General features: G+C 42.0%; 1 long non-coding RNA gene across 1 annotated transcript; it reads left to right on the forward strand.

The window, feature by feature from the left end:
- Positions 1–45269: 45269 nt before the first annotated feature.
- On the forward strand, positions 45270–54692 carry LOC140196319 (uncharacterized). The gene is made up of 3 exons (XR_011885675.1): positions 45270–45353; positions 45439–45529; positions 54621–54692. It is a non-coding gene; the product is annotated as an uncharacterized lncRNA (long non-coding RNA).
- Positions 54693–72089: the final 17397 nt, after the last annotated feature.

The raw sequence follows: 72089 nt of genomic DNA on the forward strand, positions 1-72089 counted from the left end.
GCAGCCGAGAGGTAATTTTGCAGCTATATAGGACCCTGGTCATATCCCACTTGGAGTACTGTACTCAGTTTTGGTTGCCTCACTACAGGAAGGATGTGGAAACCATAGAAAGGGTGCAGAGGAGATTTACAAGGATGTTGCCTGGATTGGGGAACATGCCTTATGAAAACAGGTTGAGTGAATTTGGCCTTTTCTCCTTGGAACAACAGAGGATGAAAGTTGACCTGATAGAGGTATATAAGATGATGAGAGGCATTGATTGTGTGGATAGTCAGAGGCTTTTTCCCAGGGCTGAAATAGTTGCCACAAGAGGACACAGGTTTAAGGTGCTGGGGAGTGGGAGACAGAGGAGATGTCAGGGGTTAAGGTTTTGACTCAGAGAGTGGTGAGTGATGGAATGGGCTGCCGGCAACAGTGGTGGAAGTGGATACAATAGGGTCTTTTAAGAGACTTTTGGATAGGTACATGGAGCTTAGAAAAATAGAGGGCTATGCGTAAGCCTAGTAATTTCTAAGGTAGGGACATGTTCCGCACAACTTTGCGGGCCAAAGGGCCTGTATTGTGCTGCAGGTTTTCTATGTTTTCTATGCTTCTATGAAAGGAAATTTAATGAGATAGAGGTCTGGAAAGAGCATTGGGGTTTGTGGGGATTGTTGATGGTGTCACAATTGGTGTGACTAACAGACTGTGTATGAGTATGTGTGAGAGAGAATTGGAGTTGGAATGAGTTTATTATTCTCACATGTACCGAGATGCAGTGAGAAGTTTGTCTTGCATAATGTTCCTGCAGATTAAATCAATACACAGTGCATTAAGGTAGAAAAAGGTTAAATCCTAACAATATCAGCTACAGCGAAAGTAACAGCTACAGAGAGAAAGTGTCAATATGAAAGAACTCTGCTGTTGGTCAAGAGCAGATTCACGTGCCATCATTCATTTTAAATTATTGCTCCATGAGATGGGAACTTTCATTTTTTGGGGAGACTAATGTTGGTACCTGCTTTTGCTAAGCTTTGTGAAGGCTTGCGGTACTTGGTACCCCGACCCTATCCACTTCTACAGAATTCCCTGTGTTTTCTACAGTCAACAGATTTTGTCCCTCTGAAAAAACAATAATGAACGTGTTACTCAATGCCTTCCATCTCCTCTGTTTTGACAGAAGTCCACAAAGAATAATAGGGGGCCACTTGCATGGAATGGTGGCCCTTACTAGCGTAGCCCTGACCCACATTGAGAAAACCATCCTCTACCTTATGGGCAGAGAGACAATGCGAGTCCCTAATCACCTCGGGATCAAATGTGCTACAATGGATCTTCACCCATTGATGACGTTTCATTGTGATCACTAAATCCACTATGATTCTCACATCAGAAGATATATTTATCATCACCTGTGTTGCAGCATCACCATAAATGCTGACAAGAAAATTTAACTTCCATCTTGTCTTTTCAGGGTTACCAGATAGGCTGCTTCTTTTCCTCTTTACAAAAGAGGGAGAGGGAGAGCTGGAGGAAGGGGAGCTGCAGAATGAATAGAATTCTAATGAGGATACCACAGTGTACCTGACAGCCCAGCAACACAGGAATGAGGAGTTGAAAAATCTCACAAGGAGATGTATTGGACACTTGTGGGCTTGAGCCTGTGTCATAGAGAACGTGGTATGGGCATTAAACAGAGGGAAGGTCTATGGATCTGCAGTTCCCCAAATGACTCAAATGAAGAACAGTTGGGATACTTTGCATGACAAGATTGGTGCAGATGGTTAAGCTGACTAAATGACAAGAAACAGGAAGGAACCAATCACCAAACTTGTACATCCTGCAGGAGCATGCATCCATGGCCTACACTGTGGGGGAGGGGGAGCATTCGCACTCTTTTGCTCAGGAATCCCAATAGTCCCATCACACAGTGCCTACTTGTTTGGATGTGCTTTGGTGGTCCAGGTAGAGGCCACACTGTCCTGGCACTTTCATACAACTCGGGTTCATCAGAAGCTTTCAGTCAGAGAGAATCAGCAAGTAAACAAATTACAGTCCTGCAGGTGCTGTTACCAGGTTCGGATATGGCCCAAGTGCAGAGTGAGAGACACTGAAGCAGGTCGATAGTTCACAAACTTTAATGTAAACAGCGTTAAAGAGAAATTAAACAATAAGTGCTAGGCCAAATAGGGCCATTAACTAAAACTCTCAAATGGGAGACAAAGCCTACACTGTGGCTGAAAAGAAAATCTAAACATTAAACAAATACCGCTAGTCTTCGGAATCAGTTGACTCCAAAGTCTAATTTCTCAGGGAAGGCTCAAGCAAACAGGCAGCGGAGCATTGCTGTGCTCTGTCCAAGTCTCGACAAGCACCACGACAACAAGTATGGAGTTAAATACTATCATGATTAAGTAATAATTAGCTGACTGGTGTAAATTCACAAGCGCAATTGCCGTAACTACTGCACTGCCGAATCCGTGGTTGTGACAGGTGCAAAGAGGTGACATTCAGGGACTTGCCTCTCTCCTGCAGAAACAGTGATATGCTGCTTCCCCACACACACTTCCGCCACCACACACAGCCACTCGCACACATCTTCATTGTGAGCAGATGTACACTCCCCAACACCCACATAATTCATCACTGCCTGCTCTCCAGACATTAATTAGCTTGCAATAAACCATCTGCTGGAGGAAGTCAGCAGGACAAACAATATATTGGGTCAGGAGTTTGGGTGGGTTGAAACCCTGCATTAGGTTTTGAGCCAAGACATGAACAACTCATTTCCTCCCACTGAAGTTAGATCCGCTGAGTTCCTCCATCGGATTGTTTGTTGCTCTGGATTCCAGGATTTGCTTTCTCTTGTGCATTTATTAATAAGCTTGCATCACCTTGAAGCTACCTGGAAGTTCATCCAGTTGGCTCAAATTTTTAGTGGACTGCCTCAGACTCCTGTGAATCAGTCTGCTCAGATAAAACAGTCTGAAAGCAGCATTGTCTACCCAACCTCTGTGAAGGTTGTCTCATGTGGAATTCAGCATTTTAATGTCTCACTCTTGGGCAATATGCCCAGATGTGTCCTACGGACAACCATTTCAGACTGCTCCTTCATTTGGACACGGGCAGCAATCTGAAGACATCCCCTCTTAGGCAAGAAATTCTCATGGATCGTTAAGTACATGTACGTGGAAAAGAGCCCTAGCAAGGCTGCAGCCACAAAGGATACATGATGATACCAGGCTCAAATTTTAAACATTGCCAGTGAAATGACAAAGATCTAGGGCATGTAATTGAACTGAAAAATATCATGATTTTCAATGTTTAAATTAATATTTTTTATTTTGCAGCAAAAAGGCATTCTTGGAATGTGGCAAATTGCATTGTACAAAGATGAGTGGCATCAGGGTTAGTGTGAGCTAAAGGTTCATACAGTGTTTACTGCAGGGGATGCTGGACAAGGCTCACTCCATGCACATTTTCTTCAAGCTCAAGTTCAAGTTCAGTCCAAGTTTAATTGTCATTCAACCATACATGAATACCCATGAATGCTACCAAACGAAACAGCATTACTGCAGCGCCAAGGTGCAAAACACAGTGCCAACGGTCTTACTCAGAACCAGGCACATATAACACATATAAGACATCTGTAAAATACAGTCACACATAAAAATATAGCCCAAGACCCTCAGTCCTTGAATCTTACTGCAGCCTGCAGTTCTTTTAATTAATTTTTTTATGCGTTTCTACAATGGAACTACAGAAAAACAAACATCAACAAAATGGAGCTTTATACAGTGCAAAAGAACTAAGTCCAATATATAATTCATAACATTAAAAACGCACCCAAAATAAAATCATGTGAGTTTAGTATCCACCCCAACCTCCCACTGGAAAAAAAACGCAGGCCAACCATATCTGTGTATAAAAGAAAAAAAATAATCGGAGCATTCAACCCCACAGAGCTGTAAGTATATATAAGGAAAAAGAAAGTATAATGTAATTCACAACAAAAAACCATAAAACTTACAGGAAAAAAGCTGAAAGTAAGAGATTATAGCATACAAAACAAAAGGATAAACTTAACCTGAAGAGGAGTTATGAAAATATTCAAGGTCTCCACACCTTATGAAATTTTATGTCCAAATTAAGAAGTGAATAATGAATCTTTTCAAGGTCTAAACAGGACATAATATCACTAAGCCATTGAGCATGAGTGGGTGCGGCAGCATCTTTCCACCTAAGAAGAACCAAACATCTAGCCAAGAGAGAGGCAAAAGATGATGTTTGATGTTTAGTCGGACTCAGGTGCATATCTACTTCACCCAAGGTGCCAAAAAGAGCAACCAGAGGGTCAGGTTCTAAATGGCAATTAAGAATATGAGATAGGGTTGAAAAAACTCCTCTCCAGAATTTCTCAAGACCAGGACAGGCCCAGTACATATGGACAAGAGAAGCCTCAGCCCCTTTACACTTATCACAAATGGGACTAATGTCAGGGTAAAACCATGATAACTTTATGTTTTAGACATATGAGTCCTATGTACAACTTTGAACTGCAAAAGGCAGTGGCGAGCACATAAAGAGGTTGAGTTAACTGACTTAAGAATTGAATCTCAAACCGCATCAGATAAGGAGATATCTAGATCATGTTCCCAGGCAGTTCTAATTTTATCGAAGGGGGCACGCCTCAAAACTACTAACTTATCCTGAATAGCAGATATTAAACGTTTACCCAATGAGTTGATACAAAGAAACAGATCCAGAACATTTTTCTCAGGCACCTCAGGAAAGTTTGATATTAAAGGATTAATGAAATGTCTAATTTGAAGATACCTAAAGAAATGAGTATTAGGTAGGTTGAACTTTACAGACAGTTGTTGAAAAGATCTTCAAAGCGCCTAATACCCTTTCTATACCAATCGTAAAATGTTGAATCCCGCATGGAAGGTAGGAAAAGATGATTGCGTAAAATAGGGCTAGAGAGAGAAAAACCATGAAAACCATTAAATTTTCTGAACTGAGACCATATTCTCAGAGTATGTCTAATAAGAGGATTAACAATTAGTCTAAGCAAATGACAAGGAAGTGCGGATCCGAGAAGTGCAGAAATGGAAAGGTCCTTAGTAGAATTCAACTCCATTGCCACCCATTTTGGGCAGTCAGACTGACTATGGAAGAAAGACCAAAAAATAAGACAACGAATATTGACTGCCCAGTAATATAAACGAAAATTAGGCAAGGCCATACCACCTTCCTTTTTTAGATTTTGAAGGTGAGCTTTATTAAGTCTAGAGCGTTTACCCTTCTTTAGATAGGACGAAATAATAGAATCTAACGCATCAAAAAAAAAGCTTTAGAAATAAAAATTGGTAAAGATTGAAATAGATACAAAAATTTAGGAAAGATATGCATTTTAATAACATTAATTCGACCTACAAGAGACATAGACGGGGTGACCACTGTGTCAAAATCTGTTTCGTAGAGTTTAGAAGATTGGTAAAATTTTCTCGAAAAAGATTCTTAAAAGTTACTTGTTACTGTAATACCAAGATAAGTGAATTGATTGTTAACTACTTTAAAAGGGAGGTCATGGAATACTAAAGCTTGTGCTTCTGTATTAATTGGAAAGAGTTCGCTCTTATGTAAATTAAGTTTATAACCGGAAAGCTGTCTAAACTTATTAAGAAGTGAAAACATCGGGGGTAAGGAGGTAGTCAGGTTTGATGTAAAAAGTAAAAGATCATCAGCATAAAGGGAAACTTTATGCTGTACACCTCCCCTCCAAATCCCCATCAATTCAGCACCGCTACGAAACGCAATCGCCAGTGGCTCTGTAGCCAAATCGAAGAGTAAAGGACTTAAAGGGCAATCTTGACAAGTGCCCCGTTTAAGACTGAAAGACTGGGATTGCTGAGAATTGGTCAGAACAGAAGCGGTGGGACATGAATATAACAATTTAATCCGTGCAATAAAACTTCGTCCAAACTCAAATTTTTCTAAAACCACGAAAAGGTAATTCCATTCCACATGATTGAGCACTTTCTCCGCATCAAGAGAAATAACACATTCAGAAGTCCCAGCTGAGAGTGAATATAAGATATTAAATAAGTGTCATATATTACAAAAGGAAGGTGATTTTTAATAAAACCAGTTTGAGCTTCAGAAATAATAGAAGGTATAATATTCTCTAATCTATGAGCCAAAACTTTAGCCAAAATTTGAACATTGACATTTAATAAAGAAATTGGCCTATATGAAGAACACTCTGTCAGATCTTTATCTTTTTTGGCTAAAAGAATGATACATGCCTCATTAAATGATGCAGGCAATTTACCATGCTTAAACAAATCAGATAGAACTAAAAATAATTCAGATGAAAGCAGTGAAGAAAATGATTTATAAAATTCTGCAGAAAAGCCATCAGGTCCAGGAGATTTACCCAACCGTAATGCAGAAATGGCAGATGATATTTCCTCTAATGATAATGGTTCATTGAGTTATGCTTTAAAGTCTGAGGAGAGCGAAGGAATATTTAAACTATTTAAAAAATACTCAAAAAAGATACTATCATTTAAAGATTCAGAGGTATAAGGTCAAGAATGATAGTTCTTAAATGTATCATTAATAACAGAATGATTCAAAGTAATGTTCCCATTTCCCATTTGAATTTTTGTAATTTGTTGTTTTGCTTTAGAGCATCTTAGTTGGTTAACTAAAAACTTACCGGATTTATCCCCATGAATATAAAATCGACTCTTACTTTCAAGAAGTTGGCATTCAACTGGCTGAGTGGAAATAAGGTCAACCATTGTTTGATGTTCTACTTGCTTCTTATACAGTTCGGGACTTTTGGTCTGGTCATATAATTAGTCTGTTGCTTTAATTTGACCAATTAAGTCTAATCGCTCTAAATAGGTCTTTCTTTTCAGATTTGCAGTATATGAAATTATTTGACCCCTCAAATATGCTTTCATAGCATCCCAGACAACCTGGAATGAGATTTCAGATGACATGTTAGTACTTAAAAAAAAAGTTTTCTGGTCCTTCATAAATTTTACAAAATCATTATCTGACAACAAAGTCAGGTTAAAACATCAGTGTTTATTCATTTGAGGGAAACCAGGGAAATTTATGGACAGGGTAACTGGGGTATGATCCGAAATCAATATACTTTGATAATTGCAAGAGTGAACAGATGGAATCAGCTGATTATCCATTAAAAATAATCAATTCTAGTAAAAGTATGATGGACACGTGAAAAAAAGAAATAATCTCTCTCAGTGGGATGGAAAAAACACCACACATCAGAGATACCATAATTAGAAAGGAAAGAGTGAATAAATAAAGCAGATTTATTAGGGAGTCTAGGAACAGAAGGGGATTGATCCAATACTAGTTCTAACCAACAATTAAAATCACCACCCAATATGAGGGAATATAAACTCAAGTCAGGCAATAAAGAGAAAAAACGATCAATAAAATCCATATCATCTGAGTTGGGAGCATAGAGGTTAGCCAAGACTACTCCAGTATTATACAATTTCCCAGAGACAATAATAAAATGACTATTTGTATCCGATATTTTGTTGTGAAGCTCAAAGGGAACATTCTAATTAATAAGGATTTGAAACCCCCCCTGGCTTTAGCCGGAAAAGCAGAATGGAAGTGCTGTCCCACCCACCTAGACATAAGGTGAGAGTTATCAAAACTACGAATATGTGTTTCCTGCAAAAAAAAGCAACGTCAGATTGAAGCTGCTTAAGATGTGAAAACACCTTCCTTCTTTTAATAGGATGGCTCAATCCCTTAACATTCCAGCTTATAAGATTCAATTGTCATATAAAAAAAAGCATACAGGGTGGTAGGCATTAATAGGAACAAACATTCTAATAACAGCTCTGGGGCAAAAGTATAAGACAAGAAAATCAGGACAAAAAAAAGTCCTGAGTAACAAAGAATGACTAAAGGTTGGATAAATAGTGTTGGCACTAGGAAACCCTCCCCCTTCCCTCTAATCCCAAAGCAAGAAAGCTACCAAAGAACAGGAGCAAGCTCTTCAGAAAAAAAACTACCCCTAAACCCAACTTCCAGTTTCTGAATATCTTCATAAGCTCCATTTAATTAACAATTTATAAAAAAAAAAACAGAGAGCTTATAGATAGATAGATAGATATACTTTATTGTCCTGAGGGAAATTGGGTTTTGTTACAGCTGCACCAACCAAGAATAGAACATAACTATAGCAATACAAAACCCACGAACAATCAAACGACAATATGCAAACTATGCCAGATGGAAATAAGTCCAGGACCAGCCTATTGGCTCAGGGTGTCTGACCCTCCACAGGAGGAGCTGCAAAGTTCGATGGCCACAGGCAGGAACAACCTCCCATGACGCCCAGTATTGTATCTCGGTGGAATATGGCCAGAGTCCAACAGCAAAAAGTTCAATATCCAGTCTACAAACACGTTCCTCGATCGTAATATGACCAGCATTGCACCATCCGTTTTTAACCAGAACAGCAAGCCCCCAACTCCTTTACGCTTACTGCTCTCAGTACACTTCCAGTCAACCCGAACAGTCTGGAAGCCCTCCATGGAAAAGTTTTGGTCGGGTATGTCCTTGTGCAGCCCCGTTTCAGTAAAACACATAACATTGCACCCCAAAATGTTCTCTGACTCCTGTCTAGCGCTGTCAACTCATCCATTTTATTACCCACCGAACTCCTCTTCTCCATAAGTCTCTGTTGTCTCGACCCGGTCCTCTTTCCTCGCCTTTGTGATCCCCCCCTGCATCCTCTGTGTGTTTTCCTCCAGATTTCAGCAGGAGTGTCCGCCGCTCTGTTCGCTAAACCAGCCAGCATAAGCTCAATCAGCTGGTCCCTGGAATAAACAATGCAACCATACTGTTGCCCCGCTAATAAGACGTGTTCGAATGTAACTATTCCCAGCGCTAAAAACCCAAATAAACCTCCCTCCACCAGCATGTTAGAGAGGGTGCAGCTTCAATGTGTTACTATGAAAAAAAATGTATCAAATAATATGCACTTCAAATTAAAATTGTACATAAAGAAAAAAAGAAACAGTACAATCAAAAAGCATTAAACTTAACTTAAAATAATAATCCAAAGTACCATACCCATGAAAAACTATAAAAAAGAATTCAGTAATTAAAACTTTAATTTTAAAAGAAAGGGAAAAATAAAGAAAGAAAAAAAGTGCTAATCAGCCATTTTAAATAATCAAATCAAGTCTGAAGGAGTCACCATGGCAAGAAGACTTTCGATAAATTTCTGAACTTCTTATAACAGAGTTAAACCATTTTCAGTTATTTAAAACTTTAATTTAAAAGGAAAACAACAATAAAAAAACAGAGAAAAAAAAGTAGTAATCGGCCATTTTAAATAATCAAATCAAATCTGAAGAAGTCACAATGGCTGGGAGACTTTCAATGAATTCCTGAGCTTCTGTGATAGAGTTGAACCATTTTTTGCCCCCAGTACTAAGAGTTATTCAGAGATGGGCAGGATACCGCAGTGAGGACCTGAATCCACGATTGCAGAACTCTTTCATAACGACTTCATATTCAGCATGCAGCCTCAAAACTTGAGGAGCATAATCTTCAACAATACAAATGGAATGACCCTTATAATGCAATTTTCCTCTCCGACGTGCTTCCATAATCAAAAGGTTTTTCACCTGATATTGATAAAAACAGGGTACAACTGGGCGAGGCCGAGAGTTCAACTCGGGCTTGACCCGAAATGTACAGTGAGCTCTGTCTAACTTGGGTAAATTCGGAAGAGTATCTTTCCCAAAAATCTCACAAAGTAAAGAAGAAAAAAATTCAGCAGGAGCTCCACTTTTGATAGCCTCTGGCAGACCAAGGATTCGTAGATTATGCCTTCTGCTCCGACCTTCAAGATCAGCTACTTTAGATGATAACTTGGTGTTGTACTCACTCAAATTAGAGCAAACGGCTTCCAGCTGCTGAACACGACCTTTTAAATCTTCGGTTTCTGAGTCAAGATGAGAGAGACGGACGGCATGATTCTCCACTTTGGAATTGACTATTTTGACTCCAATGAACTGAAAGAAGACATATTCGGACTTCAGTTCAGATATAATCTCTTGTCGGTGCTGATCCAAAATGGCAGTAATGTTGGCAGAGGAGCCGGAGACAGTCGCAGAGACTTCTTTTTTCCCTGCTTTAGAGGGCTTGAAAGCCATTGTAGGACAGATGTATTCACAGGCAGGGAGGAGAACAAAAATAAAATAGCAGTCTACGGTAGTAAAAAGAAGATAAGAAGTGCGGAGGTAAGAAATGAAAGGGAACGACAGTTTTAAGCGATTAACCTATTGGCATCTTACCGGAAGTCCCCAGCCTGCAGTTGAACATGATACCACTTGTCTTCTGCCGAACAAACACTGGGGAGCAGCAATGACTTCAGCTTAGAGGCCATGTTACACTGCCCTCAGCTCTCTGGTGGAGCGCACCAACTCCAACAGCCTTCTCAGATGGCTATAAACAGGCAAAACCATGGCTACAACTAAGGCCACGCAGCTTCCCCACCATCTGCCCCTGCCATCTGCCAATAATTCACTGAATTGGACTTGCAGCATTCCACATTAACACTGTCCAACAATGTCTTACGATCACAAGGAAAGCAACTAAGGCCATCACCCGTTGTAAGACTGCGCACCAACTCCTCCGATGCCTCTCTGACACAGACAGCAGCACGGTTCACACCAAGTCCAGCTCCTTCAGTTTCTCTGCCAACAAGCAACTCACTGACGGTGGGGGTAGACCTGCAGTACTTCAACTTTGTAGTGTCCAGCAGGGTCTTGCGATCATAAAAAACATATTTAAAAAAGGAAGTAATGACACTTCACACAACACACATCAAAGTTGCTGGTGAACGCAGCAGGCCAGGCAGCATCTCTAGGAAGAGGTATAGTCGACGTTTTGGGCTGAGACCCTTCGTCAGGACGAACTGAAAGAAGAGCTAGTAAGAGATTTGAAAGTGGGAGGGGGAGGGGGAGATCTGAAATGATAGGAGAATACAGGAGGGGGAGGGGTGGAGCCAAGAGCTGGACAATTGATTGGCAAAAGGGATATGAGAGGATCATGGGACAGGAGGCCTAGGGAGAAAGAAAAGGGGGAGGGGGAGAAAACCCAGAGGATGGGCAAGGGGTATAGTCAGAGGGACAGAGGGAGAAAAAGGAGAGAGAGAGAGAAAAAGAATGTGTATATAAATAAATCATGGATGGGGTACGAGGGGGAGGTGGGGCATTTGCATAATAACACTTCACCTTGGTTTGCCTATCCAAAAGAAGATGTATCCATTATCTTTTGTTCTAAATGATCACTCCAGTTTGTCATTATAGTAATCTAAATGCTGATGGAGAACTTGCAGGATGCTCAGCAGTTCACTAACTGCCCTGATTTATCAGTTCTCCCAAGACCTTCAATTACCCCAGCACTCAACCCCTATACTAACTAAAGCCACTATCTGAGGCAAGCTTATCAAGGACAGAGAGGTACGCACTCAATACCACTGGAAGGGACATAATACGTTCTCAACTGCATCTCTTTCCTGATGTGGCACTTTCAATCAACTCCCAATGCAGACTGCTTTTTCCACCCTTTGTGCCATTCCTGAACAACGGAACATTGGAAAGATGAAATGCTAACTAAAAACTAATATTTTTTTGGGAACAGACTGTATACCTGCTGAAATTCTAAAGCTCAAAAGAGTTTTCAGCAAATCCACAATCTTACTGGCCACATCTGGCAAGAAGAAATACCAGGAGACCGTAAAGAGTCATTACCTTGACTATTTTCAAAGAAGAAGACAGTTTTGAAGGTGTTGAGAATGGGATTGTCTCGTTACATGTTTCCTACCCCCTTTTCCTTCTTTCACGTTATCTCCTTGCCTGCCCATCGCCTCCCTCTTCTTCTCCCTCCCCCCTTTTTCTTTCTTCCATAGCCTTCTATGACTTTCACCAATCAACTTCCTAGCTCATTGCTTTATCCCTCCCCCTCCAGGCTTTACCTATCGCCTGATGTTTTTCTCTCTCTCCCCACCCCACCCCTCACCTTTCAAATCTACTCCTCAGCATTTTTTCTCCAGTCCTGCCAAAGGGTTTCGGCCTGAAGCGTCAACTGTGTTTTTTTTCCCCATGGGTGCTGCCTGGCCTGCTGAGTTCCTCCTGCATTTTGTGTGTGTTGTTCGGATTTTGAGCACCTGCAGGTTTTCTCCTGTTTGTGATCATCTCTCTACTGTTTTCCAGAGGGAAGGTCATCTCCAGCATCTTCTTCAGCTGTCTAAGAGCAGCTTTCTGACTTGTAGTGTGGATTTCATCCATCTAGAGCTACAATGGATTGGAGGGAGGGACTTTGAAGCACATACAGTATGTCAAACTCAGCTGACTGCAGTATCTTGTTTCCATTTTAGGTTTACTTCACAATGATCCAAACAAACAGGTCTGTAGCAGAGCCATTCTCCATTCTCAGTGAAGAACAACATCAAAATAAAAGCTGGGAAATTATCTTCTTTTCATTCTTTGTTATCAAAAAGCTGGACATTGTCTCCAATAAACTTCCTGCATACTAAACTTCAGACCTCACAGGAAGTTATTCATCCATGGCAACGACGCTCCCGATCCAAAATCATTTGACTTTGCCTTTGAGCTCCAGTATGCAGATGACAAATGTACTGTAAGACTCTGAAAAGTTTCACTACTGATGTAATGGTTTCTCTGTGAGGTTTGACTGCTAATGTAATGGTTTCTCTGTAGCAGCACTGTTTGGGTTATGACTACAGTTAACAGGGGCTTTGGAAAGTGCGCCATTCAATGAGAGGCGTGTTGTTTCTTTCTTGTGTGTCTGAGAAAAGGGTTTTGCGGCCTTTTGTCGGCGAGGGATGAAGAGAGAAGACGCAAGTGGAGAGAGTTGGTAGACCGCAGGATGAAGTGGACTTGGAGTGAGGGTCCGGTGGTCGAGGACGCTCGGAGGTCAATGGGGAACGAATGGACGGACAACCATGAGCTCCAATGTGCACATTAGACTGTTTCAGGACCCTTTTTCTTTATGTTTACTTTACTAACTTTATAATCAGATTAAGAATTAAAAAGCTAAATCATTTAATTGCATATGGTGTACTGTCTGATATTTTGGAGTGCGAATTTGTAACCAGGCAACACATCACGTGGCATCCACAGAAATGAGATTTCTCAAGTTTGGCTGGGCTGGAGGCTATCTTCCCCTAGACAAACGCTTGTGGGCCGAACCTGAGGGTTACAGTACATATGTATGTTTAGAGACTCCAAGGTCCTGTCAGTTCATTCACTGAAGTCTACAAAAGGTGGGCCTTAAATTCAACATCTACAAAGGTCTTATATCAACCTACTTCTGCTCTACAGCCCTTCCTTCTACAAAAGACATTCTTGGTAAAACCTTGGAAAATATTGACCACTTTCTATATCTTGGGACCCTCCTGTCAGTGAAGGTAGACTTCAAAGATGCAGTACTTAGTCAATTTCAATGCACCACATGAACTTTTGGCGTATTAAGGAAAAGGGTAATTGAAGACCTCAAACTCATGACCTACATGCCAATTGTAATGCTTGTCCTTCTATAAACTGCTGTGATCTGGTGTACCTGGAGCAAGAATCTGATAAATACACCAAACTCACTGGAAGGATTAATGGCTATGTTGTCTCCCAGGACAATAACCCAGCTAGTTCCATTGATAAAGCTACATCCCCAAAACTGATAGAAAAGACACAAGGCAATGCAATTGCTGGAATTGGGAAGAATAATCAATCTGCTAGAGGAACTCAGTGGGCCGAATGGCATTTGTGGGAGGAAAGGAATTGTCAACATCTTGATACCTCTTGCTGAAATCCTGCATGCAGAGTTTCAACCAGAAACATCAACAATTCCTTTCTTCCCACAGACGCGGCTCGATCTGCCTAGTATCTCCAGCAAATTGATTGCTGCTCCTAAAACAGACATCTTCTTCCAAGTTCTGTCACAAGAAGCAATCATAATGCCAACAGAAGAAAACATTCAAAGACCTCCTTGAAGAACTGCAACAATCCACAGAATCTTGCCTCACCATCGAGGACGTCTTCAAGAGGCAGTTCCTCAAGAAACTGATATCCATCATTAAAGACACTCAACATCTGGGACTTGCCCTCTTCTCATTACTACCATCAGGAAGGAGGTACAGAAGCCTGAAGAGCCACACTCAACATTTTAGGAACAACTTCTTCCCTTTCGCTATCCATTTTCTGAATGGTCTATGAACTCCTGGACACTGCTCTATTATTCTACTTCAAGCACTACTTATTTACTTCTGGAACTTATAGCAATTTTTATGTTCGGCATTGTATTGCTGCTGCAAAACAACAAATTTCATGACATATGTCAGTGATAATGAACCTGACTCGGATTCTGATCCCTGGATCATGAACACTTAGAGTGGAGAAGGAACATTCGGAGCAGGATTAAGATACTCAAATCCATGCACTGGATCACCCAGTGCCTCTGTGAAATCTGTCAACGGAACACAACATCTCACAAATTCTCCATTAGGCATCTCCTTCCCCATCCATAACTCCTACATCAGTAATCTCAAAAGCCACAGAACCAATTGTCCTCAAACCTGAGAAGTGCTTCTGTACCAGTCAGAATGTTCCCCACAGTACATCTGTAGAAACTGGCCAATCTTTGGTGATATTAAAAACGCAAACACGAGGAATTTTGCAGATGCTGGAGATTCAAGCAACACACATCAAAGTTGCTGGTGAACGCAGCAGGCCAGGCAGCATCTCTCGGAGGAGATACAGTCGAAGTTTCGGGCCGAGACCCTTCGTCAGGACTAACTGAAAGAAGAGCTAGTAAGAGATTTGAAAGTGGGGAGGGGGGAGATCCAAAAATGATAGGAGATGACAGGAGGGGGAGGGATGGAGCTAAGAGCTGGACAGATGATTGGCAAAAGGGATATGAGAGGATCATGGGACAGGAGGCCCAGGGAGAAGGAAAAGGGGGAGGGGGGTAAAAAAACCCAGAGGATGGACAAGGGGTATAGTCAGAGGGACAGAGGGAGAAAAAGGAGAGTGAGAGAAAGAATGTGTGTATATAAATAATGGATGGGGTACAAGGGGGAGGTGGGGATAGACCAAATCTCCACAAACTCCTAATGAAGTACAGCCACTGGTGTGCCTTTATCATGATTGCATCAATATAGTGGTCTCAGGATAGATCCCCTGAGATACTGACTCCCAGAAACCTGAAACTGTTCACCTTTCCGCTGCTAACCCCTTGATAAGTATTGGTGTGTGTTCCCCCAACTCCCCCTTCCTGACTTCCACGATGAAGTAAACCTCTGCTGTACGTAGGTAGAATTTCACCTTTGAAATCCAATTCCATTGACTTCAATGGAGTCTGATACATATTTTGTAAGTATCTAGTTTGCTCAGAGTTATACAACAGCGGATAAATTCATCTTTGCTGTATCTTTCAGTACCTTTCCATTGAGATCATGATCCTGTTTCTTATACTTCCCTTCCAATATTTAATACTTTTGTGTTCTACAGAGCATTATTGCTTGCTCAAACTACTCTACTCACTAAGGCTTACCTAAATATTTGTACTAATTTCAGTCCTTAAATTATTTTACACTGTTTCGTTCCTTGATAATTTAATTTTAGTATTCAATTTTGCATTTTAATTGCTTTTGCCTGACTTCTTATCTAAACCCTTGTTAGTGTTTCTTATTGTGCATCCTTCACATGTCAATTTGTTTCATGTATGGATCTTGCTTTATCTTCAGTTATTCCCTTCTGCATTGATTCATCCATGAAGTAACTAACAAGCTGTTCAGTTTTGTTGGTTACCAGGAGAGTGACGGATTTGGTTACTGGAAAATAGGGTTGCTTTGTCCTTTTTGTTGAAGGTAAACATTATTTCTTTTTAACCATATAAAAACAGCCATAGATTTATTAAAACTACAACAACAAAATAATGGTGTACGCTGTACTATTGTTCTCAGATTTACACATAATTCATAAATAAATCTGCATCACAATATTGTCCAATCCACAATAGGATAAGATACATGAGAGGCAGTAGACTTTGGAATTTGGAGCAAAAAACAAACTACTGGAGGAGCTCGGCAGAACAGAGAATAGACAACTTCAAAGTTGAAGATGAAATTGAGTTTACTTATCATCTGCGAATACAAAGTTTGCAATAAAAAGTTTGTTTTCAGCAGCATTATATAATCAGTATTTACAAGAAAACAATAAATTTTATGTATTTTTTGATGAAAGAACACAATTAGAACAATTGTAGTGCAAAGTGATCCAACTGGTCATAGCGTTGCTATACTGAGGTAGTGATAAGGTTTGTGCAGGTTGATTCAAGAAGCAAATGAAAAGGGGAAGTAGCTGCTTTTGAACCTGCTGCTGTCAGACTAAATGCTTGTGTACCTCCTGCCTGACAGTATCTAAAGAAGATGGCTGGGGCCAGATTATGAGAATCTTTGATGATAGATGTTGCCTTTCTGAAGCAGCACCTCATGTAGAAGCCTCTAATGATGAGGAGGAATGTACTGGACTGAGTCCACCATTCCCTGCAGCTCCTTATGTTCTTACACATTCGAATTGCCATATAGTGTCTCCACCCAAAACACTGACTATGCATTTGCCTCCAGTGATATTGCTTGGTTCCTCTAGTAGTTTGTTTCCCAGTGGTGAATTATTAAAAGTCAGTTCTTCCACTATAAACATTGCTACAAGAATAGCTTTGTGTTGAATGATTAATGTTTGCATTTACTATAAAGACAAGAGATAATTGAGGAAGTTTATTTTCTATCTGAATTACATCCAGTTCTCAATTGTTTTCATTTGATTGTTCTTTTTTGATTCCTCTGATGGAAAGACCACATTACACACACACGAAGCTGGAGGAATTCAGCAGGTCAGGCAGCATCAATGGAAAAGGGTAAACAGTCGATGTTTTGGGTCAAAAGGACAGGGGAAGGAGTCAGACAAAGAAGGTGGGAGAAGTAGAGAAAGAACTTCAAGGTGGCAGGTGATAGGTGAAACCGAGAGCATGAGAGGGAATGAAGTAAAGAGCTGGGAAGTTGATTGCTGAAAGAGATAAAGAGCTGGAAAATGAGGAATCTGATGGGAGAGAATAGAAGACCATGGAAGAAAGGAAAGGGGGAGGAATGCCACAGGGAAGTGATGGGCAGGCGAGGAGATAAGGTGAGAGAGGGAAAAGGGGATGGAGAATGGTGAAGGAGAAGGGTGGGAGGCCATTAGTGGAGCTGTAGTACAGCATGTATCAAGCTTCAAATTTCTTGGTGTCCACACTTCCGATGATCTCATCTGGTCCCTGAACTCCTCCATCCTGATCAAAAAGGCACAACAGCGCCTTTATTTCCTGCGGGGCATCAAGAAAGCTCACCTCTGTCCCAGGATACTGATGGACTTTTACCGCTGTACTATTGAGAGCATACTCACCAACTGCATCTCAGTGTGGTATGGCAATTGTCCCGTGTTGGACCGCAAAGCACCCCAGCGTGTGGTGAAAACGGCCCAGCGGATTATCGGCACCCAATTGCTCACCATTGAGAACATCTACTATAAACCCTGTCTGGGCAGGGTGAAAAGCATTACCAAGTATACATCTCACCATGAACTTTTTACTCTCATCCCATACGGTAGGCGCTACAGGAGCCTCTGCTCCCACACCAGCAGGATCAGGAACAGCTTCTTCCCTGAGGCTGTGACCCTGCTGAACCTCACATCACAGCGCTAAGCAGTATTGCACCCATATTATACTGTGTCAGTACTTTTATATTTGTGTGCTGTAGAACTTACTTTTTATTCGCAGTTATTTTGTAAATAATACTATTCTTTTGCACTTCTGGTCAGATGCTAATTGCATTTCTTTGGCTTTGTATCTGTACTTGGCACAATGACAATAAAGTTGAATCTAATCTAATTATCGGAAGTTCAAGAAATCGAAGTTCATGTCACCAGGCCGGAGGCTACCCAGACGGAATATAAGGTGCTGTTCCTCCAACCGAAGTGTGGTCTCATTATGACGGCCATGGAAGGATATATCGGAATCAGAATGGAAAGTGGAATTAAAATGTGTGGCCACCGGGAGATCCGGCTTTTTGTGGCAGACAGAGCAAAGGTGTTTGGCGAAGTGGTCTCCCAATCTATGTTGGGACTCACTGATATACAGGAGGCCACACCAGGGACACCGGAGAGAGAAAATGACCCCAACAGGTTCGCAGGCGAAGTGCCACCTCGCCTGGAAGGATTGTGTTGGGGTCCTGAATGGTAGTGAGGGAGGAGGTGTAAGATCAGGTGTGGCACTTGTTCCACTTGCAAGGGTAAGTACCAAGAGGGGGATCAGTGGGGAGGGACAAATGGTCAAAGGAGTCACACAGGGAATGATCCCTATGGAAAACAGAAAGTGGAGGGACGAGGGACAGAGGTACCTGGAGGTGGAATCTGGTTGGAGATGGTGGAAGTTACAGAGAATTAAGTGTTGGTTGCAGAGGCTTGTGGGGTGGTAGGTGAGGACAAGGAACTCTATACTTAGTGTGGCAGCGGGAGGATGGGGTGAGGGCAGACGTGCATGTTTTGGAAGAGATATGGGTGAGCGCAGCATTGATGGTGGAAGAAGAGAAGCCCCTTCTTTTGAAGAAGGAGGACATCACAGTAACTCTGGAATGAAAATCCTTATCTTGAGAAGAGATGCAGTGGAGACAGAGGAATTGAGGGAAGGGGATGGTATTTTTATAAGTGACAGGATGGGAAGAGGTATAGCCCAGGTAGCTGTGAGAATCAGTGGGTTTATAAAAGATATCAGTAGATAGGATGTCTCCAGAGGTGGAGACAGAGGGATCAAGAAAGGGGAGAGAGGCGTCAGAAATGGACCAAGTAAATTTGAAGGCCGAAACATAGAACACCTACAGCACAATACAGGCCCTTTGGCCCACAATACTGTGCTAAACATGTACTTTCTTTAGAAAGTACCTATGGTTACCCATAGCCCTTTATTTTTCTAAGCTCTATGAACCTATCCAAGAATCTCGGAAAAGACCCTATCATATCTGCCTCCACCACTGCCACCGGCAGCCCATTCCACGCACTCACCATTCTCCGTGTTAAAAAACTTAACCCTGACACCTCCTCTGTACTTCCGAGCACCTTAAAACTGTGCCCTCTCGTGTTAGCCATTTCAGCCCTGGGAAAAAGCCTCTGACTATCCACACGATCAATGACTTCCATCACTTTATACACCTCTATCAGGTCACCTCTCATCCTCCATCTCTCCAAGGAGAAAAGGCCAAGTTCACTCAACATATTTTCATAAGGCATGCTCGCCAATCCAGGAAACATCCTTGTAAATCTCCTCTGCACCCTTTCTATAGTTTCCCACATCCTTCCTGCAGTGAGGTGACCAGAACTGAGCACAGTACTCCAAGTGGGGACTGACCAGCGAACTATATGGCTGTATCATTACTTTTCGGCTGTTGAACTCAATCCCACAATTAATGAAGGTCAATACACCGTATGCCTTCTTAACTACACAGTCAACCTGCACAGCAGCTTTGGGAGTGTCCTATGGACTTGGACCCCAAGATCCCTCTGATCTTCCACACTGCCAGGAGTCTTACCATTAATACAATATTCTGCCATCATATTTGACCTACCAAAGAGAACCACCTCACACTTATCTGGGTTGAACTCCATCTGCCACTTCTCAGTCCAGTTTTGCATCCTATCAATGTCCTGCTGTAACCTCTGACAGCCCTCCACACTATCCACAACACCCCCAATCTTTGTGTCATCAGCAAATTTACTAACCCATCCCTCCACTTCCTCATCCAGGTCATTTATAAAAATCACAAAGAGAAGAGTTCCCAGAACAGATCCCTGAAGCACACCACTGGTCACCGACCTCCATGAAGAATATGACCCATCTACAACCACTCTTTGCCTCAATTCTGGATCTACAAAGCAAGGTCCCCTTGGATCTTATGCCTCCTTACTTTCTCAATAAGCCTTGTATGAGGTACCTTATCAAATGCCTTGCTGAAATCCATATACACTACATCTATTGCTCTACCTTCATTAATCTGTTTAGTAACATCCTCAACAAATTCAATCGGGCTCGTAAGGCATGACCTGCCTTTGACAAAGCCATGCTGGCTATTCCTAATCATATTATGCCTCTCCGAATGTTTATAAATCTTCTTTTGCCTCCCTCCCTGTCCTTTCTGAAACATCTAAAGCTTGGCACTCTAATTAGCTATTCCTACCCCTGAGCCATCCAAGCCTCTGCAATAGCCACAACACCATAGCTCCGAGTATTGATCCATGCTCCAAGCTCATTGAATGTTCCTTTCTCCTCCGTACACTTTTTGCAAACTTTATATCAGTGTTATACAGGTAAATTCCATATTATAGGGGTGGGGCTTGCATTCCTAGGAAACGGTCCATATTGTGATCTGAGGTAATACAAAGCCCTGCCATCTGAGCACGAGGCAAGCAACGCAAGTTGAAAATAAAATTTCAGTTTTTAGAACATAAAATGCTGGAGCGCAGTACAGACCCTCCAGCTCACAATGTCATGCTGACAAACATAAGCGCACTCCACAATCATTCTAACACTTCCCTTCAGAGAGGCCTGAAGGGCATCACTGGCTTCAATCAGCCTAGTTGTAGAGCCTTGGAATGCAGCTGTGAATGGGCTAATGATTTAAACTAATTCTTCAATAGATTTTTGCAGATGTCCCCCTGTTCACACCCCCCTCAGCACACCAGACCAGGTGCCGAGGCACCCAATTCTCCCTCAGCACCAACGCACCCCACCCCGTCCTCCCTTCCCGCTCCAGTTCAACACATGGATGAATAACACAGGCTACTACTGTCTACATCCCCTCCTTGCCCTGCACCTACCATCCACACCTCCACATACCATCTGCAACTGTCCCGAACTTCACCTCCCCCAGTCCCCACCATCCACCAACTCTCCAGTCATCACGGACTCACCTTCACTACTGAGCAGGTGAGAAGGGCTCTGGGGAAACTCAAAGGTGGCAAAGCATTGGGACCAAATGGTGTGAACCACAGGGTCCTGAAGGAGTGTGCTGAACAGCTGTGTGGAGTCCTCCAGAGCATTTTCAATCAGAGTTTCAGCCTGGAAAGGCTCCCGACTGTGTGGAAGACATTATGTGTGGTCCCAGTACCTGAGACGGCCTGACCGAATGTCTTGTATGACTACGTCCAATGGCCCTGACCTCACACATCATGAAGACCTAGAGAGGTTGGTTGGTCTTGGCTCACCTCCAACCCCGGTCAGATCAGTCCTCGACCCCTGCAGTTTGCCTATCAGGAGCTCCATTCAATGCAGGTTGACACTTCCATTGTATTCTGGATAATGGACTACCTGACTGGCAGACCACAGTTTGTGCAGCTTCAGAGCTGTGTGTCAGACATGGCTGTAAGCAGCACTGGGCACTACAGGGAACTGTATTGGCTCCCTTCCTGTTTACACTGTAAACCTCAGACTTTAGATACAACACTGATTCTGCAGAAATTCTCTGATGACTCAGCAATAGTTGGGTGTATAAAGGGAGGACAGGAAGATGAATACAAGGTCCTACTGGAGGACCTTGTCAAATGATGCACGCTGAATCATCTGCAGCTCAACATCAGTCAGACAAAGGAGATGATGATGGACTTTAGGAAGAATAAGCCTGCACTGCTCCCTGTTGCTACTGATGGTGAGGACATGGTTGTAGTGAGGACGTGGGGGTACACCTGGACAACAGACCTGAGTGGAACACCAACACAGAGGCTGTGTACAAGAAGGGCCAGAGTCACCTCTGCTTGCTGAGACTGAAGTCCTTTGGAGTACGCAGCCCTCTCCTTCACATGTTCCACCAGTCTGTTGACACCAGTACCATCTTCTATGCAGTGGTGTGCTGAGGCAAAGGCTTCCACACAGGTGATGCCAACAGGCTCAATAAACTGATTAGAAAGGCTGGCTCTGTTATAGGATTCAAAGTGGACACACTGGAGACTGTGGTAGAACAAGGGACCCCACAGAAAATCCTGGCAATTCTGGACAATATTTCTCACCCTCTGCATGCCTGGCTGAACAAAGGAGCACTTTTAGTAATAGTGTAAGACAACTGCTCTGTTCCAAAAAGGTAATTCTTACCCTCAGCCATTAGGCTCCATAATGAGTCAACCTATAGCCAGGGAAGTGATGACCCCCTCCTGTTAGACTGTTTCATTCTTTCTTACTTCTCTTCTAATATTGTATATTTGTATATCTGTGCACTTGCAATGCTACTGTGACACTGTAATTTCCTTTGGGATCAATGAAGTATCCATCTATCTCTATCTCTCTTCACAGCCCTTAACTCTTCAGCTTCTTTAACTCATGTGCCAATTTAAGAGCCTTTTAAATGTCCCTGCTATATAAGCCTCTGCCAGCATCTCCAGTACTGTGCTCCAGGCACTCATCACTCTCTGTACAAAGAAAACCTTCCTCTAACATTTCCCCTAAACTTTCCTTCACTCACATTAAATGGATGTCCTCTGGTATTGGAAGTTGCTGCCCTAGGAAAAGGTGTTGGCTGTTCACTCTATCTGTGCCTCTCATAATCTTAAAGTCATCTCTCATCCTCCATTGATCTAAAGAGAAAAAACCATAACTCACTTGACTTTTCCTTCTTTCTAGTTATTTACTTTTCTCCCCACATAAATTTGATGAGAGTTCTATAAAGGCAAATTTAGTGCCATTTTGTATTTAGTGCAATAATCAAGCCATATCTTGAGTACAACTGTTATTTTTGATTAACAAAACCCAAAATATTTTGCTAAGCACTGCGGACTATTCTCAGGGGTATCACACGAGTAACTGAATAAAAGAATAGCACAGACATTTGGACTATTATCCTCAAAAGAATCTGCAGGTGAGAAGTTTCACAATAAAAAAAACCTAAGTGGAAAAAGTAACCTTAGAAAACTGCTTCAGACAGAATTGTGCAATTATTTATAAGGAACGTAGATTCAAACTAAACAGAAATAACTAATCACAAACAAGAGAAAATCTGCAGATGCTGGAAATTTGAGCACACATACAAAATACTGGAGGAACTCAGCAGGCCAGGCAGCATCTAGGAAAAGAGTACAGTCAACATTTCAGGCTGAAACCCTTCGGCAGGACTGTAGAAAAAACAATCCCTCCACTTTCTGCTTTCCGCAGGGATTGTTCCCCACACAACTCCCTTGCCCATTTGTCACTCCCCGTTGATGTCCCTCCTGACACTTATCCTTGCAAGCAGAACAAGTGCTACACCTGCCCCTACACTTCATCCCTCACTACCAATCAGGGCTCTAAACAGTCCTTCCAAGTGAAGCGACATTTCATCAGTGAATCTGTTGGTGTTGTATACTGTATCCAGTGCTCCCAGTGTGGCCTCCTGTATATCGGTGAGATCGGACATAGATTGCGAGACCGCTTCGTTCAGCACCTACACTCTGTCTGCCAGAAAAAGTGGGACCTCCCAGTGAACACCCATTTTAATTCCACTTCCCATTCCCATTCCAGTATGTCCACTGATGGCCTCCTCCACTGTCATGATAAGGTCACACTTAGGTTGGAGGAACAACATCTTATATTCTGTTTGGGCAGCCTCCAACCTGATGGCATGAACATCAATTTCTCAAACTTCCAGTAATGCCCCTGAACCCCCCTCCTTCACAATTTCTCATCCCCTTTTCCCTCTCTCACCTGATCTCCTTGCCTACCTATCACCTGTCTCTGGTGTTCTTCCCCCTTTTTCTTCCAAAGCCTGCTGTCTCTTTCACCAATCAACTTCCCAGCAATTTACTTCATCCTTCCCCCTCTAGGTTTCATCTATCACCTTATGTTTCTCTCACCCCACCCCCTCTTAAATTTACTCCTCAGCTTTTTTACTCCAGTCCTGCTGAAGGGTTTCAGCCTGAAATAACCATATAACCATATAACAACTATAGCACAGAAACCGGCCCTTCTAGTCCGTGCCGAACAGTGAACAATGTTGACTGTACTCTTTTCCTAGATGCTGCCTGGCCTGCTGAGTTCCTCCAGCATTTTGTGTGTGTTGCTAGAAATAACTAATGTCAAAAAAGATTTTCAAAGCATGAGTAAGTAACACATGGAAATTACTTGTATGCAGGCCAAGTTGATTTCAACATCCAAATTTTGCATAGTGATTTGTGACACATGCTTGTCAAGTTCTTTCAGCAGAAGTATAAACTAACTTTAAATTGCTTGTATAAAGGCTTAATTGATAATTTTGAGATGCTAATTTCCTGCAGAGCTTTGCAATTCTTGTGATAATCATATTTTTAATGTAGTACTTTATGTTTACAGTTTCAATATGCTGATTAAATATGGTATGACTGAAGAGCATACAGTATTTTATTTTAAAGGTTAAAAGGAAGGCCATGGTTTTATTAAATGAGAACATAATTATGATTTCTAAATACCATCCCATTAGTGTTTATTTGATAACTGGATAAGTAAATTTTAAAGATGATTATAACTAGATGTATTCAATAAAACCATGGAATTATCCTTGAATCAACAGCGATTGAAAGCACATTTACATAAAAGCAGATAATAGATGCTAAGTTTGTATACAGATTAGAGAGTGAAAGATAAAACCATTAATATTAATGTACACTTGCTGACAGCACCTAACTACAAGGCTGTAATTATTCTGCAAACAAATTGAAGCAGAATAACTCAAATGAACTTTAATGCCAAATGCTAAAATAATTATTTTTAGCAAGGAGAAACATAATGCAGAGAACCTCATATCACAAAGGACTTATTCACAAGAAATAAGATCAAAAACTGGTCCTTTAGTTCACCATTGCTTTCCCAGTAATTTCTAAACTACACCCTAGGCCACCATGGCTTTCCTAAAGGGTGACCTTGCCTGACAAATCTGTTGGAATTCTTTGAAAGATTAACAAGCAGGATCGACACAGGAGAATCAGTGGCTAGTGTTGATTTGTAATTTTAAAAGACGTTTGACAAGGTGCTACTTATGAACACAAGCAAGGTAGCAGACCATGTTATTACAGGAAAGATGCTAAGATGGATTGAAGATTGGGTGACTGGCAGAAGAAGAGTAGGAATAAAGGGGGTGGTTATGGTTGACGGTCAGCGACTAGTAGAGTTGCACAGAGGTCAGTATTGGGTCTGCTGCTTTTCATACTATATGTTAGTAATCTAGATAACAGAATTGATAGCTTTGTAGCCAAGTTTACACTTGATACAAAAATAGAGGAGGGACAGGTAGCATTGAGGAAGTAGGGAGTCTGGAAGAGAATTTGGACAAGTTGGGAGAAAGATTGGGAATGGGCCCGGCAAAGAAGTAGCAGATGGAATACAGTATAGAAAATTGTATGGCCATGCACTCGAGTAAATGGAATAAAGGCTTAGACTGCTTTCTAAATGGAGAAAGAGTTCAGAAATCAGAGGTCCAAATAGACTTGGAAGTCATAGTGCAGGATACACTATAGGTTAACTTGCAGGTAGAGTTGATAGCCCTGCATTGTCAGCATTCATTTCAAGAGGACTGGAATATCAGAATCAGATTTGATATCATTGGCACGTGTCATGAATTTTTTGTTTTGCAACAGCAGTACATTGCAATACATAACAATAAAAAGCTATAATTACAATAAGAAAGATTTTAAAAATTAAATTAAATTAAATAAGTAGTACAGAAAGAGAGCAAAAAAAGAATAAAAAATAGTGAGTTAGTGTACGTGGGTTCATTGTTAATTCAGAAATCTGATGGCAGTGGGTTTGAAGCTGTTCCTGAAACATCAAGTGCGTGTTCTCAAGCTCCTATACCTCCTCCTTGATGGTAGTAATAAGAAGAGAACATGTCCTGAGTATTCAGGTCCTTAATTATGCCTTTTTGAGGCACTGCCTTTTGAAGGTGTCCTCATTGCTGCGAAGGCTAGTGTCCTTGATAGAGCAGGCTGAGTTTAATTTTATGCACCTTTTTGCAATCCTGTGCAGTTGCCCCTCCATACCGGACAGTGCTGTTATCAGTTAGAATGGTCTCCACAGTATAGCTGTAGGAATTTGCAAGTGTCTTTGGTGACAAACCAAGTCTCCGCCAACTCCGCTGCTGTCATGCCTTCTTTGTAATTGAATCAATATGTTGGGCCCAGGAGAGATCTTCAGAGATGTTAACACAGAGAATTTGAAACTGCTCACCATTTCAATGAGGACTGGTGTATATTCCCTTAACTTCCCCTTCCTGAAGTCCTCAAACAGTTTCTTGGTCTTACTAACATTGATTGCAAGGTTGTTGCTGCAATGTTACTTCACCAGCTGATCTACCTCGCTTCTGTACGCCTCCACATCACTATCTGAAATTCTGCCAGCAGTAGAATCAGCAAATTTATAGATGGTGTCTGAGCTGCGCCTAGATAAGCGCAGTGGGTAGAGCAGTGGGCTGAGCATGCATCCTTGTGGTGCACCAGTGTTGACTGTCAGCGAGGAGGAGATGTTATTTCCAATCTGCACTGACTGTGGTCTTCTGATGAAGAAGTCAAGGATCCAGCTACAGAGGAGATGCAAAGGCCCAGGTTTTGGATCTTGTTGATTAGTACTGAGGACATGATTGTGTTGAATGTTGAGCTGTAATCAATAAACAGCAGCCTGATGTAGGCCTTGCTATTGTCCAGGTGATCCAAGGCTGAGTGGAGAGCCAATGAGATTGCATCTACTGTAGACCTATTGTGGTGTGAGGCAAAGCAGTGGATCCAGGTCCTTGCTTTGGCAGAAGTTGATTCTAGCCATGGCCAACCTCTCACAGCACTTCATCACAGCAGATGTGAGTACTACTGGGTATAGTTGTTGAGGCAGCTCACTCTGTTCTTCTGGGCACTGGAATGATTTTCTCCCCTTTGAAGCATGAGGGAACGTTCAAAGGCAGCAGTGAGAGATTGGACATCTCCCTGAATATCCCAGCCAATTGGTTGGCACAGCTACCCTAGTCACCATCAGGGTTCACCCTCTTGAAAGAGGTTCTGACATTGACCTCCGAGAAAGAGATCACAGGGTCACCAGATGCTGCAAGGATTTGCATAAATGTACAGTAGTTTAATTCTCACCTTTCAAAGTGTAGCGCCCCCCCCCCACCCCGGTAAGCCTCAGGGTCGCTCAACCCGCTGAGGCTTTAGCATGCATAAAAGGTGTTGAGCTCATCTGCGAATGCAGAATCACAGCCATTCATGATGATAGGTTTTGCCTTATTGGATGTAATAGTCTGCAAACCCTGCCAGAGCAGACGTGCATCCAATTCCATCCCTAAACTCAATCGGAATTGCTTTTTCCCTCTAAATTTCGCTTTCCATAGGTCATACCTGGACTTCATGTATAGTTCTGGTCTTGAATGCCACAGATCTAGCCGTTAGCAGACTACAAATCTCCTGGTTCATCTACTGCTTTTGGTTTGGGTATTTCCAGTAAGTTCTCGAAGGTACACACTCATTCACACAGATATTGGTGAAGTTGGCGATAACTGTGGAGTATTCATTCAGATTTGAAGATGAATCCCTGAATGTTGTCCAGTCCACTGACTTAAAGCAGTCTTGTAGGAGCTCCCTCACCTCCATTAACCATACTTTCTTGGTCCCCACTACTGATGCTGTGATCTTCAACCTCTGCCTAAACACTGGGAGTAGAATTACAGCCAGGTGATTGGAATATGAAAGCAAGGATGTAGTTTTGAGGCTTTCTAAGGCATCGGTCAGACCACCTTTGGAGTACTGTGAGCAATTTTGAATTGAATTTCGTTTAATTGAATTTGAATTGACTTTATTACTTACATCCTTCACATACTTGAGGACTAAAAATCTTTACATTATGTCCCATCTAAATGTGCAATGTGCAATTTATAATCATTTGTAATAAATAGTATGTACAACAGGACAGTCAATATAGCATTGAAATACAATTGTATCAATTGTATTGAATTAATCAGTCTGATGGCCTGGTGGTAGAAGTTGTCCCAGAGCCTGTTGGTCCTGGCTTTTATGCTGTGGTACCATTTCTCAGATGATAGCAGCTGGAACAGTTTGTGGTTGGGGTGACTCGGGTCCCCAGTAACCCTTTTTACACACCAGTTTGGGCCCCATATCTGAGAAAGAATGTGCTGGGATTGCAGAAAGTCCAGATGAGCTTCACAAAAATAATCCCAGGATGCCTGTACCTACTGAAATTATAGGGGGGCTCACATTGAAACCTACAGAACATTGAAAAAACTGAAGAGAGAAAATGTAGAGTATTTTTTTTCAGTAATGGATGAGTCTAGAACCAGAGGGCACAGCCTCAGAATGAAAGGACATCCCTACAGAACAGAGAAGAAAAGGAATTTCTTTAGCCAAAGGGTGGTGAATCTGTGGAATTCAATGCAACAGATAGGTGGGGAGGACAAGTCATTGGGTATATTTAAAGTGGAGATTGATAGGTAATTGATTGGTTAGTGTCTCAAAAGTTACAAGGAAAAGGAAGGGAATGGGGTTAAGGGAAAAAATAAATCAGCCTTGATCGAATGTTCACACAGATTTGATGAACCAAATGGCCTAATTCTGTTCTTATGTCTTAATGTCATTTAAATTCCCTATTGCTTTCTCAATATACAGCACAAATTACTGCAGCATCTGGAGAGCATATGAATTTAAGTACTGCCTACCCAGTTAGGATGTTAATCATTTGCAAATGTGTCATTAAATTCATTATATGATTGAAGTTTCTTAATAATATGAATGCACAGTTTCCTTTATTTTGTCTCTGCCCTTATATCAAATCCAAGTTGAAAATTTATAACAAACCTACAACCTGGTTGAAGTTTAACTTAAATTAATAAAGTACAGTGGGTGGCAGCAAACAGACAATCAATTTAACATCCCTCCTGCATTTTAATTCCAAGCTTCAAAAAAATTAATCCCTGCCTTCCAACTGTCCATTCTAAGCTCATTTCTATTTCCACAGTAGGCTTGCTTTCTAACAAAGAGATATAGCTACTCAAACAGTAACCATGGTTACATTAGTCAAGGATAAAAATTAATTCTGTTTCCTAGTTTAAAAGAGGACTTTTAAACTGCCCAAGCCATGGGAGCACACTGAGGATTCTGCCAACTGACCAGCAAATCTTCAGGGGGAGCTTGGCAAATATATTGTATACTACATAATGAAGTTTCCATCAAACCTCTCCCAGAAATACAGTTACCCTTCAGAAAGGACAATGTGGAAACTGACAATAGTTGCCGTTATTTTACTCAGCAATTTCTAACACAATCTGAATCCTCACTTTAATTTTGTCTAACATGATATTATATTGTACGTCAACTAATATTTTCCTCAATGGTAATTTTATTGCCTGCTGTGAGATGAAGGTTTCTCATGCTCAAGGCATATTTTATTTGATTATTTGCTTCACTTATTGCTGCTTGAGAACATTGACTAAATACGATATGAAGCTACTGCACAGCCATTTTCACAATTGAATGCTTCAAAACGTGTTTTAGTATGTTTTCACTTAAAAATGGAACTCCAATCCCTGAATTATTTCTTTTGGTTAATATTTCCTCGTGTTTCTCATTTATTCTAGGAAAAATTCTAGAATAACCATGAGCACATCCTTCCCCGCCATTAGCCATATCTAAAAGAAGCGCTGCCTCACGAAGGCAAAAGCTATCACCAAAAATATCCAAGCCAAGCAACCGTTTTGCAGCTACCATCATGTAGGAAGCACACCCAAAGTCCCACACGACCAAGTTAAAAAACAGCTACTTAACTTCAACCATTCAATTCTTGATCCTACCTGTACAACTTTAATCATTATCTCAGTATCACAACACTATGGTCACTTCATACTCTAATGGTCATTTTTTTTGTTTTAATTGTGTTCTTTCTTGTATAATTTATGTTTCATTTATATTTTTCTTGTGAATGTTGAGTTTCTAAGCCATGCGCTGTGCTGTTACTGCCAGTAATTTTTTCATTGCTCCTGTGCGCATTTGACAATAATCTCAACTTTGACTTTGACTCTGGATCTATCAGGAAATCTAGAGACCTGGTATAAAGGGATTTTGCTAACATATACAGTCCAGGTGTTCTTCCTTCTTAATAGGACTGATTTAATATTTAAGTTGCAGAATTTTAGCCTGATGGCAGTGAAGAAATTAATATTTTCTGTACGTCCAAGATGAAATGATGTGCAGTTGTTGTGAGTGCTCAAAGTGATAGTGTTTCCATGCTGACATCCTACTTAATGGTGAATTCTAAAAGAAAACTCAGTAATAGTGAAAGCTCAGTAGGGTGCACTGCAAATCATAAAAGTTCAAACTGTTTGATGTGGTGATAATTGCATGTTCTGATCTGACCTGAGTATTGCCAATTTGTCCATTCTACTATCTGGATCCCTAACTTTTGCCTTAGATGCCATGGAGAGACAATACCAAGTAAGGATATGATTCACTTAGCCCAAAATGCTGAATGGCATTTAGAGACTAATTTTGTGAATGGTTTTGCCGATTATTAGTGACCCTCCAGGATATAATGTGATGCTGATATATTTAAACTTCCAACTGTTCCAACTCTCTCATCATGGGCAATGTGAGATCACTGGGTAATAAAATGGACAAATTGACGGCGCTTGTCAGGAGTAAGAGAACATTCCGGGAGAGCAGTGTCATGTGTTTTACTGAAACGTGGCTGCATGAGGACCTACCCATTCAATGCGTTTCCATAGAAGGCTTCCAGACCATTCGAGCTGACCGGAATTGCACTGAGAGCGGTAAGCGTAAAGGAGGTGGGCTTGCAGTTCTGGTAAGCAACAGATAGTGCAATCCTCGTCATATTACGATCAAGGAATGTGTTTGTAGCCCGGATATTGAACTTTTTGCTGTTGGACTCCGGCCATATTATTTGCCAAGGGAAATCTTGCATGCAATTGTGGTTGTTGTGTACATCCCCCCCTCTGCCAACCCGACGTCGGCGTGTAACATCACTTACACTGTCATAGCCAGTTTACAAACCCAGCACCCGAGTGCCCTCATTACCATCTCGGGTGACTTCAAGCATGGTACCATGGCTAGAACACTGCCCAACTTCACACAGTATGTGTCATGGATTCTTGATTACCTGACTGGCAGACCACAGTACGTGTGCTTGCAACACTGTGTGTCCGACAGAGTGATCAGCAGCACTGGGGCTCCACAGGAGACTGTCTTGTCTCCCTTTCTCTTCACCATTTACACCTCGGACTACTGTACAAAGTCTTGTACAAACTACTGTACAAAGTCTTGTCATCTTCAGAAGTTTTCGGATGCCATAGTTGGATGCATCAGCAAGGGAGATGAGGTTGAGTACAGGGCTACGGTAGGAAACTTTGTCACATGGTGTGAGCAGAATTATCTGCAGCTTAATGTGAAAAAGACTAAGGAGCTGGTGGTAGACCTGAGGAAAGCTAAGGTACCGGCGACCCCTGCTTCCATCCAGGGGGTCAGTGTGGACATGGTGGAGGATTACAAATACCTGGGGATATGAATTGACAATAAACTGGACTGGTCAAAGAATACTGAGGCTGTCTACAAGAAGGGGCAGAGCCGTCACTATTTCCTAAGGAGACTGAGGTCCTTTAACATCTGCCGGATGATGCTGAGGATGTCCTATGAGTCTGTGGTGGCCAGTGCTATCATGTTTGCTGTTGTGTGCTGGGGCAGCAGGCTGAGGGTAGTAGACACCAACAGAATCAACAAACTCATTCATAAGGCCAGTGACATTGTGGGGATGGAACTGGACTCTCTGACGGTTGTGTCTGAAAAGAGGATGCTGTCCAAGTTGCATGCCATCTTGGACAATGTCTCCCATCCACTACATAATGTACTGGTTGGGCACAGGAGTACATTCAGCCAGAGACTCAGTCCACCGAGATGCAACACTTGAGCGTCATAGGAAGTCATTCCTGCCTGTGGCCATCAAACTTTACAACTCCTCCCTTGGAGGGTCAGACATCCTGAGCCAATAGGCTGGTCCTAGACTTATTTCATAATTTACTGGCATAATTTACATATTACTATTTAACTGTTTATGGTTCTATTACTATTTAATTATTTATGGTGCAACTGTACTGAAAACCAATTTCCTCTCGGATCAATAAAGTATGACTATGACTATGACTATGTTGGTGTACATCATTGCCATTAATCACCCACAAGCCAGAATTTTCCCAAAGCTTTGTTTATTAATGGAATGGACTGTTTCTTTGTCAATGGCACTGTGAATTTTGTGCAATTATCAGTGACCATCAGGCTCTTGAATAAAAGGAGAAAACTACACTCACTTGCCCCATCATTGAAATGCTTGTACAACAAATGATCTCACTTTAAGTACTTCTTATTTCATTATCTCACTTTCTCGTTAGTTACTACCGTTTATTTATATTTACATTTGCACAGTTTTTCATCTTTTGCACTCTGAATGATCATTCAAGATTCAAAATTCAAATACAGTTATTATCAAAGAATGTATAAATTATACAACCTTGCGATGTGCTTGCTCATTGGTAGCCACAAAGCAAGAAAGCGGAAAACAAACCGATTTACAGAAAAAAAGATCAACACTCAATGCACAAAAGAAAGAAAAAAATAAAAGTCATGCAAACAATTGAAGTGAACGATAGCATTCCATACCAAAAATTGAAACTTTATTATGTTATAGTTATTATCCTATACTTCTGCTGAGTATGCCCAAAAGAAAATAAATCCCAGGGTTGTGTATGGTGATATATATGCACTTTGATAATAAAATTCACTTTAATTTTTTTTTGGAACTTTGAATAGTCTCAATTCAGATCTCATAATGGAGGTATGGTTATTGACGGAATAGCTGAAGAAAATTGGTCTGGGAGAAGGCTGGTCTGGAAACTCTGTAGGTCTGTAAGGGTGCTGAGATGAATCTTATCCAACAAGTACAACCACAATCTAGCTATTTGAAACCTCAGCCCCTAATCCCAGCTGAACCAGTTTTACCATGGCTCCTCGTGATTAGATCTGGTCAACTGCAGCCTTGCTATGAAGAACAGCAACTCCTCTTGTGTCTACTTATTCATGTTTGTGTAAAAAGCTATAATGTGGGGTGATCACAGTCGAACACAGACTGACCCTTGAGTTAATCTTTTGTAAGTGATGCTATTCAGCACTTTTGATAACATCTTCCATAAGTCTCCTAATGATTGGATACGAATGCAAGCTCTAATTTTCCAGAATGAATTTTTAATTACTTTTTCCTCAATGTTGAGACATTTCCTGACATTCAGGATAGTGGATAAATGATGAATTTATGTTAATTTACCAGGATCTCAATCAATTACAGTAGAGGGCTAGATAAAGACCGAAGTAAATTGGGGGAATGTGCTTTTAGATTAGCAAATATTTAAATAATAGTTATTTATTTTGCAGCTTTAAACATGTACAAAAGAACAATGAATATGAAACAGAAGTCTCTTATAATGCGCCAGCATGAAATTCCACTAAAAGCCAAAGCCCTAGACCTGCCTCTCCCCCAGACAACCCAAACCCATCCTACCAATAAAAATATTATACCAAGAATCTGCAGTTATCTTAATGGTAACAAGGGAGAATATTGCAAACTCCGCTCATAGTGACACTATAATTTAGATGCATATTACCAGAAACTCTTCTCATCAATTTCAGAGCACTACAGGATAAATATTATTTTCTGGTAGCAACATAACTTTTGACCATTAAATAATATAGAACTGTTATTGTCCTTACTTTTCCACTATCAGAGAAAATCTGGTAGAAATTAATTTATTTACACAATAACATCAATCCAGGTCTCTGCAACATAGATACTAATATATTTACTTAAAATTATACTTTCAAGAACTGTGCTATTGTGAGATGTTCAAGTAAAATTACATTTCTCTGGAGATGAACAAAAATTCATAATAATTTGAAATACAGAGAGCTTTACAGAATATTAATGAAAACAGACTGACATAGCAAAACAGCATTATAAACTCAGTCATGCTTTTCACTTATAAAGTAAATTAAGTTGGAATATTGAGTATACTTGCAGGACAATATTGTGATCAACATATAATAGACATAATAAAAACATACAAAACAAGAAAAACTAATAATAACCCTTTTGCAATTCATGTATCACTATTTGAAAAACAACACATCATGCAAACTATCATATATCAGAAAGAAGTATAAAATGGCTACCCAGAGGCTGAAGAGATGGAATGATATATACAGTAGTGATTGGTGTACAATGAAGAAAAACGAGGAAGGGAAAGGTAACACATAGTGTTACTGCACATGGCACAGGTGAAGGGTGAAAAATTAATTGGGAAGGTTCTTCTTTTACCTTGATCTTCAAGTGTGGTTATTATATCTCTCTTTGACTTGTAAAGAAGAAATGAGAAAGATGCAGAGGCCCAGCTATCTCTCAGTAGCATCAGTGACGTCTGGTTTATTGAAATAAACCATCTCTTGCCACCCTTTTTTTCCAAGTGAATGACTCAAGTGGTGAAAGGTTATTAGGTAATGAGGACCTTGCACAATTTCCAATACTCCCTACATTCACAGGGCTGATGTGCAATAAAAAAATTAAAATTTTTTAACAATCCAATGTGCTAAAAGGAAGATTTGTAGTGATGATTTTGTATGCCGATATCATAAGTACAACAATAAGATTTAATATACTTCTCATTCTAAGTGAAAATCATAATGGCCCAGTATTTGATCATTGCCCTTAATAATTTGCCTTTATATCCAGTTGGAAGAGCCAAGAGAAATCAGTTAGATCTGGTGGTCATAGGGGAGTGAAGGATCAGGAATCAGGCCAACAAGGAGTGGGACTAGGATATGAGCTAGGGTAAGGATCCATTGCTGAGAACACTGGACAACAAATTCTTTTGCTTCCTCAGAATTTTTTTTTTGTTTATGATAGACTGCTTGAAGATGAACACAAATATAATTTCAGACTACTTGTACCATGTAGGAATCTGGAGAGACAACAAATTAACTTTTATTGACTATAATGTGTTTAATTGCATAATGGTGCTGATGCTTTGCAATAGTTCAACTAAGTTAAAAGTATTTTGTTAATGATTTTCATTTGTACTCAGTGTCTGAGGCTTCTCGCTTAAGTGTCCAACAATAATTCGCCAGCATTGATGGATTCCAGTTGCCCTGGTATCTTTTCTCCGTGACTGCAATGTCCTGGTGAAACCTTTCACCTTGCTCGTTACTAACAGCACCAAGATTTGCAGGGAAGAAGTCTAAATGGGAATGCAGAAAATGAATCTTTAGTGACATGTTGCATTTCATGGTTTTATATGCTTGAAGCATGCTTTCAACCAGCTGCATGTAGTTTGGTGCTCTGTAAATGCCGAGAAAAAATTCAACAACTTCCTTGAATGCTTTCCATTTGATTTTCTCTGGTCCCACTAGAAATTCTTCTAATTGCCTGTCATTGATGGCCTGTTTGATTTGTGGACCAACAAAAATCCTTTCCTTAGTCTTGGCACCAGTTATTCTAGGAAGCATCTGTCTCAAATATCAAAATCCTTCAGAAAGATTTTGTGCCTGGTGATAGCAAATTCCATCCTTACAGTCCCGAACCCAATAATTATTACTAAAACCTGTCCTGCCATGCAGCCTCCATGCCACCTAAGCATGCCTGGACAAAATAGGAAACTTTCCAACTTACATTGTAGGCAACATTTTAATTGACTTGAATTATGAATTGAAATAATAAACATAAGTTTATTTTAAAAATGGTGCATGATAGGGAAATTTCATGGTGATTTTCATGATCAGTAGACCAAGATTCATGAGATACTCCAAAAAGTATTCAGGATGCAAAATCTTTGTTATCCAGTGGAATTAATAGAGTAAGGAAGCAGCATTTGGAAGTGGGACTGGTAATTGAGTGTTTGTTATGATTGGAGGTCAGTAATCAAGGATTGACAATAGAGGTGTTGATTAGCTGTTAGGTAATGGAGACAACTGTCAAGAATTGGTGGGATGTTGTGTCAGATGAAATGTGTAAGGATCAAGCAAGGATCATGAGTTGGCAGTAGAGTGGAGTAAAACCAGATATGTAAATTCCTTAGAGGCTACATAGATGAGTCTAATTCCGAGCACTGGTCTGGGTTCTGCTCGTGGAATTACTGTGAAACAGGCTTCACAGGCACAGTGAATGACTCACCTGCATAACTGAATGGCCAGCTTCACAGAAGCTTGAAAAGGGTGGCTTTAGAAACAGCAGTGTTCTGGTTAAAATCCAACAGAGACTTACATAGATTTTGAATTGTTCTGGTGGATTGGATGGCAACAAATGGGACTCTGCTGTTAAAGAAAGGAGGGGAAGAGAAGACAGGGAACTACTGACCTCTTAACATTAGTAGTAAGAAAATGTTAGATTCAATTACAAAGGATGTAATGACACGTTAAAGGAATAACAGAACTGAACAGAGCCAGCCTGATGTAGGTCCCAATAAAGGATCTCAGCCTAAAACTTTGACTGTTTAGTCTCCTCTATAGATATTGCCAGACTTGCTAAGTTCCTCCAGAGTCAAATATATTTATAAATGGAAAATTATGTTTGACAAATCTGCTGAGTTTTGTGATGAAATATTCTTCACTTGCTTGGATGACCATTGCATCAAAAACCTTTAGGAACTCAAAACCATACCAAATAAAATAGCAGGCTATCTGGTGTATTGAAGGGGTCATGACTGTCACTTGACAGCACTGCCCATTACCTGGTTGAAAGACACACCACCTGCCAGTCAAGGTTTGACCCCTTCTCGCCCATCAATGCACACCTAACCATTGGCCCCTTTAATTAGCCTTGTACTTTGCCTCGGACAATTGGCCTTTGTAATCAGCTTAAAGCCTAGTTCATACTTCTGCGTCGCCGCAAACCCTACGCAAAGCTGACACGGAACCCTATGCAAGAGCCTGCGTTTCTGCGAAGCGCACCTCTCCCAAACTGTAACCGCGCGTCGCGGCAATGCAGAACGTAAGAACTGTGATTGGTCTGCTTGGAAGCATCACATTTCATCCTACGCTGCAATAGGTTCCCATTGGGCGACTGAAGGACAGGGAAGGAACTCTGGCTGCAATGCTTTCCATAAAGCTTCACAGACCTCCGAAATTATGGAGGACACATTTCGCTTTTACGAAAAAAGACGCTCGCATCTTGTTTACCCCGAGAAAGACTACCATGACCATGAAGCCTTGCATGGGCAGGTGAGTGCGCATGCGCGAATTGCAGAGCGACGCAGCCAAACCAACGCGCAAGTATAAATGCTCACAAGGCGCGTAGGCCACTAGCGTAGGTTACAGCGTCTAGTTAACGCAGAAGTATAAACCAGGCTTTACTCTGCTGGCACTGAGCCATTGCCCCCCCCCCCCCCCCGGTGAATTACTAGACTGAGAACCGTGGAACAGCGTTGGAGAAATTATTGGTGAGTTGTGCATTGAATAGGGTTGGGAGCATTGGTTATTGTCCCTAAAAGCAGAGAGCTGTGCCTGCAAGGAGTCAAGGGGTGGCGGATATCGTATTGACTTTTCCCTTGGTTGTATGTATGTTTGCGTGTGCGTGTACTTTGATCCCACGCGATTTTCCCACTTACGCTATTAATTGTCCGCATGTGCATGTTGCTTCTGTCGCCATTTTCCCATGTTTGCCTTCTGTAAATAAAATCCTTTACTACCAAGACTGTGTGTCCAGAATCCTCGCCTTTGAGACCCTACCGAATCTGTTTCTTCACTTACAATAGTTGGTAGCTGATCCATCACGTTTTATGTACTCATCCTCTGTCATTAGCATTCCATGTGGTATTATGTATCGTCCATTACATAGACTAATTCACCAAGGCTTCATCAACCAAAGCTAAACCTATGCCACCTACCACTTAAGTAGATTGTGTAGCAGACATATGGGAACACCATCACTTCCAAGTTTCCATCCAATTACTACCTGACCCTTAGCAATACATCATTGTTTACTTTGCTGTGTCAGAATCCCGAGATCCCCAAACAAAAGCAAAGTGGATATGCCATCATTATACCAACAGAAGTCCAAGTTCTATCTTTCTTTGGATAAACAGTAATGGACAATATATAAAAGTTGCTGGTGAACACAGCAGGCCAGGCAGCATCTCTAGGAAGAGGTACAGTCGACGTTTCAGGCCGAGACCCTTCGTCAGGACTAACTGAAAGAAGAGCTAGTAAAAGATTTGAAAGTGGGAGGGGGAGATCTGAAATGATAAGAGAAAGCAGGATCTCCCAGTGGCCACACATTTTAATTCCACGTCCCATTCCCATTCTGACATGTCTATCCACGGCCTCCTCTACTGCAAAGATGAAGCCACACTCAGGTTGGAGGAACAACACCTTATATTCTGTCTGGGTAGCCTCCAACCTGATGGCATGAACATTGACTTCTCAAACTTCTGCTAATGCCCCACCTCCCCCTCGTATCCCATCCATTATTTATTTGTATACACACATTCTTTTTCTCTCTCTCCTTTTTCCTCCCTCTGTCCCTCCCACTATACCCCTTGCCCATCCTCTGGGTTTTCCCGCCCTCCCCCTTTTCTTTCTCCCTGGGCCTCCTGTCCCATGATCCTCTCATATCCCCTTTGCCAATCACCTGTCCAGCTCTTGGCTCCATCCTTCCCCTTCCTGTCTTCTCCTATCATTTTGGATCTTCCCCCTCCCCCTCCCACTTTCAAATCTCTTACTAGCTCTTCTTTCAGTTAGTCCTGACGAAGGGTCTCGGCCCGAAACGTCAACTGTACCTCTTCCTGGAGATGCTGCCTGGCCTGCTGCGTTCACCAGTAACTTTGATGTGTGTTGCTTGAATTTCCAGCATCTGCAGATTTCCTCGTGTTAATGGACAATAAATATCAGCCTTCCCACTGAAACCATGTTTCAGTAATAAGTTAAAAGTCACTTTCCAGTCTCAGCTCAGATTTGCTTTTAGCTGCTGACCAGCTTCTAAATTACAAGCAGAATTGCAATGTCATTGTTTAAATCATGTAAGTAAACGCCAAAACATTTGATTCATCTGGAACCTCGTTACAATTGTGTTAAATGAATCACGAAAAAATTATAGAATTTCTCTGACTTATTTATATATTTAGTGATACTGTGAGGAGAAGGCCCCTCTGGCCATTTGAGTCACACTGCCCCAGGAACCCCCAATAATCCTGATTCAACCGTCACCTGATCAAGGCACAATTTACGATGACAAATTAACTTACCCAGTAGGTCTTTGGACTGTGGGAGTAAACCGAAGCTCCTGGGGGAAATCTATACATTCCACAGAGAGGACATACAGAGACTCCTTATAGACAGTGCTGGAATTGAACTTCAAACTCCAGTGTCCCAAACTGTAAGAGCATCATGCTAACTGCTACACTGCTGTGGCACCCTCATATTTATAGAATTTTCATATGTATAAGATTCTCATATGCATAGAATACTTTTGTACTTAATACTTTTGTACTTAATGAATTTTATTTTCTGAAATATATAATGAGTTCTCCAAAAATCAAAGAATGGCTAAATTTATCATCACTGAAATATATTTTCTGAATTAGAATATCCAATCAGTTTAGCTATTCATTCATTTACCTACAAATTGAATGAGCAGATTAAACACCTTTACTGAAGGAAAGCTGCCTGCTAATCTTCAGTTAGTCGTGATGAATGGCTCTGCCTCTGCAGTTATTAACTGGGCACCACTTGACAGTGAGGTCAGCTTTCCCAGTCCCTCATTGTGTGAGTCAAACAGGCTGAGAAAGAACTGTCAGAAGAACCATTCAGATGGTGAGCATCAAACATTTCAGGTTTTCTGACTGAGAAAGATGGAGGCTTTATTTTAGCTTCAGCTGACCTTTTCTGCTGTGAAAGGTTAAGGTTTTGCAGAACTGCTTGATCTTCTGATATGAAATTGGAAAAGAGTACTGAGATGCAGTTTCTTTCTACAATCTGTTTGAAGTAGTGTGTGACTTCCTTGGAAGGGACGTTTCATCAATAATGCAACTGAAGCCCCTACTGTGACTCGAATTTTAACGTAAAATTCGCAAATTCTTTGATGCTACGATGATAACCTACTAATTTGTATGTGCCAAGAGGCTCAGAAATGGTGAGTGCTCTGTCACTGCCACATTGGACAGCTGGCTAAAAGTGAAAATCAATACCCATTACATTTTTGCTGTAATACTAGTCAATCTCTCAATTGTTGTTTGTGTTTCGTGGTTTGGGGTAATTTGTACTTTAACCATATGGTTTCTGCCCTATTTTCAGGCTCCCAAAGGTAAAGGGAGGCTGCATTCAGAGAAATTGGATTTTTGCTGGGACAAAAACAGAAGGAAACAAGGCACTACCTTTCATATGAGTATAATTTTCCACTGGAAATGAAAAGTCTGCAGACTCTTGCGAATTTTTCCTTTACAACGCAACCACGTGTGTACTGTGAGGAAAAAAAAACCTAACTTCACTTGAACTTTTACCATGAGGTACAAATTATTTTGTAGATACTTAAGCTGTTGGAGTATATTCTGAGACAACCATTTGAAAATACTTGTAGAAAACCATCTGCCTTTGTGTACCGTCTGTGTCCCTTCCTCTTCCACTCTCCCCAGCTCCGCCGAGAACTTTGCTTCTCCATCACCATCTCATAGAAACATAGAGTCATTCAACACAGAAGCAGGCCCTCTGTCCCACCACGTCCATGTCACCCATTGTAACAAACTATACTATTCCCGTTTACCCCGATCTTTCCATAGTCTACTGTGCCTAGCAATTTGTAATAGCCTAAGTGCTTCTTAAATGGGATGTGAGAATACTTGCCTTTACTGCTTCTTCAGGTAGTACATTCCAGACTCAACCATTTTCTGTGTGAAAAAATAATCCCCCTCAGATCTCTCCCAAACTCCTATTGCTCACCTAAAACTTATCCACTCTTGTCTTAGATCTTATCTTATCCTTCTCTGCTTTAGCAGATTAGTCTTTCCCAAGTACAGGTATCCCCTGCCATCCGAAGGTAGAGCGTTCCTATGAAACGATTCGTAAGCCGAAATGTCGTAAAGCGAAGAAACAATTACCATTTATTTATATGGGAAAATTTTGTGAGCGTTCGCAGACCCAAAAATAACCTACCAAATCATGCCAAATAACACATAAAACCTAAAATAACAGTAACATATAGTAAAAGCAGGAATGATATGATAAATACACAGCCTATATAAAGTAGAAATACTTTTCCACAACCATTACTACATTGCTCTCCGTAGTGAAAATCTCACGCAAGCACCATCAGCAGAAAATCTCACGCAAGCGCTGTTGGCAAAAATACGGCGCAAGCGCTCTCCAGTAACCTTTAAGCTATGAAGCTGCCAAATCATACCAAACAACACGTAAAAATACACAGCCAATATAAAGTAAAAATAATGTATGTACAGTGTAGTATCACTTACCGGAATCGGGACAGCGCTGAGCACACTGATGGTGGTGTGTTAGACTGAGTTGTCACAGCTTGGGGTGGTGCAGTGGCCCCCACCCTCCAGGCCACCAACCAATACCGATCCGTGAAGCATGCAGGGGTGCAGCGGTAGCCGGGAGGCACACGGTACATCTTTAAGAAAAAAGCCGAAACAAAATCATGCTAATTAATTAGGTGCCACCCGGCACGTAATTGTCGGCCCAGATCAGTGCCGATTTCCGATTGCGTTGTCTCTGATCTGGGCTGACAATTACGTCCTTGTCCTTTGTCCTTACTTCGTTCACCACAATCGAAACGCTTAATTATGTCTAGTTTTACGCTAAGTGTAACACCCTTACGAGCTCTTTTAGGCTTTTCCGATACCATAGAATTCATCTTGCAAACAACTGCTCACAGGCATGTGTTTAAGCAATGCCGGCGAGAATGCCGTTCCGAATCCGGGGGAGAGCGGCTGCTCAAGGCGCGCGTTGTCTTTTATCGCACGCAGAATATTTTGCGCACTGATTTTTTATCGCATGCTGCTTTTTTTCGTAACAGTGAAAACACCTTCTGAAAGTGAAAACAGGGTACTAATGTAGGTCTTTCAGAACAGTGAGGTTTCGTGAAGCGAACGTTTGAAAAGCGAGGGACACCTGTAGCTTCTCCCACAGATTAGTTCCGAGAGGAAGGCTTGCAAGGTCATTTGTGTATTGAACAAGATTTATGCAAAAAAAAAAGCAATTTGCCAACTGCCGGAACATTCCTGGCAGCCTTTCAAGACGAATGTAGAAAAAGTCAAAAGCATGTGGAGATGTCAGCTGTTGAAGGAAATAATCCAGCAGCCAAGGAGCAAGAAGTATGTTGGGGGGGGGGGGGGGGGGAAGACATACAGTACGTTTTGATTAATATCACGTTCGGCTATGCAGATTAAGATGGGTGGGCAATTAAATGTTGCAGTACTGGCATTGAAGCAACATTGATAACTGATTGACATCATAATCTATTGGTAGTCACTAGATGTCTCCAATAATGGGGAGCAATTGATGGCTCTGGGCCTTTACTCAATGGAATTTAGAAGAATGGTGGAGGGGGATGACCTCATTGAAACGTATGGAATGTTGATAGTCTTAGAAAGAGTGAATGTGGAGATATATTTCCTTTAGTGAGGGAATCTCTAAACAGGGAGCACGGCCTCAGAATACTAGGTCATCCCATTGGAACAGAGATGAGGAGGAATTTCTTCAGCCAGAGAGTGGTGAATTTGTGGAATTCATCCCCAGTGATGGCTGTGGAGGCCATGTTACTGGGTATATTTAAAGCAGAGTTTGATAGGTTCTTCAGGACATCAAAGGTTACAGGGTGAAGGCAGGAGAATGAAGTTGAGAGGGACAATAAATAGGCTATGATCACATAGATTGGATGGCCTAATTGTGCTGCTATATCTTATGATCTTAAGGACACATAAAACCTTTTAGCTTTTGGACAATATTGTTAATATCTTAGCAATAGGCACTGTCTAGTCCAATTCTTCCCCTGAGGTATGTATATCTCATTAAAGAAGGGCTCTGGAATAGTTCATCATTGCTTGTTTCTTATTACCAGCAAATATTTTGTTTTTTAAATTTTGGACATACCAAAACCAAAAGGTGTGGATGAACCAGGAGATGTGTAGTCTGCTGAGGGCTAAGGGCTAGATCTGTGTCATTCAAGACCAGTGATCCAGAACCATACAACAAGTCCAGGTACAACCTACAGAATCTATTTAAAGAGCAAGAAAACAATTCCGATTGAGGTCAGAGACGGAATCGGACGCATATCAGCTTTGGCACGGTTTGCAGGCTATTAACTTCCTCCAAGGCGAAACCCATCGTCACGAACAACTATGATGCTTCACTCTCAAAGGACCTCAATTCTTTAATGCACACTTTTAAAGGGAGAATAAAACTACACCTGTGCGAATCCCTGCAGCATCTGGTGACCCTGTAGCTCTATCTCGGAGGACAACGTCAGAACGTCTTTAAAGAGGGTGAACTCCCCCGCAAGGCATCAGGCCCTGATGGTGTAACTCACTGGATACTGAAAACCTGTGCCTACCAACTAACAGGAGTGTTCAAGGACATCTTCAGTCTCTCACTGCTGCAGCCAGAGGTTCCTACCTGTGTCAAAAGAGCAACGACTATACCAGTGCCCAAGAAGAGCAGGGTGAGCTGCCTCAATGACTATCACCCAGTAGCTCACACATCTACTGTGATGAAGTGCTTTGAGAGATTGGTCATGGACAGAATCAACTGCCTAAGCAAGGACCTGGACCCATTGCAATTTGCCTGTCGCCACAATAAATCTACAGCAGCTGTATTCTCAATGGCTCTCCACTTAGCCTTGAATCACCCAGACAATAGTTAGGTTGCTGTTTATTGATTACAGCTCAGTGCTAAACACCACCATACCCTCAATACTAATCAACAAGCTCCAAAACCTAGACCCCTGGCCCTCCCTCTGCAAGTGGATCATTGACTTCTGTTACATACTTCATGGATATTTTGTGACCGTCTTATGAGAATGATGTAATGGTCTTTTGGAGGTCACCTGGTGTAATTTTCCGGCTGATGTGAGGTCACATGATGACGAGTTCACCACGGGTATAAAAGGAGACCCCTGGGGTGACGCAGTTAATTTTCCAGTTAGAACGTCAGCCAGATACTCTGCTCCACTGCGTATTTGCCTTATGACGCAGTTTTGATTTAAACCGGAGTTTTACATTCTATTGTAAGGTACAGATGTGTTGGGCCATCAGTTTAACCAATTGCTGCCAGGTTTGTTGATGTGTCTTTTCAGTAATATTGGAGGGTGAAGACGGGAACCTGAAGGAGTTCGGCAGTTTTGGATAGGATCGACCATTATTGAATTCGTTCAAGAAAGATTGATCTGCATGAGGTAGCCTCTGCTAAAAGCAGCAAAAAAGGCTGTGCAGGATCTGGTATCCGGAGAGAAAGGTCAGTGCCCTTAAACCGTTTTATTTCCCTCGTGGTGAATCCTGCAGACAAGGCAGGATCTGGCTGGGGTCGGCAGTGACGTCATGTCTTTGAGGAATTCTTTACTTCAGGGAAGTCTCTCCTAATTGACTGTATAAAGCTCTTGGGCTTTCAAATTTACCATTCTAAGAACTGTGTTTGAATTTACCACTTTAAGAACTGTTTTCGCATTTATCGCTTTAAGAACTAGTACTGAGTGGCGGTTTGTTAAATGGCTGCATAGCAGTTTACTTCCAGTTAAGATTTTCGTTTTTTTTATATTGAGCAGAGTTGAATAAATGTTTGATTATTTTTATAAAACCTGGCTGGATTGATATTCATTGTTGCCGATCACGTGACAATTCCTCACTGGAAGACCACAGACAGTGCAAGTCAGAAATGATATCACTGACAATCTACACTGGCACGTGGCAGGGATGCGTGCTTAGCCCACGGCTCTACTCTCTCTACATCCACAACTGTGTGGCTGAACACAGCTCAAGCACCATCTATAAATTTGTCGGTGACATAACTTGTTATGTATTCATGTATATTTTGAACCTTACAGATGCTGTCAGACTTCCCTGTGTTACTACTGAATGTCACATGAGAGGGCATTCTGGGTAGATAACTTACAAGCAAAATAAACAGCTGCATGTTTGTTCCTCACCTCTCCATCTCTCAGTGAGTGTTCTTCACGGCCATCCAGCTTCACTGTAGCACAAATGATCATGAGGCAACAAGTCCTCACACGATATTTATTATTTAGATCCCTTCATCGGAAAAGACCGTGTGCAACGCTGACAGTGTATCGCTGTGCAATGTGGGTGAGCCGAAAGGAAACAGCTGCAGGAAGTGTGGTAAGTGAAGAATCTGAGGGGAGCAAACGAGATCGAGATGGTTAAATAAAACAAGTAAGAGAGGGAGAGAGACAAGTAAGACTAGTTAACATTCCTGGAACGTGGTTATGTTTGGAAATATGGGGCCATATGACAAAATGACAGAGCAATAGAGTTCATATACTAAAGTATAGGAATATTTTGCACTAGCAGATCAAATTTAGATAATATTCATGCTCCATCTTTTCTGACAGTGACGGATGCAAAAACGTTTCATTTATTATGCAGCCTAGTGCAACCTGCTAAGCCTGAAGATAAGCCTTATGAGAACATAGATGAAGACTTGGAGGACCACTGATCACCTAAACATTTGATTATTGCTGAGAGGTTTAGATTTCATAAAAGGAATCAAGAGGAAGGCAATTCTATTTAACAATTTGTGGCACTGCTGAACTAATTGTCTGAACACTGTGATTTTGGTCAGCCGCTGAATGACACATTACATGATAGCCTCATAAATCTACACCTGTACAAATCCCCGCAGCATCTGGTGACCCGGTAACTATATCTCAGAGGGCAATGTCAGAACATCTTTCCTAAGGGTGAACCCCGCAAGGCATCAGGCCCTGATGGTATACCCAACTGGGCACTGAAAACCTGTATCTACCAACTAATGGGTGTGTTCAAGGACATCTTCAGTGTCTCACTGTTACAGCCAGAGGTTCCTACCTGCTTCAGAAGAGCAACAACTTATGCTCTGTGCAGTGAGGCAATTCAGAAAGGTTGGCTTACGGAAGACAGACCAACATTACAGAAGGCAATTGAGATTAGTACATCAATGGAGATGGCAGCTAGAGAAGCACAGCTATTAAATGCATCTTCCCAAGTATATAGATTTTCAACTGACTAAGAATAAGACACAAATTGCCAATCAGTGTTACCATTATGGCAAAATGACGTATCTAGATTGCTAAAGTTGTGGCAAAAAGGGATATAACAAATGTGCCTGTAAAATTAAAACCAAACTGGTGACTAAAGGTATTGTAATGAAGAAAAATAACTTTTGGGAAAAAAACTAAACAAAATGCAGCATACTGAGGATGGTCTGAGTGTCTCTCACTCTGTGGTTGAAGGAGCTTCTCATGTTTTATCTGTTTCTGGACACAAAGACATGTATTGGCAGACCCTGCGGCTGAATGGGGCCACAGTGAGGATGCAGGTGAACATAGCTACTGCAGTATTGATGGGGTCAGAAACAGTTTACAAGGGGAAGTTGCAGCATCTCACGCTAGAAAGGGTAAGGTTAACTTTGAAGACTGAATAGTCGATTGAATATTTGGGCCATGAGATCAATAACTCAGAGCTTTAAAAGGCAGTTTTAAAGGTGAAGGCAATCGTGGCGGCTCCGTCACCACTGAATGTAAGTCAATGAAGATCTTTCTTAGGATTACTAACAAACCACGCAAAGTTTGTTCCTAACCCTTTCATGAGCTTATAAATAAAACAAAACAATGGCAATCAAAAGCTCACTGTGAAGAAGATTTTAAAAAAGCCAAAACATATTTGCCACTCACATGCCTCAACCCAACATTGCCTATACAGTTGGCCTGCAATGAATCACCATACAGTGTGGGGGCAGTTATCTCACACATCACGCCATTGAGTGAAGGGCGTCCAACCACTTTTACATCAAGGACATTCAACAAGGCAGAAGGCTACTAAGCTCAGATTGAGTGGGAAACAATCACAATTGTCTTTGAAGTTAAGAAATTTCATCAATTCCTCCAATTCATCTTTGGTTGACAATTTACTCTACTATCAGATCATCATCCCGATGTAAATTTTTAGAAACATAGAAATGTAGAAAACCTACAGCACAATACAGGCCCTTTGGCCCACAATGCTGTGCTGAATGTGTACTTACATTAGAGCTTACTCAGGGTTACCTATAGCCTGCTATTTTCCTAAGCTCCATATACCTATCCAAGAGTCTCGTAAAAGACCCGATTGTATCCGCCTCCACCACTGTCGCTGGCAGCACATTCCATGCACTCACCACTCTCTGAGTAAAATACTTACCCCTGACGTCTCCTCTGTTCCTACTCCCAAGCACCTTAAAACTATGCCCTCTCGTGTTAGTCATTTCAGCCCTGGGAAAAAGCCTCTGACTATCCACACAATCAATGCCTCTCATCATCTTATATACCTCTATCAGGTCACCTCTCATTCTTCATTGCTCCAAGGAGAAAAGGCAAAGTTCACTCAACCTATTCTCATAAGGTATGCTCCCCAATCTAGGCAAGATCCTTATAAAACTCCTCTGTACCCTTTCTATAGTTTCCACATCCTTCCTGTACTGAGGTGACCAAAATTGAGCACAGTACTCCAAGTGGGGTCTGACCAGGGTCCTATATAGCTGTAACATTACCTCTCGGCTCTTAAACTCAATCCCACAATTGATGAAGGCCAATGCACCATACACCTTCTTAACCACACAGTCAACCTGCTCAAAAGCATTGAGTGTCTAATGGACTCGGACCCCTAGATCCCTCTGATCCTCCACACTGCCAAGAGCCTTACCATTAGTACTGTATTCTGCCATCATATTTGACCTACCAAAATGAACCACCTCACACTTATCTGGGTTGAACTCCACCTGCCAATTCTCAGCCCAGTTTTGCATCCTATCAATGTCCCACTATAACCTCTGACAACCTTCACACTATCCACAAAACCTCCAACCTTTGTGTCATCAGCAAATTTACTAACCTATTCTTCCACTTCCTCATCCAGATCATTTATAGAAATCATGAAGAGAAGGGGTCCCAGAACAGAACCCTGAGGCACACCACTGGTCACTGACACCCATGCAGAACATGACCCATCTACAACTACTCTTTGACTTCTGTGGGCACCCAATTCTGGATCCACAAAGCAAAGGTCCCCTTGGATCCCATGCCTCCTTACTTTCTCAATAAGCCTTGCATGGGGTACCTTATCAAATGCCTTGCTGAAATCCGTATACACTACATCTACTGCTCGACCTTCATCAATGTGTTTAGTCACATCCTCAAAAAATTCAGTCAGGCTTGTAAGGCATGACCTGCCTTAAACAAAGCCATGCTGATTATTCCTAATCATATTATGCCTCTCCAAATGTTCATAAATCCTGCCTCTCAGGATCTTCTCCATCAACTTACCAACGACTGAAATAAGACTCACTGGTCTATAATTTCCTGGGTGATCCCTACTCCCTTTCTTGAATAATGGAAAAACATCTGCAACCCTCCAATGCTCTGGACCCTCTCCCATCCCCATTGATGATGCAAAGATCATTGCCAGAGGCTCAGCAATCTCCTCCCTCGCCTCCCACAGTAGCCTGGCGTACACCTCATCCGATCCCGGTGACTAATCTAACTGGATGATTTCCAAAAGCTCCAGCACATCCTCTTTCTTGATGTCTATATGCTTAAGCTTTTCAGTCCGCTATAAGCCAGCCCTATAATCACCAAGGTCCTTTTCCATAGTGAATACTGAAGCAAAGTAGTCATTAAGTATCTTTGCTATCTCCTCCAGTTCCATACACACTTTTCCAATGTCAGACTTGTTTGGTCCTATTCTCTCACATCATATCCTCTTGCTCTTCACATACTTGTAGAATGCCTTGGGGTTTTCCTTAATCCTGCTTGCCAAGGCCTTCTCATAGCCTTTTCTGGCTCTCCTAATTTGATTCTTAAACTCCTTCCTGCTAGCCTTACAATTTTCTAGATCTCTGTCATTACCTAGTTTTTTGAACCTTTTGTAAGCTTTTCTTCTTGACTAGATTTTCAACAGCCTTTGTACACCATGGTTCCTGTAATCTACCATCTCATTGGAACGTAACTATGCAGAACCCCATGCAAATATACCCTGAACATTTGCCACGTTTCTGCCGTACATTTCCCTGAAAACATTTGCTCCTAATTTATGCTTCCAAGTTCCTGCCTGATAATTTCATATTTCCCCTTACTCCAATTAAATGCTTTCCCAACATCCGTTCCTATCCCTCTCCAATGCTATGGTATAGGAGATAGTATTGTGATCACTATCTCCAAAATGCTGTCCCACTGAGAGATCGGACACATGACTAGGTTAATTTCCCAATACAAGATCAAGTACAGCCTCTCCTCTTGTAGGCTTATCTACATATTGACCATAAGACCATAAGATATGGAAGCAGAAGTAGGCCATTCAGCCCATTGAGTCTACTCCGCCATTCAATCATGGGCTGATCTAATTCTTCCAGTCATCCACACTCCCCTGCCTTCACCCCATACCCTTTGATGCCCTGGCTAATCAAGAACCTGTCTATCTCTGCCTTAAGTACACCAGTGACTTGGCCTGCACAGCTGCTCGTGGTAACAAATTCCACAGATTTACCACCCTCTGACTAATGTGATTTCTCCATATCTCAGTTCTAAATGGACGTCCTTCAATACTGAGGTCATGCCCTCATGTCCTAGAATTCCCTATCATGGGAAATAACTTTGCCATATCTAATCTGTTCAGGCCTTTTCACATTTGGAATGTTTCTATCAGATCCCTCCTCATTCTCCTGAACTCCAGGGAATATGGCCCAATAGCTGCCAGACATTCCTCATATGGTAACCCTTTCATTCCTGGAATCATTCTTGTGAATCTTCTCTGAACCCTCTCCAATGTCAGTATATCCCTTCGAAAATAAGGAACCCAAAACTGCACACACCTTCCTGAACACACCCCATCTAAGCCCCTTGCTGTCGGGAGATGCAAATCAATATTGGGAAAATTAAAATTGCCCATCATGACAACCCTGTTATTATTGCACTATTCCAGAATCTGTCTCCCTATCTGCTCCTTGATATCCTTGTTACTATTGGGTAGTCTATGAAAAACACCCAGCAGAGTTATTGACCCCTTCTTGTTTCTAATTTCCACCCACAGAAACTCAGTAGACAATCCCTCCATGACTTTCTCCTTTTCTGCAGCCGTGACACTGATGAACAGTGCCACACCCCACCTCTTCTGCCTCCCCTGCTGTCCTTTCTGAAACATCTAAAGCTGGCAATCTAAGTAGCCACTCCTGCCCCTGAGCCATCCAAGTCTCTGTAATGGCCACAACATCATAGCTCCAAATAATGATCCACGCTCTAAGCTCATCCGCTTTGTTCAGGATGCTCCTTGCATTCAAATAGACACATCTCAAACCATTACTTGGAGTGCATCCCTTGACTATCACCTGCCCATCCTCCTTCTCACACTGCCTACAAGCTTTCTCTATTTGCGAGCCAACCGCCCCTTCCTCTACCTCTTCAATTCGGTTCCCAACCCCCAGCAATTCTAGTTTAAATTCTCCCCATTAGGCTTAGCAAACCTCCCTGCCAGGATATTTGTCCGCTTTGGATTCAAGTGCAACCCATCCTTGTCGTACTGGTCATGCCTGCCCCGAAAGATGTCCCATTGATCCAGAAATCTGAGTTCCTGCCCCCTGCTCCAATCCCTCAGCCATGCATTTATCTTCCACCTCATTCTACTCTTATACTCACTGTTTTGTGTGGCACAGGCGGTAATCCTGATCTTACTACCCTTGTGGTCCTGCTTCTCAGCTTCTTTTCTAACTCCCTGTAGTCTGTTTCCAGGACCTCCTCCCTTTTCCTACCTATGTCGTTGGTACCAATATGTACCATGACCTCTGATTGTTCACCTTCCCACTTCAGGATTTCATGGACATGATCAGAAACATCCCAGACCTGGGAGGCAAACTACTATCCATGTTTCTTTCCTGCATCCACAGAAGCACCTGTTTAACCCCCTAAATATAGTCCCCTATCACTGCTGCCATCCTCTTCCTTTCCCTACCCTACCCTTCTGAGCCACAGGGCAAGAGTCCATGCCAGAAGTGTGACCACTATTGCTTCCCCCAGGTGGGTCGCTCCCTGCCACCCCCCAGCAGTACTTACACAGGAGTACATTTTGTTAAGGGGGACAGCCACAGGGGTACTCTCTAGGATCTGACTCTTGCCCTTCCCTCTCCTGACTGTTATCCACTTATCTGTTTCCAGAGGCCCCTGTGTGACGACTTGCCTATAGCTCCTACCTATCACTTCCTCACTCTCCCTAACCAGACGAAGGTCATAGAGCTGCATCTCCAGTTCCCTAATGCAGTCCCTAAGGAGCTGCAGCTTGATGCACCTGGTGCAAATGCGGCCATCCAGGAGGCTGGGAGTCTCCGGTACAGAACACTGGTCTCACATACATACTTCCTATTACTATTCTTCACAAGTAACTTACCTCACCTCGAACTGTTATCACCGAAGCCCCATTGAGCTAAAGCCCTCCAACTTCAATGATGCCCACACGCCTACGCAGTCGTGCCTCGATTCACATTTTGGTCCCCATGTAGGCATTCCCTCTCAGGCTGCCGGTCGAATGTAATATTGGACTCTTCCTATTTGCACATCAATAAGATATAAAGTGCAGGACATCCGAGCACCATTCGAATGCAGATGGACTATCCAGACTTTCCTTATTTGTTATGCCTCCAGAGTCACACCTGAAAGAGATATTTTACTTCAAGGAAGTGTCTGCAGGTCTAATATCTGGGCCCTAAGTTCAGAAGCACACATGTACTATCCATGTTCTTTCTAAAGTGGTGAACAGAGTAACTCACGAATGGAAAGGAGATCCAACATAGAATTGAAGCCTTACCTGGTTCGATGGAAGGAGCTCACTGTCCAGTCAGGATGTTCACTATGGGGCCTCCATGTTGTCATTCCTCCACCATTAAGAAAGCAAGTGCTTGCTGAACTACTTGCAGGACACTATGGCGTAGTGAGCATGAAAGTAATCACAAGCAGCTACTTCTGGTGGCCAGGACTGGATGCAACCATCGAAGAGAAGGCCAAACCATTCCCACATTGTTAACAAGTGAGTAATATTCCTCAGCTTGCTCCTTTGCATTCATAGGAATGGCCTGGAAAACCATGGCAAAGGATTCACATAGATTTTGCAGGACCTGTAGTAGATGATATGTATTTAATCATAGTGGACACACACAGCGAATGGTCCAAGGCTGTCATCATTAAGAGCACTACATCTGGAAAATGCACTGAGGAGTTACATTCCATCTTTAGATGTTCTGGGCATCCTCAACAGCTTGTAAGTGAGAATGGCCCACAACTCCTGTCTGAAGAGTTCAAGGCATTTGTGGAAGTAAACAGTATTCAGCACATCAAGTCAGCACCAGATCATCCAACCACAAACGGCATTGTTGAATGATTCATACAAACAATGAAACAAGACCTCAAAACATCAATGGGAAGTGGATCCCTCAACCAGCGTCTTAGCACTTTCTTGCTGACATACTGCACAACACCTCACACCACCACCAAATTGGTTCCAGCCACTGTTCTGATGAAAAGACAGCTTTGCACCCAGCTTGGCTGCTTAGATCCTCCAAACTCAAAGCAGATTGTGCTAACCGGACAGAAAACCCAAGCAGAGCGATGCGCCGAAGCACAGTATAGGAGTTTCAAGCAGGTGAGAGAGTATTTGTCTAGAACAAAGTTTCATCTCTGGAACAAAGTGGATACCTGTGATGGTGGTGTCAGAAATATGTCGTACACAGTGGAAAATAGTAACCACAACATCTGGAGAATTCATGCCTATCAGCTGCTGCTCGCTTCTGAGGCTATTGAAAACCAACAAAACTGACGAATCCAGATCCAGTTCTAGAACTAGAGAAGGATTCTGTAACAATGACTGCAGAACCTCCTTTAAGATCAAATGACATAGCCAGCAATAAAATAGAGAACCATGAGATGAAGGTTCCTTGAAAATGAGTTCATTGATTGTGAGAACATTTCAATGGTGGGTCACTTTTGTTCAAGAACCTGATCTTTGAGTGTAGTAACTGTTCCTGAACCTGGGTGTATGAGTCTCGAGGCTCTTGACCCTTCTTCTTGATGGCAGCAGTGAGAATAGAGCATGTCCTTGGTGGTAGGGATCCCTGGTGATGGATGCTGCTTTCCTACGACAGAGTTTCATGTAGATGTGCTCAATAGTTGAGAGGGTTTTATCCGTGATGGACTGAGCCACAACCATTACTTTTTGTAGGATTTTTTGTTCAAGGGCATTGGTGTTTCCATGTCAGGTTGTGACACAGCCAGTCAATATGCTCTCCACTACACATCTATAGAAATCTGTCAAAGTTTTAGATGTCATGCCAAATTTTCACAAACTCCTAAAGAGGCAGAGGCGCTGCCCTGCTTTCTTCGTAACTGCACTTACGTGCTGGTCCCAGGACAGGTCAGCTGAAATAGTAACAGCTAAGAATTTAAAGTTGCTGACTCTCTCCACCTCTGATCCTCCAATGAGGAGTGACTCATGGACCTCTGGTTTCCTTCTTCTGAAGCCTACAATCAGTTCCTTAGAACACACACAAAATGCTGGAGGAACTCAGCAGCCAGGCAGCATCTATGGAAAAAAGTACAGTTGACATTTTGGGCCAAGACCCTTCAGCAGAATGGATTGGACCAAAACACCAAATGTACTCTTTTCCGTAGATGCTGCCTGGCCTTCTGAGTTCCTCCAGCATTTTATGTGTGTTGTTTGAATTTCCAGCATCTGCGGATTTTCTCTTGTTTGTCCTTGGTTCCTTGGTCTTGCTGACATTGAGTGAGGGGTTGTTGTTGCACCACTTAGCCAGATTTTCAATCTTCTTCCTTATATGCTGATTCATCACCACCTTTGATTTGGCCTATGACAGTGACATCAGTAAACTTGAATATGGCATTGGAGCTGTGCTTAGCCATACAGTTAAAGCGAGTTGAGCAGGAGACTAAACATACAGCCTTGTGGCACACCTGTATTGATGAGATCATGGAGGAGATATGGTTGTCAATCCAAATTGACTAGGATCTGCAAGCGAGGAAATCCAGGATTCAATTGAGGGGGCAGTGAGGCCAGGATCTTTGAGCTTATTAATTAATTTTCAGGGAATGATGGTATTGAATTCTGATGGTACTAATAGGGCAACAGAAAGGAAATGATAGTTGCTAAGGAGCATGCTGATGTATGGTTCTTTCCTATCCAGATGTTCCAGGGTTGAGTGAAGAGCCGATGAGATGGCATCTGCTGTGGACCCGTTGCTGCAGTAGGCAAATTTGAGTGGATCCAAGTGACTTCTCAGGCAGGAGTTGTTATGTTTCATCACTAACCTGTTATGTATTCATGTATATTTTGACCCTTACCGATTACTGTCAAGTTTCCCTGTGTGTTACCTACTGAATGTACTATGAGGGGGTATCCTGCGTAGATGACTTACAAGGAAAATAAACAAATGTGCGTTTGTTCCTCGCCTCTCCATCTCTTGTATGTTATTTACGGTCACCCAACTTCTCAGTACAACAAACATCACACAACTATTCTTGGCAGAATTTCAGGTGGAGACGAGGAGATGTACAGAACCATGACAGTTTAACTGGTCGAAACAACAACCTTGCACTCAATGTCAGTAAGACCAAGGAACTGATTGTGGACTTCTGGAAGGGGAAGTCAAGGAAACACACACCAGTCCTCATCGAGATATCAGCAGTGGAAAAGGTGATCAGTTTCAAGTTTCTGGATGTCAACACCTCTGAAGATCTATCCAGGGCTCAAGCTATTGATACAATTACAACAAAGGCACAACAGTGGCTATATTTCATTAGTAATTTGAGGAGACTTGCCATGATGTCAAAGACTCTCACAAATTTCTGCAGCTGTAGTGTGGAGAGTACTTGAACTGGTTGCACCACCATCTAGTATGGAGGAGTGACTGCACAGGATCAGAAAAGCTGCAGAAGGTTGCAAACTCAGCCAGCTCCATCATGGGCAATAGCCTCCCCAGCAACAAGAAAATCTTCAAAAGGCGATGCCTCACAAGTGCATCTGTCATTAAGAACCCCCATCACCTAGGCCATGCTCTCTTCACCATCAAGGTGGAGGTACAGGAGCATGAAGACACACACTCAATTTTTCAGGAACATCAGATTTTGAATGGACATTGAACCCATGTACACTACATCACTGTTTTGTCTTTGTTCTCTTTTTGCACTAATTAATTAATTTAATTATATAGACGGACAAGGAGATAGATTCTGGAGAGGAGTAATAATAACAGGGTTGTTGTGGTGGGAGATTTTAATTTCCCAAATATTGATTGGCATCTCCCTAGATGGGGTAGAGTTTGTTAGATGTATTCAGGAAGGTTTCTTGACATAATATGTAGCTAAGCCTACAACGGGAGAGGCTGTACTTGATCTGGTACTGGGAAATGAACCTGATCAAGTGTCAGATCTCTCAGTGGGAGAGCATTTTGGAGATAGTGAACACAATTTTATCTCCTTTACCACAGCATTGGAGAGGGATAGGAACAGACAAGATAGGGAAACGTTTAATTGGGGTAGGGGGAAATATGAGACTATCAGGCAGGAACTTGGAAGCATAAATTGGAAACAGATGTTCCCAGAGAAACGTGCGGAAGAAATGTGGCAAATGTTCAAGGGATATTTGTGTGGGTTTCTGTGGTTCAAATGACATATGGAAAGGATGGTAGGGTACAAGATCGGTGGTGTACCAAGGCTGTTGTAAATCCAGTCAAGAAGAAAAGAAGAACTTACAAAAGGTTCAAAAAAACTAGGTAATGATAGGAATCTAGAAGATTATAAGGCTACCGGAAGGAGCTTAAGAATGAAATTAGGAGAGCCAGAAGGGTCCATGGGAAGGCCTTGGCAGACAGGATTAAGGAAAACCCCAAGGCATTCTACAAGTACGTGAAGAGCAAGAGGATAAGACGTGAGAGAATAGGACCGATCAAGTGTGACAGTGGAAAACTGTGTTTGGCACCGGAGGAAATAGCAGAGGTACTTAATGAAAACTTTGCTTCAGTATTCACGACAGAAAAGGATCTTGGCGATTGTAGGGACGACTTGCAGTGGACTGAAAAGCTTGAGCATGTAGATATTAAGGAAGAAAATGTACTGGAGCTTTTGGAAAGCTTCAAGTTGGGTAAGTACCCGAGACCAGACAGGATGTACCCCAGGCTACTGTGGGAGGTGAGGGAGGAGATTGCTGAGCCTCTGGCGATGATCTTTGCATCATCAATGAGGACAGGAGAGGTTCCGGAGGATTGGAGGGTTGCCGATGTTGTTCACTTATTCAAGAAAGGGAGTAGAGATAGCCCAGGAAATTATAGGCAAGTGAGTTTTTCTTCAGTGGTTGGTAAGTTGATGGAGAAGATCCTGAGAGGCAGGATTGTTGAACAGTTGGAGAGGCATAATATGATTAGGAATAGTCAGCATGGCTTTGCTTAAGGCAGGTTGTGCCTTATGAGCCTGCTTGTAGGTCAGAACCCACCGGGAGTACTGTGCTGAATTCTGGTCGCCTCTACAGGAAGGACGTGGAAACCATAGAAAGGGTGCAGAGGAGATTTACAAGGATGTTACCTGTATTGGGGAGCGTGCCATATTAGAATAGGTTGAGTGAACTTGGCCTTTTCTCCTTGGAGAGACGGAGGATGAGAGGTGACCTGATAGAGGTGTACAAGATAATGAGAGGCATTGATCGTGTGGATAGTCAGAGGCTTTTCCCCAGGGCTGAAATGGCTAGCACAAGAGGGCATAGTTTTAAGGTGCTTGGAAGTAGGTACAGAGGAGATATCAGAGGTAAGTTTTTTACGCAGAGAGTGGTGAGTGCATGGAATGGGCTGCCGGCTGCAGTGGTGGAGGCGGGAACGATAGGGTCTTTTAAGATGCTGCTGGATGGCTACATGGAGCTTAGAAAAATAGAGGGCTATGGGTAAAGCCTAGGTAGTTCAAAGGTAGGGACATGGTCGGCACAGCTTTGTGGGCCAAAGGGCCTTTATTGTGCTGTAGGTTTTCTATGTTTCTATATATTTCTTATTATAATGTATAGTTTTTTAATTATGTATTGCAATGTACTACTGCCACAAAGCAACATATTTCACGGCATATGCCAGCGATATTAAACCTGACTCTGATTCTGATTCAGAAACAGTGTTAATTTAAAAACTATTCTGGAACACATCTTTAAATCAAAATAGTCTTCCAACATGTCTAATTATGGGATATTTGGACCAATTTTGTTCTTATTCCATCAATGTTTGTGCCACCATTTTCTTAGAATCACATCTGTCCCAGAAGTCACCCATTCCATCAAGAGATGTTCTACTGAGGTAAACATTTGGTGCAAATCAAATTTATTATCTCACTTACCATAGCTCAGTCAGTCACAGTTCTGGAAAAGGTTCAATAATTGTCTACTCATAATTTTGCCTAATCTATTTAATGTTCTGATAATTATGTCTTGAAGTCCAGTTTTCCCTTGTTGATTAAACTTCAAGATAAACTGGGAATAAATTGACACAACAAATTGCATTGACTGATATCTTTTTGATTGTCTGGTTCAATCAATTAATAATGAGAATTACCTCTGACATGTGATTAGCATCACTGATTTGTCTATCCTGAAATAAAATCAGCCTGATTACTCAAATGAGACCAATACACTTTTCCTTGCTGCCACTGTGTAATTATGCATATGTGCATGATAGAGGGGAACAAATCCAAGAAAAAACTAAGAGAAATCTATTGATAAGAGAAAGGAAAAGGCCATTGTGTCCAAAGGTAAAGTATGTTGCCAGAACAATCTCTTACTCAATATCGGCAAGACCAAGGAGCTGGTTATTGACTTCAGAAGAATGAAACCAGAGGTCCATGAGGCAGGCCTCAATGGAGGATCAGAAGTGGAGAGGGTCATCAACTTTAAATTCCTTGGTGGTATCATTTCGGACAACCTGTCCTGGGCCCAGCACTTTAGTGAAATTACAAAAAAAGCTCGGCAGCACTTCTGCTTCCTCAGGAGGTTGCAAAGATTCAGGATGTCACCTAAAACTTTACATGTGTAGTGGAGTACTGAGAGTATATCACAGGCTTGAATGGAAAAAGAAAATACGATTACGATTATGAAAAGTGATTACGGCTCACTTTATCACACGTAAAGCCCACCCCCCCACCACTGAGCACATCTACATGAAATGTTGTGCAAGAAAGCAACATCCATCATCAGAGACCCCCACCAGCCAGGACTTTTTCTTGTCTCGCTGCTGCCACCAGGAAGAAGATATAGGAGACTCAGGACTCACACCATCAGGTTCAGGGACAGACATTACCCCTCAACCATCAGGGCCTTGAAACAAAGAGGATAACTTCACTCAACTTCACTTGCCCCATCATCGAAATATTTCACAACCTATGGATTCACTTTTAAGGACTATTTATCTCATGATATCAATATTTATTGCTTATTTATTTATTATTATTATTTCTCTCTTTTTGTATTTGCAGCTTGTTGTCTTATGCACATTGGTTGAACACGCAAGTCCGTGCAATTTTTCATTAATTCTGTTATGGTTATTATTCTATTATGGATTTATTGAGTATGCCCCCAAGAAAATGAATCTCAGGGTTGTATATGTTGTCATACAGTATATGTACTTTGATAATAAATTTACTTTGAACTTTGGATAAGTTATAAATGCTGATCTCCTTTCAGTATTCTAATACCTTTCAATCTCCATCTTGGATCTATTTAACCACTGAATATGCACAGACGATTGAGCTGCAGAATTGCAAAGATTTACAACTGATGACACCGGAAATTTTTTTATCTCAGTCTTAAGTGGTAGGTCCCTTAGAGTGAAAGTATGCACCTTGATTATGAAGACTTCCCCCTCAGAACCAGTGTCTAAGTATTTGCTTTACAATGCCTCTCAGAGTCTTTTCTGTTACGTTCCATTGCCTACCCTGCATAACTCTGCATATGATTTGCACATAATCAGATAATTCAGTTTGGCAAGTGGGTCCTGCTAAAATGTTCAGATTGAAATTTATGTTAAAATTCCACACAAACCAAGATCAATAGCAATAAAATTGTGGCTAAATTGTCCAATTACTGGGGCTATCTTTCCTTCCCTTCTCTATCTCTATCTTGACCTCGTCTCACATTGTACTCAATACAACATAAACAAATTTATTTGGCAACATGACAACTTTAATATTGTTACAAGTAGGTGATAGTCTGGAAAATTATTTCTATTTCTGCTCCCTTAAATCTTTAGGACAATCAAAAATGTTTACTTCCTTTCAAGGAGAACTATTATTAGATGGGTATTAACCAGTTAACAACAGTACATTTTGCACCTTTACCAAGTAAAAGACAAATGACTAACCTCAGAGATGGAAGTGACCCCCGGAATGCATCTGGGTGACTGAGAGTGATGACAGCAGTCATCGCAAATGTACAAACAATCTTCTGCAGGAACATCAGAAAACCACAGGAATTGAATTGATGAAATCACTTAGGTAATCCTTTATAATTTAGGTATGTGCCATTGCTCAAAATGCTTGCAAACAACAAGTTGCTGTTTGAATAAGATCCAAGTAAAAATGTGATTTATTTGTTTGCACTGGGATATATCAAAAAGGAGAAAGTCAAATATTTCTTTGTTTTCCAACACTCCATGTATACAGAGAAATACATGCACTATTGTTTTCCGTATTTTAAGAGGATCTGGTGATCAGCATCCACTTGAGAGTTGTCTGAATCAAATTTCAGGAAAGCATTGAAAACTCTCCTTTTACAACCACAGCCTGTTAAGATTATCCTTGGGGAATACGTTGTATTTGCACAATGGAAAGGAATTTAACCTTTACGGAACTGCTCTACTTAAAAATGCAAATTGATTTCCATACATAGGGGCTTTGAGTGGAAGGGGACATCATATCTGAACTCAACCTATCTTCAACCACCGCACTGATGTCAGGATGCTATTTGTTGACTTTAGCTCAGTATGTAACACTATCATTCCCACAGTCCTGATCGATAAGCTACAGAACCTGAGCCTCTGTAGCTCCCTCTGCAATTGGACCTCAGCTTCCTAACCAGAAGACCACAATCTGTTCACATTGGTGATAATATCTCCTCCTCGCTGACAATCAACATTGGCGCACCTCAGGGGCATGTGCTTTGCCCATTGCTCTACTCCCTCTGTACCCATAACTGTGTGGATAGGTATAGCTCAAATACCATCCATAAATTTGCTGATGATACAGCCATTGCTGGCAGAATCTCGAATGGAGGTGACAGGGTATACAGAAGTGAAATATACCAGCTAGTTGAGTAGTGTCACAGCAACAAATTTGCTTTCAATGCCAGTAAGATGAAAGAGCTGACTGTACACTTCAGAAAGGGAAGGACAAGGGAACATGACCCAATCCTTATAGAGGATCAGAAGTGGATATAGTGAGCAATTTCAAGTTCCTGGGTTTCAAGATCTCTGAGGATTTAACCTGGTCCCAACATATCGATGAAGCTATAAAGAAGGCAAGACAGTGGCTATATTTCATTAGGAGATTTGGTTTGACACCTAAAGCACTCAAAAACTTGTATAGATGAACCATGGAGAGGACTCTGACAGGTTGCATCACTACCTGTTTTGGAGGTGGGGGGTGGGGGAAGGCTACTGCACAGGACCGAAAGAAGCTACGGAAGGTTGTAAAATGATCTGCTCCATCTTGGGTACTAGCCTCTGTAGTATTCAAGACATCTTCAAGGAGCGGTGCCTCAGAAAGGCAACGTTCATTATTTAGGACCCCCAGCACCCAGGACATGCCCTCTTCTCATTGTTACTATCAGGAAGGAGGTACAGAAGCCTGAAGGCACACACTCAGCAATTCAAGAACAACTTCTTCCCCTCTGCCATCCAATTCCTAAATGGACATTGAACCCATGAATGTTACCTCACTTTTTTCTAATATATGTTATTTCTGTTTTTGCACTATTTTCAATCTCTCTCTCTCTCTCTCTCTATATATATATATATACACACACACTTACTGTAATTGATTAACTTATTTATTATTTTTCTTCCTATATTATTATGTATTGCATTGTACTTCCACTGCTAAGTTAACGAACTTCATGACACATGCTAGTGATAATAAACCTGATTCTGATTCTGATAAACTATAGAAAACAAGGACACTAAATTGAAGGATTTCCTTGTAAAATTTAATTTTCTGGTTGGTTGTTGAATTTTTTTTAACCAGAGATAATTTAAAACAGAAGGCCAAGTACTGCATTTATGTCACACCTTTTAAGAATTCCAGACATTCCAAAGTATTTTCATATTTCATATCATTACTACTATAATATAAAAAGCAATGCTGTTTATTTCAAAAAGTAGCATTATAAAAATATCAACACAAAGAAGGCATTTATGTTAATCTAAAACTTTAAAGAATCAAAAATCTATATATTACCCATCACGAATAGTATATTTCCTTGACTCCTCCAAGGATCATCATGTTGTCATGGTGGAGAAACTTGTGAGATCCTGAGATCCCAAGAGCAAAGCCATCTAGAGTTTAGTCATTTGGTGCTTAGCTCCTGGTAAGGTCACCCATGGTGATAGGGGCAAGGGAGAGGATCCAACTAAAGAGCACTCCAAACAAGACCTCAGTGGTGGAGTTAGCGGAAAATGATGACACATCACAATGGCAGTGAAGGCGGAGGAAGTCTTCGGCAGTGAGTGGTCCCCAGTCACCTTGGATTCCATGCCACTGGATCCTGACCCCAACCTGTGCATGACTTTGCTTAATGTGGGGATGGCTGCTCGTGCATCAGCCTCCCCTTGTTAAACAAATTCCCACACAGGCGTTCTCCAGTGCCAAGAATACATCCTCACATCTTGAATATGTGGATCAGTCTCTACGGCCACCAGAAGACCCACCAATAGACAACCCCTTAGAGGAACATCATATGCAACTCAGGTGATCGCACAAAAAAATTCCTTGACTACTTGAAAGTCTGCAGTGTGGCAAAGTAGTACAATCACAAATTCTGAGAGTTGGTTTTATTTCTTTTGATCAATGACATGCTATCAGCAGACTAACAGAATGGGAAGATCTGCTTTGTTGTCTTATAAATGATTTCTTTCAGAAAACCCTCCTGGAAGCTGGATCATGTACTTGGCACATTATTACAAACCACATCTGCCAGTTCCCCCTTATCTCCTCCACTAGTATCAATCACACTACCTCCAGCAAATAGTCAGATTGTGTACCACAAACACAAGAAAATCTGCAAATGCTGGAAATCCATGCATCACACACAAAGTGCTGGACAAACTCAGCGGGCCAGGCAGCATCCATGGAAAAGGCACAGAGAAGGGTTTTGGGCCGAGACCCTTCACCAGGATTTACTGGATTATGTAGTCTGATTCCAGTCTGTTCTCCGGAAAGACACTTTCAGTTGTTTTTCCAGTGTATTCTATCTTTGCCAAATCCCGGTCTGAAATTTCTTTTTTTCCCACACTATAAGTTCCACAATGTTCACATTTTCCTTTTGGTGTTCTTCCTCAGCAATATGAAGTTGACTGTCCTTGACTTACCTCCTGTTCATCAGTTTTGAATCACTCTCTTGCCTCAGCAATAATAGAGTTCACCCTGTGCTCATCTTCCAATGCACCAGATTCAGTGACACAAAGGTTGACAAGAATTAAGAAGCCAGGAAGTAAGTCGTTCCTGTGCAATAGTCAGCCTGTGGCTTTCTCTTGTCATCACCATTTTTTTTTGACTCACCAATTGTTATTTGTTGTTTAGCAGTTTGTGCTTGATTGCTGCCTGTGTCTTATGGGGTATGGGACATTATCTGAGGAACTGTGAATGGGACAGAGCACTGTGCAGTTATTACACAACAACCACTCACCTCTCTTGGGGTGAAAGGTCACTGACTAACCAGCGGAAGATGGACCTATCACATGTCCAAGAGACTCGAGCTTCAGTCTAGCTCTACTTCATATCCTTTCATAACAGTTAGCTTCATTGGAACAACAATCGTTGCCAGATCTGAAAACAATGTATAATAGATATGCATTTGTCTCAGTTAAATGGGGGAAGGGGGCAGGGGCATTGGTAATAGATTGTACCATTTCCTCAGTTGGGTCTGACCTTTTAACTTTCTACAGTGTCTTGTGTACTATACTCTATTTGACATGAAAGTACATTACTTCTCTTTAAACTTAGGCCTCCCTTTGATTAGTCAGCTCAACACATTTTTTTTCAGATTCCACAGCCGTTCACTACCTGAGGCTTTAATAACCAGAATATCATCAAAGTATAATCGTTCCTGTGAAAGAGCTAATGCAATCCCTCAATGGTTCTCTGAAAGATGGCAGGTGCAGATGAAACTCTGAAGGGTAATTGGTAATATGGAAACAAACTCTTTGACAATCACAATCTCCTTAACCTCTCCTCTTTCATTGCTAGGAAAATCACTTGGTGAACTTTTGGTATACCCTCAGTATATCCTTCTCCAGGAAGGACAACCAAACCTGTACACAACTTTCCAGATACTGTCTCATGAAAATTAAACATAATTGGAAAAATGCAATTCCATTCCATTCCTCCATGCAAATGTTCCTGCTGTAAAGGCTAACATACCTTGTCTTCCTAATTTTATGCTGCCCTTATAGATTAACTTGTAGTGAGCCATGTGTAAGCATGCCCAAGACCTTCTGAAAACTGGCATTTTTAAATCTCCCAACATTTAAAATGTGTTTCACCTTTTATTTTTTTTCTGCCAATGTCTATTTTCTATAGGAGCACAACTGAGAGCATCCTGACTGGCTGCATCACTGCCTGGTATGGAACTGTACTTCCCTCAGTCGCAGGACTCTGCAGAGAGTGGTGTGGACAGCCCAGCACATCTGTAGATATGAACGTCCCACTGTTCAGGAAATTTACAAAGAGAGGTGTGTAAAAAGGGCCCAAAGGATCATTGGGGACCTGAGTCACCTCAACCACAAACTGTTCCAGCTGCTAGCATCCGGGAAAATGGTACTGCAGCATAAAAACCAGGACCAACAAGATACGGGACAGCTTCTTCCACCAGGCCATCAGACTGCTTAATTCATGCTGACACAACTGTATTTCTATGTTACATTGACTATCCTACATAACATTTATTGTAAATTACTATAAATTGCACATTGCACATTTAGACGGAAATGTAACATAAAGATTTTTACTCCTCATGTATGTGAAAGATGTAAGTAATAAAGTCTATACAATTCAAATCATTTCAGTTCACATTATATTCCATTTGCCGTGCCCTTACCCGTTTACTTAGTTTGTCTGTTCCCTGAAGACTATATTCACTATTCTCACAACCAACACTGTCATCCAGCTTTGTGCCAACAAACCTCCCTGGTTATGATTTCATATTACTTATGGGTTCAGCTCTCTGGAAGCCCAAGGTTTTATTGATTCAAAAGCAAGGATCATTTGTCCTTCAACTGGATCTCAGTGGATTCTAAACAAATAGATAAAGACAAACATTTCAAAAACTAACTTCAGGATGAAAGCTCTTCTTGAAGTGTTTCGAACACTGCTGTTAAGAAAGGTATTATAAGACTTTGACTCAGCCACAATGAAGAAATGTTATATGATTTATCTTCCTCTATGGATGAGGTATTCCTTGTGGGGTGACATGGTAGTGTCTTAGTTAGTGTAACGCTGTTACAGCATCAGCAACCCAGGTTCAATCACCACTACTGTCTGTAAGCAGCTTGTATGTTCTCCCCGTGACCGTATGGGTTTCCTCCAGGAGCTCAGGTTTCCTCCCATAGTCCAAAGACGGATGGGTTAATAGCTTCATTGAACACATAGATGTAATCAAGCGGTGCAGGTTTGTCAGCCAGAAGAGTCTGTAACCACACTGTATATCTAATTTAAATAGAACAGAAAAGGAATTAATCTAATAGAGTTTCTGCTAGTCATTTAAAATAAAATAGGAAAGAAATTAATCAAATAGACTTATCTCACAAGAGAAGGGAAATCAATAATAGACTGGATGTATCCCAGCATTCTACCTATCTTCAAAAAATAGGAAAGTAAAATAGACACTGGAAATGACAGGTCCATTCATCACACTTCGTTTATACACAATGAAGCCTTGAGAAGGAGTATGGTCTTGGTATGGTTGCAAAACCCTACTAGAGCTGCTTAAAAATGCGGTGCAGCATGAGAAGCATGAGAGGGTTATTTTGATCAAGGAGTGAAAGCAGGTCCTAAAATAACATGGTGTTCGTCACGTACAAGAGAGATACTAGTTTTGTTCACCGCACAGAAGTTGCGAGTATCTGCTCCTATTTGTGGTCATAGTGAATATTCAAATCCTTTAGAGCATAAGATCATAAGACCATAAAACACAGGAACAGAATTAAGCCATTTGGCCCATCAAGTCTGCTCCACCATTTCATCATGGCTGAACTCTATTCTCCTGCCTGCTCCCTGTAACCTTTCATGCCCTGACTAATCAGTGCTCTGCCTTAAAACACCTGGCATCCACTGCCACCTGAGGCAACAAATTTCACAGATTCAGTGCCCTCTGGCTAAAGAAATTCCTCCTCACCTCCATTCTAAATGGATGTCCATCTATTTGTAGGCTGTGCCTTCTGATGCTAGACTCCTCCACCATTGGAAAGAACTCTCCACAACCCTTCTATCTAGGCCTTTCAATATTCAATAGGTTTCAATGAGATGCCCCTGTTCTTATAAATTCCAGCAAGTAAAGGCCCAGAGCCATCAATCAATCCTCAAAGATAAGCCTTTCATTCTTGGAATCATTCTTGTGAACCTCCTCTGAAACTTCTCCAATGTCAGCACATCCTTTCTTAAATAAGGGGCCCAAAGCTGCTCACAATAATCTAAATGAGGCCTCACCAGTGCCTTACAAAGCCTCAGCAATACACCTTTGCTTTTATATTCTCAAAATGAATGCCAGCATTGCATTTGCCTTCCTCACCAACGATTCAACCTGCAAATTAACCTTTAGGGAATCCTGCACAAGGAATCCCAACCCCTCAAGCATTAATTCCCATTCTTTTCTCTTCTCAATCTCAGACTTTACTTTTGCCGTGTTTCATTAAGCTATCAATTATCTATTCCCTTTCTACCCTGAATTAATCAATTATATTTTTTCCATTAAAATATTAAAGTATTTCATTATTAACATTTGCCCGATAGCAAAATTTGCAGACAGATCCCTGGAAATAGAGTTATAGAATCCCTTAAACAACACAAAAGATTTTTCTTATTATATCAATGAAGTTGTAGGGATGATTTACAGCGGATTGAAAAGCTTGAACATATAGACATTAAGAAAGAGGATGTGCTGGAGCTTTTGGAAAGCATCAATTTGCATTAAGTCTCCAGGACCGGACGAGATGTACCCCAGGCTACTGTGGGAGGAAAGGGAGATTGCTGAGCCTCTGGCAATGATCTTTGCATCATCATTGAGTACAGGAGAGGTTCCAGAGGATTGGAGGGTTGCAGATGTTGTTCCATTATTCAAGAAAGGGAGTTGAGATAGCCCAGGAAATTATAGACCACTGAGTCTTACTTCAGTGTTTGGTAAGTTGATGGAGAAGATCCTCAGAGGCAGGACTTATGATCATTTGGAGAGGTATAATATGATTAGGAATAGTCAATATGGCTTTGTCAAAGGCAGTTTGTGCCTTACGAGTGTGATTGAATATCTGAGGATGTGACTAAACATGTTGATGAAGGTACAGCAGTAGATGTAGTGTATATGGATTTTAGCAAGGCATTTCATAAGGTACCCCATGCAAGGCTTATTGAGAAAGTAAGGAGGCATGGGATCCAAGGGGACCTTGCTTTGTGGATCCAGGATTGGCTTGCCCACAGAAGGCAAAGAGTGGTTATAGACCGGTCACATTCTGCATGGAGGTTGGTGACCAGTGGGCTGCCTCAGGGAGCTGTTCCGTGACCCCTACTCTTCGTGATTTTTATAAATGACCTGGATGAAGAAGTGGAGGGATGGATTAGTAAACTTGCTGATGACACAAAGGTTGGAGGTGTTGTGGATAGTATGGACGGCTGTCAAAGGTTACAGCGGGACATGCAAAGCTGGTCTGAGAAGTGGCAGATAGCGTTCAACCCAGATAAGTGTGAAGTGGCTCATTTTGGTAGGTCAAATATGATGACAGAATATAGTATTATTGGCAAGACTCTTGGCAGTGTGGAGGATCAGAGGGATCCTGGGGTCCAAGTCTATAGGACTCTCAAAGCTGCTGCACAGTTTGACTCTGTAGTTAAGAAAGCATACAGTGCATTGTTCTTCATTAAATGTGGGTTTGAGTTTAAGAGCCAAGAGGTATTTTTCAACTATATAGGACTCTGTTCAGACCCCACTTGGAGTACTGTGCTCAGTTCTGGTCAGCTCACTACAAGAAGGATGTGGAAACTATAGAAAAGGTCCAGAGGAGATTTACAAGGATGTTGCCTGTATTGGGGAGCATGCTTTATGAGAATAGGTTGAGTGAATTCAGCCTTTTCTCCTTGGAGCGACAGCAGATGAGGTGACCTGATAGAGGTGTATAAGATGATGAAAGACATTGATCGTGGGGATAGTCAGAGGCTTTTTCCCTGGACTGAAATGGCTAACATGAGGGGGCACAGTTTTAAGGTGCTTGGAAGTAGGTACAGAGGAGATGTCAGGGGTAAGTTATTTTATACAGAGTGTGGTGAGTGCATGGAATGGGCTGCTGGCTACTGTCGTGGAGGCAGATACAATAGGGCATTTTAAGAGACTCCTGGATAGGTTCAGTATAAGGAGCTCAGAAAAATAGAGGGCTATGGGTAACCCTAGATAATTTCTAAGGTAAGGACATGTTTGGCACAGTATTGTAGAAAGCATTCTTCTAGGGTGCATCACAACCTGGTATGGAAGTTGTCCTGTCCAAGACTGAAAGAAGCTGCAGAAGATCATGAACACGGCGCAGCACATCACACAAACCAATCTTCCATCCGTGGACTCACTTTACACCGCACGCTATCGGAGCACTGCTGCCAGGATGATCAAGGACATGATCCACCCAGCCAACAGACTTTTCATCCCTCTTCCCTCCGGGAGAAGGTTCAGGAGCTTGAAGACTCATACGGCCAGATTTGGGAACAGCTTCTTTCCAACTGTGGTAAGACTGCTGAATGGATCCTGACCCGGATCTGGGCCACACCCTCCAAGTATCCAGACCCGCCTCTCGGGTTTTTTGCACTACCTTACTTCCCATTTTTTTATTTTTTATTTATGATTTATAATTTAAATTTTTAATATTTACTAATTTAACTATTTTAATATCTTTAATATTTAATATTTGTAATCCAAGGAGTGAAGCGTAGAATCAAATATCACTGTGATGATTGTACGTTCTAGTACCAATTGTTTGGTGACAATAAAGTATAAAGTATTGTGGGCAGAAGGGCCCGTATTGTGCTGTAGGTTTTCTATGTTTCTAAATTTAAATTTAAATTTCTTCAACGAGATTTGCAGGAAGATCACAAACAAGAGAAAATCTGCAGATGCTGGAAACCCAGGCAACACACACAGAATGCTGGAGTAACTCAGCAGTCCAGGCAGCATCTATGGAAAAGAGTACAATTGATGTTTCGGGCCAAGAGCCTTCATCCGGACTGAAATGTCGACTGTACTCTTTTCCAAAGACGCTGCCTGGGCTGCTGAGCTCCTCCAAAATTTTGTGTGCGTTATTTACAGGAAGGTGCTTCTTGCTTGGCATTGCTGTCTGCCGCACCTCCAACGCTGCCATTAGGTCAGCTGCAGGGTCATCAGCCAGGGACCATCGCTCAGTGATGTTTCACCCCCTTAGCCCTGGTACATCTCCTGGTGACGGAGCAGCCACAGGGACATCTCCCTGCCACTCCCCGCAGTTTCCAATGGGGTCAGTCAGCTCCCCATTTTCTGACTTCCCTCCTCAGCCACTGCCAAAAGCTGCCCTTTACTGCCTCCTCAGCCAACTTTCTGGTGGCCCTCCTGAGCCTCACTCGAGTCACGGCCATATCACAGGGTACCCCTGTCGTCGATGCGCCGATGAAGCCCCAGCACCAGACCTTCACAAGGCAGATGATGGTCCTCCAGCCAACTTCCTTCCACTCAGCTGTCAGGTCTGAGAACTTCAGCCTCTTCCGTTCGTGGGCAGCCTCCACTCCTTCCTCCTATGGGATGGTGAAAATGAGATGGACTGTCTTGGCCAATATGGACCACAGTACTATGCCTGAGCAGAGAGATGTGGTGGTAATTTCGGTGCGGAAATGTAACTGTCTGTTGAGATCTACCCTCATTTTCCACTCCTTGCCTGCGGAGAGGAGTCCTAAAGGATTTTTTACCAGCCTTAACAAATGGGATGAGTTGTCATCCATAGAACATAGAGCATAGAAATCTACAGCACATTACAGGCCTTTCAGCCCACAACGTTGTGCCAACCATGTCACCTACTCTAGAAACTGCCTAGAATTACCCTATCACACAGACCCCTATTTTTCTAAGCACTATGTACCTATCTGAGTCTCTTAAAAGACCCTATCGTATCTGCCTCCACCACCGTCGTTAGCAGTGCATTCCACGCACCCACTACTCTCTGTGTGAAGGACTTATCTCTGACATCTCCCCGTACCTGTTTCCAAGCATTTTGAATCTATGTCCCCTCCTGTTAGCCATTTCAGCCCTGGGAAAAAGCCTCTGGCTATCCATGTGGTCAATGCCTCTCTTCATCTTGTACACCTCTATCAGGTCACCTCTCATTCTCCGTCGCCCCAAGGAGAAAAGGCCCAGTTCACTCAACCTATTCTCATAAGGCATGCTCCCCAATCCAGACAACATACTTGTAAATCTCATCTGCACCCTTTCTATAGTATCCACATCCTTCCTGTAGTGAGGTGACCAGAAATGAACATAGTACTCCAAGGTGTCTGACCAAGCTGTTAAATAACTGTAACATTACCTCACAGCTCTTGAACTTATTTCCAAGGTTCCACTTCTCAGCCCAGTTCTGCATCCTATCACTGTCCTGCTGTAACCTCTGACAGTCCTCTAAACTATCCACAACACCCCAAACCTTTGCGTCATCAGCAAATTTACTAAACACCCCCCCCCCATTCTACGTCTTCAACCAGGTCACTTATAAAAATCACGAGGAGGAGGGGTCCCAGAATACAAAGTAGATCCCTGGGGAACACCACTTGTCACCGGCCTCCATGCAGAATATGACCCATCTACAACCACCCCTTGCCTTCTGTGGGCAAGTCTATTCTGGATCCACATAGCAAGGTCTCCTTGGATTCCTTGCCTCCTTTCTTTCTGAACGAGCCACACATCGGGAACCTTATCAAATACCTTACTGAAATTCACATACACTACATCCATTGCTCTACCTTCATCAATGTGTTTTGTTACATCCTCAAAGAATTCAATCAGGCTCCCAAGGCATGACTTGCTCTTGACAAAGCCATGCTGAATATCCCTAACCAGATTATTTCTCTCCAAATGCCAATAAATCCTACCTCTCAGGATCTTCTCCAACAACTTGCCCACCACTGAAGTAGGACTCATTGGTCTATAATTTCCTGGGTTATCTCTATTCCCTTTCTTGAACAAGGGAACAACATCTGCGTCCTCCAATCCTCCGGTACTTCTCCCATCCCTATTAATGATGCAAAGATTATCGTCAGAGGTTCAGCATCTCCTCCCTCGCTTCCCATGGTAACCTTGGGTATAGGCTACTTTTTGCATCCCACCTGCAGGTCTCTAGGATCTCCATCAGCTTCTTTAGGACCTGAGTTTTGCTGCCATCTGTCATGCCCGTGGGACAGCACAGTCTTGCATCCTTCCAGGTTGTGTTGGAGGTTGGCATTGGTGGTATCACACAGGGGCTGTCTGTCCTCACTGCTGAACCACTGGTGAAGATTTCCAGGACAGGTCAAAGTGTCAGTCATAGTCTGTCCCTGATGAGGAAGCTGAGTCTGGCTTGTGGGACCTTCCACAGGTCAGACCAGCTAAGTGTCCTGTTGATAGTGCCCTCCCATGTTGTCCATTTCCCATGGTGGCCCTGTGCCATTGCCTTCAACCTGTAGCTCTCCTGCTCTGTTCTTGTCACCTCCTCCACTAACATGGCTTCCCTCTCTTTCTTCAAGACCTTGGACCAGAAATTTGTTACCTTCCCCCAACCAAGTCCTGCATGTCCAGCCTGGACTCTGCCTGCAACCTCTTGGTGTTGCAGCCTGCAGATGGCCCTGTCTAATTCATTTTGAGCTCTCCATTTACAGCCGATATGGATTGTGGCATTGGTGCTCTTCACCAGCAGGTTGATGGACTTCCTCAGCTCAATAACCAGTCAGGTTTTCTCCTGCTTGTACCCCAGGCTGATGGACCTTAGTGGCAGCTGCAACTTGTTCTTCCCAAAGAGGCCAGTGTCTGAGAAACACCAAGGCAGCCCTAGCCATTTCCGGATGTACGAGTCGGCTATCTCATCCATCCTGCTGGCTGTTGATGAGGGAATTCTACATGTTTTCAGGGGCCACATCACCTTTTAGTACCATGTGAACTGGTAGCACCAAACTTTATAGTT

The sequence above is a fragment of the Mobula birostris genome, chromosome 4 (assembly GCF_030028105.1).
Source record: "Mobula birostris isolate sMobBir1 chromosome 4, sMobBir1.hap1, whole genome shotgun sequence".
Classification (NCBI taxonomy): Eukaryota; Metazoa; Chordata; class Chondrichthyes; order Myliobatiformes; family Myliobatidae; genus Mobula; species Mobula birostris.